Raw genomic sequence first — 70582 nt, 5'->3', positions numbered from 1 at the left:
CCCTTTTCAGATAGCAACTACTAGCCCCTTTTCAGATAGCAACTACTAGCCCCTTTTCAGATAGCAACTACTAGCCCCTTTTCAGATAGCAACTACTAGTCCCTTTTCAGATAGCAACTACTAGCCCCTTTTCAGATAGCAACTACTAGCCCCTTTTCATCTAGGGATTATTCAGACATTTTCATATCAAATTATATTTGTCAATACAGTTAACCTGATTTCTTATCAAAATCTTCCACCCAAATGTGAACATTATTATCTTTAAAAACAATGTTTTAACGAAAACTTGAAACTTCTGTAAAATACTATGTTTGGTTTCAGTAAACTTTTTTACAGTAACTGAATAAAGCGTGGAGATAATGGAATCACTTTATAAAGATTATGTTTAAATATCAGGATATGATAATAATCATAACTCTGATTGCGTGCACAGTGTGTGTTTATATATATTTGGTATATTTAAGAAAAGTAATGGGGCAGAGTAGATTCATCAGTAACGGGGTTTATGAGATTAAGAAACAAAAGTATAGGAGTAAGAAGACTATATATATATATATATGATAAGAAAAATGGAGGGATATGTAGGAAAAAGAAGAAAGGAGGGCAAGAATAAAGAAGAATGGAGGGAGGTAGTATATAGATGAATGGAGGGAGGGCGAGAATAAAGAAGAATGGAGGGATATGAAGGAAAAAGAAGAATGGAGGAAGATGTAGGATACAGAAGAATAGAGTGAGGTGTAGGATATAAAAAGAATGGCGGGAGGTGTAGGATATAAAAGAATGGAGTGAAGTGTAGGATATAGAAGAATAGAGGAAGATGTAGGATATAGAAGAATGGAGGGAGGTGTAGGATATAGAAGAATGGAGGGAGTTGTAGGATATAGAAGAATGGAGTGAAGTGTAGGATATAGAAGAATAGAGGAAGATGTAGGATATAGAGTGAGGTGTAGGATATAGAATAATGGAGTGATGTGTAGGATATAAAAGAATGGAAGAAGATGTAGGATAAAGAAGAATGGAGGGAGGAGTAAGATATAGAAGAATGGAGTGAGCTGTAGGATATAGAAAAATGGAGGGAGGTGTAGGATATAGAAGAATGGAGGAAGATGTAGGATAAAGAAGAATGGAGGGAGGAGTAAGATATAGAAGAATGGAGTGAAGTGTAGGATATAGATGAATGGAGGGAGGTGTAGGATAATAAGATGGAGGAAGATGTAGGATATAGAACGTTGGAGGAAGATGTAGGATATAGAAGAATGGAGGGAGGTGTAGGATATAGAAGAATGGAGGAAAATGTAGGAAATAGAAGAATAAAGGAATGGAGGGAGGTGTAGAATATAGAAGAATGGAGGAAAATGTAGGATAGAGAAGAATAGAGGGAGGGGTAGAATATAGAAGAATGGAGGGAGGTGTAGGATAAAGAATAAAGGAGGGAGGTGTAGAATAAGAAGAATGGAAGGAGATGTAGGATATAGAAGAATGGAGAGAGGAATAAGATATAAAAGAATAGAGAGAGGGGTAGGATATAGAAGAATGGTGGGAAGGGTTGGATATAGAAGAATGGAGGGAGGAGAAAGATATAGAAGAATAGAGGGAGGGTGTAGGATATAGGTAAATGGAGGGAGGAGTAAGATATAGAAGAATGGAGGGTAGGGTTGGATATAGAAGAATGGAGGGAGGAGTAAGATATAGAAGAATGGAGGGTAGGGGTAGGATATAGAAGAATGGAGGGAGGAGTAAGATATAGAAGAATGGAAGGTAGGATATTATAGATAAACCTAATCCTATAAATGAGAATGATGATGATGACTATTAAGTGAAGATATGAAGGAAATAATGAAAAGAACTGAGATGAGAAAGGTTTAGTTTGTATATTTGATTAAGATTAAGATCTTATTTTTGCAAATGTGCGAATAAAATGGCAAAATCTACAGTAAATTCTAGCTTAGTGTCGACACATCTCATCTAATCCTGGTTTTATTTCAGGGTTTCAAGAGACAGGAGGGAATCCTCAAGAGATTGGTTTGGAAAACCTTAGATGTTTTATGGAGATGTCCCTTGACTCACAAAACAATATTTCTGATTTTATACAAACCTTTGATATTTTAAAATTGGGTTGCAATAGTTTAGGGATTAGAAAATGAGAGATGTGACAAGAACGCTTGAATGCGAATATAAAATTATATGTATCCTAGATAGCCCAACCTTCTTATTTATTTTTGAAACCTACATCTATCTATCTTTCTATCTATCTATTTATAGTTTATTCTATCCGAATTTCTGCAATCCCTTCCTATTTTTAAATCCCCCAAGGGTCAAATATACTTTACTTTCTGGCGCTATAAACCAACCTTTTTACTTTTATTGTTTTTAAATGTATTTTCCTCCGTACAACTATCTCTCTATTTATCTATCTATCTATGTATCTATCTATTTATTTATCTTTCTATCTATTTATCTATCTATCTATCTATCTATCTATCTGTCTGTCTATCTATCCATCTATCTATCTATCTATCTATCTATCTATCTATCTATCTATCTATCTATCTGTCTATCTATCTATCTATATATCCATCTTTCGATCCATATATCTATAAATCTACCTATCTATCTATCTATCTATCTATCTATGTATTTCTATATATATCTATATATCTATCTATCTGTCTATTTATCTTTCTATATATCTATCTATCTATCTATCCATCTATCAACCCTGTGTTTACTTCTATTTATTCTCATCTCTGTTTCCGTCTATAAAGGATGGACCTGAATATTTTTATTGACTAATGTTGTTAAAAACAAAAAGTTTCAAAATGAAAATAAAAATGCTCTGCAGGATAACTGTTTAAAAAAAAATAACACTTTAATTGGTCACATTTCTTTTTCAGGGCCAGTGATTTAAAATCTTATTTTGGCTGGCTTTCCTTTTCCCTTCTTTTATTAGATTGATGATTCTAATAAACCATCGTACAGCAAAATATAGAATGGAAAAAAATTTAAATTATTTACAAAATATGGTAAGCTTTAGGAGAAGCTTTTTGTATTTATCCTTAAGCTTTCAGGTTAGTATTTTTGAAATTTTAGTTTTGTGAAAACTTAAGATTTTCATGCTCAAGCTTTTTTGCTCTTTACAGGAATTTACATCATTCACTTTCCCTGAATTAAAAATAGATATTGACTATTTGTGATTCAAAAATTTTCATTAGCAAATCTATTTATGGTTTAACTCAAATCTCTACATTTTATACCTCAGTTATTTTGATGCAAATAGCTTATTAATAGTTCAGTAGAAATAAAGGGAATAAAAACAGGCAAAATATATATCTTAATAAACTATTATATATGATAAGGTAATAATCTAGTTGTTTAGTCTACATTCATTAAGTTTTACCCTAATTGAGTTTTTCAGGAAAGAAAAAAATTTCGCATACGGCGCGCCCCCTTCTTATCTATCTATACTTTTTAAGCTTTTGTGCCCCCCCCCCCTTTGTAAATTCCTAGCTACGGGCCTGTTTGGGTCAGTCGGGGTGGACGATAATTGAACTATTGAACATCCTGTCACACTGAACCTGACAACCCCTGTATATTTTGTAATTAAACACCCTGTATATATTGTAGAACATAGATAAACGTGGTAATAAACCCACCCACTGACACGTGCACATATGTAATATTGCAGAAACTTCGCAAACATTTTTGCACAATACGAGCTCAGGACTCACACTACTTGTCTCATTTAGGCGGGGTAATTGCTAATTTTGGCAGCATTCAAACATTTTAGCAACAATTCCGCAATCTTGCATTGTTACCCTTGGTTCTCCTGTCCCTTAGTTGATCATATTTCTAGCTGTTATTGCAATGGGTGTACTATTAATATTTTCAAATTTTCGTAGGATAAATCGGTTATTCTGAAAGATATTTCAGTTATTTTTGTAGGATACATTCAGTTATTTTGTAGGATACATTCAGTTTTTTGTAGGATGCATTCAGTTATTCTGTAGGATACATCCAGTTTTTCTGTAGGATACATTCAGTAAACATGTAGGATACTTTCAGTTATTCTGTAGGATACAATCAGTTATTCTGTAGGATAGATTCAGTAAACACGGGGCGGGTATACATGAAGGGGAGGGGTTAACATGAAGGGGCGGGTATACATGAATGGGGCGTAGTTGTGAATAGTTGAGCAGAAGGTTTTATAGAAGGCGCAGGTGTTACGTAAACGGTACAAATTTAAGTTTGTAGCTAACCCAGCTCACACCTTTAGGTTTGCTAGAAGAATTACATTTCGATATTTTTTGTTTTAATTATCAAACAGATAAGAGCTTCACAGGGAACCATTTTGAATTAAATTTTTTTCGTCTGCAAAATAATCAAAACATATTTTGCACATTAAATATAATAATATGATATAATTATATGATTTTTATTAATTTTCAGCAACATGATGTAAATAATGGTCTTTTAGTAAAGTTAAAGCAATGAGACTTGAATCCTGTGGAATTGTTTAAGTAAGAACCAACGATCTAACGATATATACGAACGAATCTAATATAAACATATGATTAAAAGTTTCAACATTTTAGAGAGCCATGATTTTTAAACGATTTTTGTTTTGTTTGGTCAAAATGTGCCTAAAATGACAGAACATCCCTATCATCGTATCAATTTTTTACTTCGATTCGTAAATTGTTTTAAATATTAATAGACCCTCACCTCCCTTCTCCACTTCCACTTCCCCCTTAGTGATTATATCATCTGTATTATTATTATATTGAACCTATGTTTAGTCGAATCAACCCCTGGAAATTGAAAAACAATCTGAATTGTCTGTGAAACTAAAACTGGTTTACGCCTATTGTAAAACTTTACTGAGCACTGGGAAAAAATTTATATTTTTAATTTGTGTCAATATTGAAGGATTTTACGATGCTATAAATGTTGGTTCGCAATTATGATTTTAATGGAGGGAGGGTAGGGGTTTAATGTAACCTAGGCTTTTTTCTTTTATTTTATTTGTAAACATTTTCTCTTTGAATACATTGTAAACCAAAAAACTAAAATTTCTTGGATTTTATAAAAAAATCGTGGATTTTCCAAATTTTCAATAATCGAATTTTGTTAGAGGCAAATTTTGAAAATTCGATCATCCATAAACCTTCCCTGGGGTCACGTGGGGTTCCACAAAAAATTTGGGCCTGATCGGTTCAGCCGTTTTGACGTTTATTTGATACAAACAAACAAAATAACAGACAAACACCCTGACAGACAAGCAAAGTATTTTATGTAAATGTATAATGTATATATATTCCAACAAAAAATGTTACTGTAGCGTGTAGACGTAAAATTTATTAAGTGATTCTTCGATGTACGAGTCACAACGCTCAATATGATTAAGTGATTCTTCGATGTACGAGTCATAACGCTCAATCTGATTAAGAATGAGGAAGATCTTACTTTTACATTTTATTGCTTTTCATTTCAACAATTTGTTCATTAAAAACATAAATGAAAAGTAATTATCTTCAGTTAGAAACGTGAGAATTTCTCATTCATCCTTGATCAGACAAACGTATAATGGGTGGTACCGTTGTAAATCTGACATTTCATTCTGTAAATTGAGGATTACTTAAAACTATGTCTCCAAACAACGAAAAAATCTTGGAAATAAATTAAGTCTTTGCCACAAACTCTAGTTTTCTAATCTCTAGATCTTTGCAACCCAACGTCATAGATCTTAGATATTTCAAAGCGCGATTGCAAACCACGACCGGCGGGATTTCCGACGCTCTAGCTCCCTTGTACGTGAAGCTATTCGACTGGCAATACCATATTTTGAACGGGCGAGGGCCGGCCTTACTGGTCCCCGAATCTCGTCAGGCTATGAATTCTTCTTATTCTTATAAACTTTATTAATCGAAAACATGAGTACTAAAATATAAGAAATAATTGAATCAAAAATACGATAAAATATCGTCATAAATTATACCACGATGTGAATCTGCTAGACGCCGATTCGCGCACTCAAATATAGAAAGCTATGAATTCTGTTTTAGATGAAATAGTCTAAGTTTAAAAAGTCAAAGGTTTACACCATCCGGTTGCAAAGAGATAGGAATTAGAAATCTTGAGTTTATTGCAAAGACTCAATTCCTATTTGAGAATGATCTAAATAAATAAATATACATGAACAATCAACCTTATCATCCTTCCGGTCAAACCGTCCAACTTTCTCCCAGGTTACAACAAGAACTTCAGCAGCTGAGAACCTCACCGAACTAAAGAGCAAGGAAAGGAACTGATTACTCGCCTTAAATTCGAATTTACAATCTCTGTATTTATGCAACCTGATATCTCACACCGGACTAACCAGGGTGAATTGCATTTGGTTTCTATTTCGTCTATATATAATTCTATTTGGTCTATAATTCAACAATCTTTAAACTTAGGGAGTTTATAACATTACTTTTTCGTTTAAAAAGCATATCCCAACAAAAAGTGTAAATAAAGAAGGATACAAAATTATGTTAAACCGGTCAAATTGTGATCGAAAGTTTTAGTTTTCTGGGATAAGAACCGTTAAATCCGCGTAATCTTAGATCTTTGATATTTTAAACTATCAAATAGTAAAACTTTTAAAAAAATTGCGAGGTTACACAATCAGAATAGAGTTGAGATGAGTAATCAGTTTCTTAATTTAAAAAATAAGCATTGAAAACTGGGTAATAATTTTCAGGCAACTTACCTAAATTTAGAATTAATCAATGCATTAGTAATTCTCAAATCCTCCGCTGAACTAGAGACTCGCCAGGATATCTGATATAAATGAAACTTTTCAGTTTTTTATCTCAAAAGTTGTCCTCACTTACATTTTCTGTCATACGTGTAATTCATATCTTCATTTGATACCTGACCTGTGATACTTCTTCTTTTATATCTGACCTTTGATACTTGACTTTTGATACCTGATCTTTAATACCTGACCTTTGCTACCTGAATTTTGATACTTGACTTTTGATACCTGACCTTTGATACCTGACCTTTGAAACCTGACCTTTGATACCTAACCTTTGATACCTAACCTTTGATACCTGAATACTTGACCTTTGATACCTGATCTATGATACCTGACCTTTGATACCTGACCTTTAAAACCTGACCTTTGATACTTACCCTTTGATACCTGAATACCTGACCTTTGATACCTGACCTTTGATACCTGAACTTTGATACCTGACCTTTGATACCTGACCTTTGATACCTGACCTTTGATACCAGACCTTTGATACCTGACCTTTGATACCTGACCTTTGATACCTGGTCTTTGATACCTGACCTTTGATACATGACCTTTGATGCATGACTTTTGATACCTGTCTTGTGATATCTGTCTTATGGTACTTGTCCTTTGATATCTGACTTTTGATACATAACTTTTGATATCTATTCTTTGATAACTGTCCTTTGATACCTGTCCTTTGCTACCTGTCCTTTGATACATGTCCTTTTCTTGCCTGTCAATAATACCTATATCCTTTAATAAATACATGATCTTTGATACATGTCTTTTTAGACTTGTCCTTTAATGCTTGGTCTTTGATAATTGTCCTTTCATATCTGTTTTTTGATATTCATCCTTTGCTATCTGAAAATCTACGTGTCCTGTTCTCCTGATATCTATATCTGAGTAGAAGGGTATATATCTACCTGTCCTGTTCTCCTGATATCTATATCTGAGTAAAAGGGTGATATATCTACCTGTCCTGTTCTCCTGATATCTATATCTGAGTAAAAGGGTGCTATGATAGGATAGTCCATAGGCATCTCAACATTGTAGTAGCTTGGAACCTCGGTTAGAAATGAAACCAAACCATTTTCATTTATCTAATAAAAGCTAAATTATTTTATTATTATATTTATATTAATACATTATTATTATTATTATAAAGCCGGGACAATTAAGGATATGTACATATGTGGATTATTCAGTGAATTTACTTGAATTTACGGATAGTTTTAGGCTCAAGAATCCCTTTGCAACTAATCCCTTTCAAGAAGAAATATGTAGTTAAAAACTAAACAAACAAGACACCAAATATGAAAAGAAAATTTGTTGGTTGAATAATCACAAAATACCAAATATATTTTAAATATGGATTTAGAAACTGTTCACCTAAAGCTCAAAAATGGCGCAATAGGATGAAATATTTTTAATTTCCTGAAACCAAGATAATGCTATAACATGAAGTTTTCTAGGAGCTGGAAACTATTAGATAGATAGATAGATAGATAGATAGATAGATAGATAGATAGATAAATAGATAGAAATAGATAGATAGATAGATAGATAGATAGAAAGATAAATTGTATATGTTCACTTACATAAACTGAATTAAACTCTCTTTGGTAGAAAATGAACGGAGTTGTAAGGATGGCTTCGACACTGAACACAGATAAAAATGCAAGCAATAAACAAATGCATTAAAAAAAAGATTAGTTTTGTATCATTGCATATTTCCTATTCGGAGCTGGACGCAAAAATTTTAATTTCGATAATTTGTCAATAATTTTTTGTTTCTATAAATGTCCATGGAATTCTGAAATTGAATTTTTAATGCTCTAAGAAAGTCACGGTTTTTATGAACGTAATAATTATTTTTAAAGTTAAAGAACAACATCTGAGCTTGGCTGAATATCAAGCAACTTGATGAAATTTTTGAAATTTTCATTTTTTTTATCTGCAATTGAAATGAATTAATTACCTGCAAATAATTTGAAAATTTCGATTAAAAAAATGATAATGAGTCGAAAAAAATGTTTAATAGAAACTTTTTCTCTAATTTGGTCTAACCTGTTTCCGTCTTCATCTTGGTTTTCAAGGAAAGAATCTCCAGTTGGTTTTCCAAATGGATATAATTCATCTACAGATAAACTTACAACCTGAACACAACTAGATAATTCATCTACAGATAAACTTACAACCTAAACACAACTAGATAATTCATCTACAGATAAACTTACAACCTAAACACAACTAGATAATTCATCTACAGATAAACTTACAACCTAAACACAACTCGATAATTCATCTACAGATAAACTTACAACCTAAACACAACTAAAGTGATTCTAAGTAAACCTACATTTTAAAGTGCCATAAACTATTCACATCGGTACCTTCTAAACTTACTGAAGAAACCATATGTTCTCTGGCTGAAAGTGGACATCGAGGCTTTTTAACGACAATTTTATTTCATGGCTTACATTTAAATCAACATCTTATTCTTACATAACATCAACCAAGGATGTAAAGCAAGGAAAGTTATTTCAGAAGTGTACACATCTTTTGTACTGCAGTGTACTGTCTCTGGGCGCTATTGTAAACACAAGACGGATGTCGAAGCCTGACATGGGATCCATCTTTCACATAAAAAAAATCAATGAAATATTCTGGTCATAGGAAAGTATTATGTCAGTTATCAAAATTATCAAAATTTAATGCTTTTAACCTCCTCGGATACTAAACGAACACTGATGCATCTATTCTTGTTTACAAATTCCACCCAGAGAGAACTGGTTTCAATATGTACGCAGAGTATGCGAAAACGCAATTAACTTTCCTTGCATTACATTCTTGACATCAACCATGTTTTCTTTTTACCTGATTCAAAACAGTCAATAATAATATCAGCTTGAACTCCATTGTTTCATTATTTTTCTAATTTCTGAAAATATCGATTTCAATTTACGTTCAAAGTATTCTGGAGAATGGTTCGCCATTTCACCGTATTTTTGTTGTTATTTTTATAATCATCAAAACAATAGAGGGTTTAAATGTTGATACAGGGATTAGCTTTAAGTTTCTATCAATTGGATGATATTTTGACTTTGTGGTAAATGTTCAGTTTATTATTCTCATTCTTCTTTTTAAATACTTTTTCCCCATGATTCTATCAGATAAATATTCTTTAATTGTTTAAAAATTGTTTGATTTCCCCCTCTTTGCAATAAACATAAATACAAACCCTACATCAAATATTCAATATTTATTTATATATATAATCCTTAACATTTGTATATATTTCCTTTCTATCACATCTGGTTGTCGGTGTCATGGTGCACTAGTAATTTGTTTCAATGTCCCTCAAACAATCATCTATATTGTAAACACGTGTAAATCAATCCCGGGAAGGATTTTAACTAGTTCTGCAAACCCTCCCTCCACCCTTTTCACCCTTTCCATTAACCCGCAATTAATCCCCCCATATACATGTTTAATCCTCTAGTAATCCTCTGTTGACCACACACACTCCCTCTATTGTTAAATTCTAAATATATTGTTTTATACAGTTGGTCAAATTAACACTTTTCTAATGTGCAGACATATTTAGCATGTGCTGTTTTATCAAATACAGACAGAGCAGGAGCTCCTGTGCAGGCCAGATTATTTTACTAAACAAAAATGCAACATTCGTTATATTTTGTAATTCTTTACTTGCTCTCTGAAACTGAATAAACCAAGCGTAAAAGAATTGAGCTTTGTCAGAAACTCTGGTTTTCTAATCCCTATATTTTTAAAATCTAAAGTTGTAACCCTTAGATATTTTAAAGAATTCTATTAAATCAAATAAACTAAATTTAGAATATAAAAGGTTTGCCCCTTTATGATATATTGATTAGAAAATTTGAGTTTGTGGTAAAAACTCAATTTCTTTGTAAATATTGTATCATATTTCTAACCGACGTTTCCAAAATAGATCAATGCAATACTAGAACCAATAATTAGATAAATAAATCCACACTAGATTTCTTGGTTTGAGGACAACTGCCAATGTTAGCTTTCGTCAAAGAAACATTGGATTAAAATAAAATTAGAATTGATCGGTGCAATAGCTAACTTCAACTTAGTTTTTAACCCCCTTTTATGTTTCGTGAACACTCCCTTTAAATGCCTTCTAATTCAGCTCTGGCGAGAAGTAGTTGAGCAATGTAAAAGTTAAATAATTTCTCTTAAAATTGAACCAAGGGAAATGGTTCAACTAATAGAACTCCATGAACTAGAATCAACTATATTCTCAAAGTTGATTAAATCTTGTTCCAGTTTTAGGAGAGTTTTTAGGTCACTAAAAGCCTTGCACACTGTTCTTTTGAGACCGACAGACGTTAAAAGTCGTGTCACTCGGATAACAATTTTTTTAGCACGAAACCTACATTAAAAACTTGAAAACTCGAGTCTTTTCTCACAGTCTAACAAGGAAATTGAGTCTTTGCCACAAACTCTGATTTTAAATCCCTATATCTTTGCAACCCAATGTCGTAAACCTTATAAATTTCAGTATATGAATTTGTTTAGATCAAAAATCTAAGTTTGAAATATCAATGGTTTACTTAACTTGCAGGTTGTGAAGATATAGGGATAAGAAAATTTGAGCTTGTGGCAAAGGATCATTTTTTTTGCAAAAACGGTGCTATTTAAATATATTCTATTTCTGTAGATTTCTCCGTAAATCCGATACGACTGATTCATCTTATGATTAAGCCTAGATGAGATACTTGTGTAAATATATAGAGATAAAAACTGGTTTAAATATAGGGTTCATTGCAGTTCAAACTTATTAAGAGACCGCACACAAACTAACAAACAATACGAGAGTAGTTTAATTCTCTATGCAAAAAAAGTATCTTATAACGCATTTTGCAAATTAAATTAAAATCTGAATCTTATATTTTTTAACCCTGATGTCAATAAAATTCATTTAAGGCACCTGCCCATGAAAGTGCAAAGAAATAAACGTTTATCTATCTATCTCAATAAAATGTGGAACTAAAATCTACGTTATTTACTCAATAGAGGTTTGGTCCTTCATCATTATACAATTTTAAAAAACCTGATGTCGTCTTAGACAAGTAATCACTCAGAACCTTTTTAAAAAGATTATCTCGATTTTTGAACGCAATTTGTTATTGTCCATTCTTTTTTCCTAGCGCGCAAAAAATCGAGCTCAATGATCTTATAAAATTAAAGCACAGTGGCTGAGAAAACAAAAAGCGGAATAAGCGATATTTTGCAAAACATTTTTAACATTTTTGTTTGCTCCGGATTTTTGGTAAAAAAAAGCACAAAATGTGACAAAAAAATCTCAAATATTTTTGGAACATTCAAAAACAAAACCACGAAACCTATTTTAAATTTAATGGGATATTATTATTTCTAAAATAATTAAAAGAAATATGACAGACAGAAGAAGAAAAATGTTAATTTTACAAATTTTGATTTTCTATGGGACCGCGCACACTTTTTGTTGAATTCTTGAAAAATTTTCTCTTGAAAACCTCTTCTCCGTTTTTTCTTAGTTTATGTTCAGGTACAAAAGACCCGCTGCAGATCTAAAGAAAATTAAGGAGCCGTGTTAATATACACTGATGGTAAAGACTTTCTGCAGAAATACACTTTTTTTTTGCAGATTTTTTGACAATAAATTATTCAATGTTTCTATAATTGAATATCGAAGCAAACAAAAATTTCAAAAATTTTGTGCAATACATCGCTAATCCTGTTTTGCTTTATTCTCCCCCTGTATAAAATATGAATAAAAAATGAAAAACAAATGAAAATGATAAAAGTATCAGTATAATTACACAGTAAAAGATTTATAAGAAAATGGTGGGTTAAAAAATAATTTTGAATATTTTATTGTATATATTTAAAAAAGCATGATTTGAGAAATATTGTCATTTTTTACAATTTATTGTTTCTTTTTAAGAAACCGTTCCAATTACGTTGAATCAGTTTTATATTTACAAATTAGGGTCAAATATTCATATTAAATATGTTTATATAAGATTGTTTTAGATCAGGTCTGAAGCGTGGTAAATACATTAAGCTCATTGAAATATTAGATGTAGTAACTGTAAGCAGTTTTAAATTCTTTGGTAATATAGTTAATACATTTTAAAAGTCGAACTTTAAGCTTAATAATGTTGGCATCAATTGTAAAAAACAATAGTTACGATATTCAAAAGATTTTTCCAATTTCATTATATTACAATAACAATTTGACCATTTTAAGGGTTTTTAGTTCGAAAAAAGGTAATTTACAAATGTATAAAAGATTTGACAGAAAATAAACTGACAAAATATTTAGAATTTGTTGAATAAAGTGCGAAGGATGAAATAAAGTCCGGTTGAGATGAGGATATCACGAATATCCAGGATATCACGGGACCTAAACAAGGTTAGGAGCAGAATATTCCTTCTCTCAGCAACATCCTCATCTCTCCTCCTAGTATATCCTCTCACCCCATCCTCCTCCTCATCCCTCTCATTCATCATCCTGGTTTCTTCCTCCAACCTATCCGCGATGTTTCGAAGAGTTTCTCCGGTTTTCTGAAACTGCGAGTTTTTCTCTGCAGTTTGAAAAATGCGCAATCTGAATGTTGAAGATTGTTTAGGTGTAGAGGATCTAGGAATCAGATCTGGAAGAGAAGGATTGGATCCTTGATCCAGATTAGGGGAAGCTGGAGATAGCGGGATAAGATCCGGGAGGTTGGATTTTTGTCTTTCTGATTCAGGGTTTAAGTTGGTATCATCTGAAACTGGGTATAATCTCGATATTCTTGAACCCTTCCGTGTTTCCAGGAGCTGTTGTTGTAGGATTCTTGAAGGCATCTTTTGTTTGCTCCTCCGGCGTTTTCTGTCAGAAGCTTCAGATGTTTTTAGCTGTTGGTTTCTCCCGGAAATATTGTTTGAAACCTGTTGAACCCTTCCTTGAAGTTGGGTTGTTGGATCATTGATCGGAGACGAATCAAGATACTCAAGATCAGAAATAATATTTGAATCTGTTGTGGTGAGTGGACTAGTTATAGCAACCCATGGATGCCTGGCAGAACAATCTGAACTTATTAGATCCCGTTGGTTTACATTTAGACTTCGTTTACTTTGGAATTTTCTGGACATTTTCGTTTTTCTCTCTGAGGACGGATTCAGGACCATATCTTTCACATTTTCCACTTTATTCTTTGATTTACAATAACCTCGACGGTTTATACTTCCAGGCGTATAGTTGGTCGAGGACTGATGATTGGTCAAGTTCTGCTGATTGGCTGAGTATTGCTGATTGGCTGAGTACTCTCGATTGGTCGATAGATGCTGATTGGTCGATAGATGCTGATTGGCCACGAACTGCTTATTGGTCCAGTGATGCTGATTGGTCGAGTACTGCTGATTGGTCGAACACTGCTGATTGGCTGAGTATTGCTGATTGGCTGAGTACTCTCGATTGGTCGATAGATGCTGATTGGTCGATAGATGCTGATTGGCCACGAACTGCTTATTGGTCCAGTGATGCTGATTGGTCGAGTACTGCTGATTGGTCGAACACTGCTGATTGGAGCTCTGCTGATCCGTCATGTGCTGCTGATTTGTCGGATTCTCCTGATTGCTCGAGTGCTGCTGATTGGTCGAATGCTGCTGATTAGCAAAACAGTCCTGATTGGTCGAGTACAGCTGATTGTTGGTCAACTGCTCTTTATTTGTATTTTGCTGGTTGTTTGTGCAGGTCTGATTATTTAAAAAAGACAGATCGTTCATTCGCCCCTGATCTTTGAGACGCTGCTGATTGTCATGAAACTGTTGATCAATCTGTAGGCTACGTCTGATTATTTGTTTAAGTAAAGATCTGATAAGTTGAAGTTCAGGATTTTCTTCAGTATTCCATGGTACAGCCATCTAAAACACGAAGTAGGAATTAGGAATAGTGTATTCAAATTGTTATTAATATTATTACAAAATGAATTGTTAACCATGTTTTTTTTTTAAATAGATTCCGTTTGTTGCAAAATTTTTTTTTTTGATATTTAAACTATTTTGCAAAGTGTTTTTTGAAGCTGGAAATATCAATGGTTTGATGGATAAAAAAATTGAAAATTAAAGTTTATCACAAAATAACCTTTTAAAAGTTTTACGATAATATTTGTTAATTTTCAATTCTTACTTTCTATTTTTCTCTTGGTAACTAATGTTGATTTCTAACTTTGTTTAACTGTGTTAATCGTATTATAGTGTTAAATAAACTGAATGGTTTAAAGAATCTTATCTATATTTATACATTAATGTTGTAATCTAATAATTATATACCTGTATTGGATGATTATGAGATCATCTATCTATCTCTTGTTCAGTTTATACTTTTCAGAATCTGTCTCACGTTCTGATAAAAAAATTTTCTTAAACGTTTTTATATTCAAGTGAGCCACTTGTTTCATATTATTTCAAAGTTTCTTTTTTGTACTAGTATTTGTGTACCAGGATTACATGAGGGGTACAATGTACTGTTCTAGAATGTTCTGATGTACTGTTGTGTCACGTCAGGACGATGGTTGAGAGAATACTGGTTTCAGAGGTTCATGGTTTCATTCTTCTATCCATCCTCATCTAACTATCTATCTATCAATCTATGACATGATGATACATAATCCCATAGTGTATGTAAACAATCCATTATTTATCAAGGGGCCTAAAAAACCTTATAAAATTGATTACACTTTGCAAAGAAAATACTTTTTTACTGTTAAAAGTATAAATCCATCTTCTTGGTTTAATCCTTCCCTGTCATTGGTTGAATAGGATTTGCAGCGGTGGTTGGCGGCAAACCATCAACCAATCAGGATTCAGAAAGAATATATGATCGAGCCGAGGGATGTAAACCATGAAGGAACCTCTAAACCTTGGATTACAAAAAGTGTCTGAAACTTTTGGAAGGAAAATAAACAATATTGAGCTAAGTAGCTCTGAGTTCGGGGTAATTTAACAAATAAAAAAGATTTAAAATAAATGTGATAAACAAAATGGCATTTATAAAGGACCGATATATATTATCAAGTTTTCAGTATACACACTTGCAATTCATATCTTCACTCAAACAATTATGGTAAATGAGAGATAAGAAATGGTTGAAAAAACACAAATTATTAATGCTAATTAGTAAATATTTGTTTATTAGTCTTTTTCCGGGGTTTGTTTTCATATGTCTACTGTCCATAGATTTTGTTTAGTTTTTATGTGTGTGTTTACAAAAAAACCAAACAACACTTTTTCTCTCAGAGACTTTGACCTGATCACCTGAAAGTAATATCACAATGTCTCCAGAGTGTTAGGGCTATGCGAAAAGAAAAAAAAATACTGGATTTAGTCAACCCGGCTCTCTTTGGGATGGAACTGATTAGACTTTTCCCACCTTACTGTGCTTCAGTTGACAGAGATTTTTTCATTTCTTCCTTGCAATCTTCTTTTTTATGATGCCCCTTGTACTATCAATTATAGGCAGGACATGATTAAACTTCAAGGACATTGTCAGGTGTAGACCAAACTTTGATTTAAACTATTGCTTACAGCATGAGAGGCTGGCAGCGGTGGCTGTTTACAAGTGTGTCCTGCAAGCAAGCCCCTCAAGGACCTGGTTAGAGTGATTTATACCATAAAAAGCTTTAGGATAGTAAGAACACTCCTTTTTGTATTAAACTATATTCCCATCAGCTTACAGTCAGAACACTCCTTTTTGTATTAAACTATAGTCCCATCAGCTTACAGTCAGAACACTCCTTTTTGTATTAAACTATATTCCCATCAGCTTACAGTCAGAACACTCCTTTTTGCATTAAACTATAGTCCCATCAGCTTACAGTCAGAACACTCCTTTTTGCATTAAAATATTAGTCCCATCAGCTTACAGTCAGAACACTCCTTTTTGGATTAAACTATAGTCCCATCAGCTTACAGTAATGGTCTCCTTGTTGAAGGGGAAATGAAGGAAGTGGTTCTGTATTTCCCTGGAAATGACGGGCTTCAGTATTCTCCTAATATGTGTTGGGTCAAATTACCACCATCCTAAACTTGTAATCTGGTAATTTTTATGCAGTTTCATCCCAAGAGAACAAGAGCATTATTCAGAGCAGGATCTGACCGAATCCGATAATTTTTTTCACGTAGTCCTAACAATCTAGAGATTTTGTGATCGGGTATAAACTAGGCCTCTGAGAGAAAAAAGTGTGAAGCGTTTTTTAACACCCTTTAGTTAGTTGTGGTACTGTTTGTTTGTTTATATTGTGATTTTTAGTTAGCAGTATTGTTATGCGTTTGTTTTGATGTTTGTTAGCTAGTTCACGTTTCATTTTTACATTTGTTTCATGTGTTAGTTGTTAATTTTCATGGTTTGTACTAGTGTTCGTTAGTAAGTTAAAGATTTGTTTGTTAGTTAGTTATAGTTTTGTTTGTTTGTTTATATATTTGTTAGCTATAGTTGTAGATTTGTTTATTTGTTATGTTTGGATATTTACTTGTAAGTTTTCGTAGTGTTTACGATGAATAAACCGCGAAACAACGAGTGAATAAAACTTGCTTTATCTACACAATATGCAGTACCACGCTGTTGGTGACTATAAAACCGGTTTTAATATGTTTACAACACTACATTTCCATGTTTATACTCAAGGGTTGTTTTTTTACGTCTGCCATGGCAGTTCTGGAATCTGGAAAGAAAATGAAATAAAGCTGGAGTCAGGACGTATCACGCCATTTAGCATTGATTCCAATATAAGCTGGGAAAGTTGCCAAACGAAAATCTGGGGTTTACGATAAAAATTTTGGGTTCTCAATCTCAAATGAAAAGATTGTGGTCTCCAATGAAAATCTGGTGGTCTCAAAGGAAAAGATTGTGGTCTCCAATAAAAATCTTGGGGTCTCAAATTAATAGATTGTGGTCTCAAATGAAAATCTGAGTGCAAAACTTAAGAAAATTATAAAACTCGCTACGATACCCGGTTTCCTGAAACCCGGGTTTGGCAGAGTTCGGGTTTAATGTTCTTAAAACGTATTTTGAAACTCTAGGAAACTGGGTTAAAATATGCTGTCGTTGGAGTCTCCAGTTGTGGTGTTTTATGAATAAAGCTGCTACGCACTTGAAAGTGATCAAATTGGTATCCGTTTTTTGGCGTAATAGTCGGCCCATCCAAGGAAAAAATTAAATTTACACTCTTACAATGTCCAGAATGGTGGAGCTACAGATTTTTTTTAAATATCTGTAGTTGTGTGATGTCATAAGATACATTTTGTAAATTTGCTGAGACTTTCTTTTAGTTTAAAGAATATTATTGAACTTAAAAAAGTTTTTTTTGCACAAGGATCTCATTAAAAAAAATTTCTAAGGCTACAATTTTTTTTTCTGTTGCATTCTAAATTTTTACAATATCACTAAGATTTTTAAGCAAAAGTGATTTACAGGACTTTTTGAAAAAACTATTTTTATGTATTAGGTAGATTAATGTTAATTTTTCTTCAGCAGTCTATTGATATTGTTATTCTTACTCGGGCTATATAATTTATAACTAGATTTTAGAAACTTATGAAAACAATTTCTGTTATATGGGACTAGGGGGGGGGTGCAAATTCGTCATTGCACCCCTCTTTTAGAGTGCACCTGCACCCTTGCACCCCCCCCCCTGGTTACGGGGCTGCTAGCAGATAAACTTAAATAAATTACTGTATTTACTTTTAACTGAAAAATGTTTTTAAGTTCGATTTGACTGTACTCTATTCAATATCGAGTCTATAGAGAGAGAGATCTTAACTGATCAAGTATTTGGAACATATATGAAGCCATTTAAAGCATAAATACGAAGAAATGGTGCTTCATATGTTCCACAATCACTACGAAACTCACTTTCCCAGCCGTAACCCTACTACTATACAAGGGTTTCATTTTGAGGTATTGCCCCGTAACATTCTGAGTTTCCGGAGTTTCCCGAAACCCTTACGAAACTCAAACCCAGACTTAAGAGAGCTAACCCGGTTTCGTGGCCAGGTTTGGTTTGGGATACCCGGTAGATTTCTTTTAAGTTTTGCCCTCTGGGGGTTTCAAAGGAAAAGATTGTGGTCTCGAATGAAAATCTGGGGGTCTCAAATGAAAAAATTGTGGTCTCCACTGAAAATCTGGGGGTCTCAAATGAAAAAAATTGTGGTCTCCAATAAAAATGTCGGGGTCTCAAATGAAAAGATTGTGATCTCCAAGACTCCAATGAAAATCTGGGAGTCTCCAACGAAACGTCCGTGGGTCCCGTGGGTTTCCATTTCTTCTACTCCAGACTAAAAAAAGCAAAACTAAAGGGTTTCTTCAGTCTCAGTTCTCTAATGATTTTCTTTTTTTTTGGCATTTTCAAAATAACTATTGAAAATTGAAAGTTTAGCGAAAAGTTATTATTTCCATTGTTACCCACAAGAGATGTGATATCAGAGATGACTAGATCAGGTATTTAGGTAGAGACGACTGCACTGAATTTATTAAGGCTTTATTCTTACCTTTAAGTTTACTTAACGCCGTATACCAGTGTATAGTTCCTAAACTGTTTAATATATCATAGAAACTATTTTAAAGGCAGAAAGCTAAGTTAAACCCTCAAAATATTACACTCAAAGAGTTTCAGGTTTTTCTTAAAATAATATCTGTTTTGTCAAAATAAATATTTTTTACATAAGGTTGACTTTCAGACTTAAGTTATGACTTTAAATAGTCCCAAGAACCTGATATATAGCACTTGTGCACTGTAAACAGACCTATTTAACTTAATAAGTGATTTAATAAGTTACTTGTAAAACTTTTTGATTTGGAACACCATCAAATACACTTTAGTTGTGCTATAATGTCGTCTTCATATTCCGTAGTTTTCTGGTGCTCACCGTATGTCTCACAATATCAAATAAACCCTGATTGTCCTATAGCTGCATTGGAATAAACTCAGTCACGTTTTGATCATTCAAAATTTATTAAATCAAGGCGTATTAATCCTCAAATCATTAAATACAAAATGAATGTACGAAATGCACAATTGATTTAGAATGGATTAGAATCGTGATATGTTCAATGTATAATATAATATACATCTGGAGAGGGCTCTCCAGGATTTCCAGAATTCTATTTGCAATTTTGTGAATGAAATAGTTTTTAGATCCGCTTTATTTTCGCAACAAACATTGCAGGGTTTAAAGAAACTGCAAATATGCTCTTATACCTCTCTTTAACCTATCTATCTATCTTATCACTGGTCTTTATTAAAAAGCATAAAAATGCAAATTTGCAAACTTTTATTGGCAAATTTTTCTCTCTCTCCAATTCTTAAAATCAATGGACTGTTGTAAAGATGAGTAATGTTGCAGATAAAGAGATTTAATGTCTTATCACTCTTCTTGAATATTATCTTGAAATCATTGTAAAGATCCAGTCCAGATGATTTTATACATTTTGTTCTAGTTACATATATTTCATAATCTAAATATCTTTCATCATTTTATCTCTTCATTTCTCCTGAATACTTGCAGTACACACGAGACACAGAATATATATATACAGGGTTACCCACAAAGGATGAAACTGTGAAGACGACTGTATGTTATGTAAAATATGACGATTCCAAGGTTAACATAAATCTTCTGTCTTGAGTTTAGTCTTTTTATGGCTTTCTAATAAATTGGCAAAGGAAGAAACAAGTTTACCGTTTCAAGGAATCATGATTAGGATGAAACAGAGAGTGTTAGTTCTGTTAAGTCTTCTCTGAAGTCTCATCCGTCGTGGGTAACCCTGTACTATAGGATACAAATACATTAATTTACCCGATATACTACTGTACTATAGGATACAAATACATTAATTTACCCGATATACTACTGTACTATAGGATACAAATACATTAATTTACCCGATATACTACTGTACTATAGGATACAAATACATTAATTTACCCGATATACTACTGTACTATAGAATACAAATACATTAATTTACCCGATATACTACTGTACTATAGGATACAAATACATTAATTTATCCGATATACTACTGTACTATAGGATACAAATACATTAATTTACCCGATACACTACTGTACTATAGGATACAAATACATTAATTTACCCGATATACTACTGTACTATAGGATACAAATACATTAATTTACCCGATATACTACTGTACTATAGAATACAAATACATTAATTTACCCGATATACATAAAAACAAAATACAAAATTTAAGATACAAAATAAAACAGGAAATATTGTACAGGAAACAGGAAAAAAGTACATAACACGGGTATAGAGTGCAACGATACAGGAACAGAGTGCACGATACCGGTACAAAGTGCACAATAAAGGTACAGAGTGCACGATACAGATACCGAATGCAGGATACTGGTACAGAGTGGAGGATACAGGTGCAGAGTGCACGATACAGGTACAGAATGAAGGATACAGTTACCGAGTGCACGATATAGGTACCAAGTGCAGGGTACAGGTACAGAGTTCAGGATACAGGTACAGAGTACAGAGTACAAGATACAGGTACATAGTACAGGATACATGTACAGAGTATATGATACATGTACAGAGTACAGGATAAATGTATAGAGTACAGAATACATGTACAGAGTACATGCTACATGTACAGAGTACAGGATACATGTACAGAGTACAGGATACATGTACAGAGTACAGGATACATGTACAGAGTACAGGATGCATGTACAGAGTACAAGATACATGTACAGAGTACAGGATACATGTACAGAGTACATCTGCAGAGTGCAATATACAGGTACAGTGCAGGATACAGGCACTTCGAGTAAAGGATACAGGTACTGAATACAAAATACAGGTAAATAGTACAGAATATGTGTACAGAGTACAGGATACAGGTACGGAGTTAAGAGTACAGGTTCAGAGGAGTACAGGGCATACAGGCACAGATAACAGGGTACAGGATACAAATGCAGAATATTACAATATTACAAAATACAGAGCACAAAGGCAGAAGACACAATTGACACAATTACATAATACAGAGATAAGGATACAGAGTACAAAGTACAAGTTACAAGATAGAAAATAAAGTATAGAATCAAGATGATAACCTAAATAAAGAATGAAAACACAAAATAACGAAATACAAAATCCTATAATGCCAGGTAAAAAACTGCAAAGTCATTTCGTATTGTGTTTCACTATTTATGCAAAAATTCCGCGAATTGGCAAATTGTGAAATGAAAGGTTTTATCCTGATGAAGGATATTTAGCTGAATACGAACACGCAATATAGAATTATTTTTCATTGATTCATGGTTAAATTCATTCGAGTATAGTATCATTCTTATCTCTTAATCTAATTATAGATTTCACGTTTTTTTTTATCAGAAGGTCAGAGTAGGGGGGGGGGGGGGGATGTTAATTTAACCTAGATTTTATTTTATTTTGTAATGTTTAGGTAAGCTAAGAAAAAATTAAAGGATATGTTCGTAAAAAAATAAAGATCTGAACTAATTAGAATAAGAATTTTATTTTTGTACGTTCATTGTTATAGCTCTTTAATTACACACTCTGCTAAAGAAGGTGAAATTTATCTGACATTATTGGCATGACGTTGTGACCTCGTAGCTCCTTTCATCACAAAAGAAAGAGAAAAAATTATTTGGTTACAAAGTAAACTTCAAAACCTTTTTTTTCTCAAAAGCTATTCGATACGAGGAGTTACAATATTCACATATAAGAATTCAATCCAACTTGAGATTAACTTTATTTAACGTGGAAAGAATATAAATATTAGTAAAGTACATATAACAACAAGATAAGCAATATAATCGTCCTTCTCCTCATATATCTAATTTAAAAATTATCAATGCCGGAAGAAATATAATTCCCTATCTTGACTTTTCATTTTTCTAAAATCAGGATCTAAAAATAAATTGATAATAGATTAAACAAGTTTATCATTGTTTTTGTAACCCCACATTGAAGCTGCTAACATCACTCATATATGCAAGTATTCGATATTAAAGTGTTAAAAACCCCGAGAAGGCGTAAGAACCATTATCACTGGATAAATACTAGGATCAATTTAAAAATAAAAACAGAAGAAAAAACTGTATTAATTGCTTAAAGGTAATTTCAAGTGACACTCCATTTACAGAGGGCTATATGCCCTTAACCATAGAGTAATAAAACGAAGAGGTGAAGCTTAGCTCAGATGTATTCACAACCGACCTGTCTATTAATTAATTAATAGACAGGTCGGTTGTGTACATCACGATATGTTTACGTATCTAACGCTGTACACTTGTATATATGAGCGATCGTATTTCTAAAGGGGGATTTTATGGAATTGACCAATTTTTAGATTTTCTTTCTTTATTTAAAGAGAATTGGAGGATGTTGACTGCAAATATTTGACAATTTTCAAATTTGTAGGTTTTCAATTTATTAGCTAAAAGTTCTGTCAAAAGTATTAAGTTTCTAGGGCATGAATTTAACTGAAAACATTCTTATTTCAAACATTTTTTGGGTGTAGAAACGTGTGTCACACTTTGATATTTGTTTTAAACAAAAAATTATTTTTTACATTTTTTCGACCTAATCTATCTAATTATCAATACTAATATTCAAATATCTACATTAAACTACTCCTTAGAAATACGATCGCTCTATATACAAGTGCACAACGTTAGATACGTAAACATATCGTGATGTACACAACCGACCTGTCTATTAATTAATTAATAGACAGGTCGGTTGTGTACATCTGAGCTAAGCTTCACCTCTTCGTTTTATTACTCTATGCCCTTAATCCTTTCTCCACATCGTCTTCTTGATGATCAATTTGCAGAAAGAATAAATGAGTTTACTTCATTAATTTTTGGTTTATATACCACAACAAATCAAATCAAATCAAATCATTTATTTCTGCAGAAAAAAAAACAATAGCCTGGGGCTGTTTTAGCTGAGCCCCCCTGTTAACCAAATTCTTTAATTGAATTATAACATTTAAAAAAAAATACATACACAAAAAGAACCAAAGAGAAAATCAGTGCAGCATCAATCGAAGGTTGGGCATGGAGACAGATAGGGATTCATAACGTAAACAGATAGTAACTAATATATTTGATTTTAAGAAAGATCTCGGGCTCAAAGTAAACGGCAACTCCAACAATATATATAGGATACCGTTGTGTATCGGACATACCTTTTCATCGATGGAGGGTCACTGATACTCCTGGTACTTACGTCTAGTTTAAAAAAATTATGAGAATAAAAAAGAAATTATGGATTTATTAATAATTAAAGCATAATCAATTATCAGTCTTCATGGGTAAATGTATACGTACAATTACATTTAGATATATGATATTTTTTGTCAAACTTATTTCTATTGGATTTTAGAAAAAAAAACCACTAAACGATATTAATGTTTTACGGTTATCTCCAAACCACTAGACAATATTAATGTAAAACACTAGAATTTAATTTGTGCAAGTCATCCAATCTGCAATCCTATTCAATCCCCCTGGATATATGCAGAAAATCTGCCAAATCCTGCAGATTCCCAACTTTGCTTGCAAATTTCATTTTCTGTGCAGTTAAATTTTTCTTTGTTTAGAGAGGAAGGGGAAAACGGTTTAGATTGGGGGGTAGTTTCAACAGACAAAATCAGTTTTTTTTGTGTGAGATGGTGGGATCAAAATAGAATTGTTCAGAGTAAATAAATTATACCAAGGATTAGTTTTCATAAATATTATAATAGTTTGTGTAAATGTTTTATTAGTTTTGATAAGTATTATATTAGTTTTCATAAATATTATTTTAATTTTCAAAAGTATTATATTAGTTTTTATAAATATTATATTAATTTTCATAAGCATTACTTAGTTTTCATAAATATTATATTAGTTTTCATAAATATTATATTAGTTTTAATAGACATTGTATTAGTTTTCATAAATATCATATTAGTTATCATAAATATTATTATATTTTTCGTAAATGCTATATTAGTTTTAATTAAAATATTATATTAGTTTTGATAAACATTACATTAGTTTTCATAGATATTGTATTTTTTTCATAAATATTATATTAGTTTTCATAAATATTATATTAGTTTTCATAAATATCATCAATTAGCTTTCATAAGTATTGTCTGTTGATCCTCACTTCTATTCGATTGATTTTTTCGAAATTTTATTTCTACTTTTGTGACCTATACTCATTTAATGATGGAGAAGTAATCTCTTTTTGTTTGATTGTCCGATCGTACTCGTAACTCATGAACCCCAAGATCGATTTGCCTCAAATATTGAATGGGACACGTGGATTTAACGGTTCTGTCAATATTCCAGAAAGCTGTGACTTTCGACCACAATTTGAACCATTAATCATAATTTGTTAGCCTTTTTTCTTAGATACTTTTTTGTTGGCATATGCATTTTGAATAAAAAAGTATAAAATAAACAAATCCGTAAAGTAAATGATTATTGAATTAAAGACCAAAACACGTTTGATTTCAAATTGAAGAAACCGAATGCTGCTCACTCTGGTTAGTCTGGTGTGGGGAATGTTTATTAAAAATTTAAGAATATATATGTCAAATTATGCAAAGTATGATAAAATTAGCTAAAAGGACTTTTTTCAACAAATAAAATGACAAAACTAATGAATATATTAAGGTTAACTGTTTTGAATTGTTTCCCCTTCTCCTCCATAAAAGGAGGGGAGGGGGGGCAATGTATGTACAGCTTGCAGATTTCTTTAGACAAAGAAACAACAGAATCGATTACATCTATTCTATACACGAAACCTTTGCGATATAAACCTACAAAACGTGTTGATTACAATTTAAAAGTAGAAAGGCTATTTTTGTTGAAAAAGTAGGATTTGGCAACGGGAAACCACCTTGCAGTTTTCAAAAGATAACAAATAGCTGTATTTAACAACAAAATAATGTATTCTAATCACCATACATCAGACGTTAACTATACGCGATTTCAAATACAGGGTGTCGCAAAAAACATGGGAATTCAGTGACGAATTTGATATCGTCTTTGTTGTGAATTAGCATTGTAATACCTAATATAAAAAGCCATAATATTATTATGTCTGCTAGCGTTTATTTTATGAAAAGGATAAAAGACTGTAAAGATGTGTCTATAATGTCTCTGCAAGATGAACTGCAGTGAAGACGGACAAGTTTTGTTTGTATACTGCAATTTTCTTGTTTTACAAAGTACAACCGTATGCAGTCTAAACATAAACAAACAAAATGTATACATAGCAGACGCAACTCTTACAGATTACAGCTTTCTCAGTAGGTATAACTATACCAAATAGATTCTAGTACAATAGATGGCAAGGCAACGTAGAATTTGTACACTCACAGTACAGTTGTATTCTGTCGTCACAAGTGTCAATTCAGTTTTTGTGTCCGACAAAATCATCAATAATATTGATAATATTAGAATAAAGTGCTTTTCTTACAGTAAAATAAGTGCAATTTAATGTGTTCTTTAGTTTCTGTTTTTACACTTTTTATTTCATCTTGGGAAACATGTCAACTAATTTGAGAAAATTTCGTTTTCCTTGTTATATTTGACACTTGTGACGAAGTGTATAATAGGTTGATTTCTCTGTTGCCATCTATTGTACTTGATAATCTATTTGTCACTATACTAAATCGAAGAAATATTTATGAAGGCGATATCGAATTCGTCACTGAATTCCCATGTTTATTGGGATACCCTGTATATAACGAGACAATACGTTTTTATAAACTTATCAACTCCCGGACATCATGACGTACGTTTAACAGGTTAACCAGCACATTTTAGAGATCAACTTTAGCTCCGGACGTATTAAAAACCTTTTAACAGGATAATTTAACCATCATGTTTTAACAGGACAATTTAACCATCATGTTTTAACAGGACAATTTAACCATCATGTTTTAACAGGACAATTTAACCATCATGTTTTAACAGAACAATTTAACCATCATGTTTTAACAGGACAATTTAACCAACATATTTTAAAGACCTAGCAAACTTCATTTAACACTTTTACGGTACATATAAACCAGAGCTAAAAACTTTAGAATGGTGGAAATCGAGATCAATGCTTGATCCACTCTTTTTCTTAATCTCCAGATTAAATAATGCTTGTTCTCCTCTTGTTATTAATCTCCAGACTAATTAACTGATCGGGATTATGGATATCTCATTCTAAAGTTTTCAGCTCAGAACGTTTTAAGCCCATCTCAAGTTTAGGACGCGATAAAAAACTTCTATCACGTTTTTAGAAACAGAATAACTCCCGGACGTAATTGAAAATTTGAACGGTACAATTTAACCATGCACGTTTACCATGTTGTAAATGAAAGGTAATGTTAAATCATCCATATACGCAACATCCCCCCTACTGAACTTCTGACCTACTACAATATCGGACCTACACCAGCTATTTATTTTTGTATTATTTGAGGGTTAGGTTAGGACAAGTTCTGGGCCGAGCGCTGCGGCCACGTGTCCATCTAGCAGCTGTAAAACCACGGGCTAGTAGATCATGTGTTAGAATAATAGCGGATTTGGTGCATGTCACAAGTGGAGTATAGCGGATTTGCGTAGGTCGAAAGATACACCATCAAATGAAATCATGAACACGGGATAATGAAACTTTACTTGAACTAGAAAATAATAACTGCATAGATTAATAACAATACAGATAGAAAACTAGAATGGTCTTTTCATGATTTATGGGTTTTTCGTTCACAATAACCCTGAGACAGAAGCCCTTTAAAAGTCTTTTATTGTAATTCAACGCGGCTTCTGTCTCAGGGTTATTGTTAACGAATAACCCATAAATCATGAAAAGACGACATCTAGTGTTCTATCAGTGTTGTTATTAATCTATGAGTACATGAATTCGATTTTTAGTAAAAATGGAAACCTCAAACTGAAGGCTTGAAAAATTTGGATTTAACAATTTTACACTCGCTTTATTCAATGATTGATAACATGTGTGGGAAAATGTGGTGTAGGAAATGATACAATAAAATTATACAATCTATTCTATTATACACATAAAATTCGTTCAAAATAAAACAAAACATTAATAGATATAACCGAATTGATGTGTCAGGGTATTAATATTGATATAATCAAATTAGATTAAAATGATACCGTTCATTTATAGTTTCTCAATTGCCGAGTACCGAATATAAAGCATCTTTTATCCCCATGTTTTGGTTCTCAACGGTCGAAAAGAAAGGTTTTTTTATTAAAAAAAAAATCCAATCGGAAACTATTTTTTAACCAATCCATTACAGAGGGCTTTTTATAAATACTTATAGTTAGATAAACTTAGGAGGTCTCTCTTCTTGACCCAAATACATAAGAACCCCGTATTCCTTCAAGTTTTGATTTTTCTCAGATTTGAAATCAACTTTCCAGGAGGTTTGTTTATTCTATGACTTTCAAGGGTTCAGCATATACACTTACAGAGTACATTTCGGAGATGTTCCCAATTTTCCATAGAAAAAATGTTTTACAAAAGCATTTATATGACCTTGGATCCCTGCAGGAAGACTATAAAATGAACTTGAGAACTCAAAAGAGCCAAATCCGAACAATGGTTTCCCAGGTTTCTTCATTTAGTAATCAGAAGTTGAAAAATCTAAGCATTTTTTAGATGATTTTAACACAATGTCTAACATAGATCAACACTAGGTTTATCTTCTCCTGCGTCCCATCCTTGGAAAGTTTTTCGTATAAATCCTCACTGAATAATACTAAAAACTACAACTAAGAGATTTCGGTTTATTGGGTTCATTGGGTAATGCCAAAAAAAAATTTCTCGTCCGAGCTACCTAAAAAACCTTCTCCTTCTTTGAGTCAGATTCCCAAATTATGAAATCATTGCTAACCATATTTTATGCCCTCACGTGGCCAGCTTTAATAAATAGTAGTTAAGTTTGATCTTAAAAAATATCAATAGAAGAACGAGAATTTCAAGGTTGATCAGTAAAAAGTTAGTAGAATGTGGCTCGGACGGGATATTGTTGTGGCTGGCCTTCCCCCTCACTAGACTCAAAAGCTATACAAGTACCAATTCACAAAACAAAGTCTATTTCTCAATTAAAATTAACTTTTTCAAGACATAGTGTTTGTTTATTATTAATTTTTTTTGATCATGTTGAAATTTTTCGAAAATAAGGCTTTTGCTGGATTTAGCCAGATATATGTTATTGAAGATAAAAGTGATGGACGTGGATTAAGAGTTACGGAGGCTCGGAGACGTACCGTGAGATACGGGGATGATTTTGATTGGCTAGGAGGTCATTCTGCGAATCTAGAGGCTCTGTAGGTCATTTTCCGGAGCTCGTGGTGGCTCTGCGCCCCCTTTCTAGGGGTATACCCACCCTATCCTCCCAGCAATAAAGAGATACAGAGCGTCCCATACAAAGATAATATATATATAGATATGCAGGCAGGTATAAATTTAGAGGTCTTGAGAAAATGTGCAAACAGCATTTTGCCCCCCCCCTAGGAGCTCCTGGGGGGGGGGGGCAAAAAAAAATTCGCGCAAATCTTCGAATCTAGGACAAAGTCCTAGGACAGGATCCGGTCGAACAATACATCCCATTCAACACTACTATGGTCGGTTGCTCCTGGCTCTTCATGGCTCAGAACTGGCTCATCACCCCCTTAACCCCAAAAACTCAAAAAAACTCCATTACTTTCCTAAAATGATCATCCTAGGTTTGGTTTGGTTTGAGTATTGTCAACTGTATGAAAAAGTCGTCCCAAAAAAATGCTGCAATTTATTTGCCTTGTTTCCTAGAATTCATGTATAAAAAACAGTAATTTTAATAATTCTTTAAACCATCAACCCCAACATCTTAATTGCATATTATGGTACCAATTAAAAAATCTAATTCTATTTAAATATCTCATAAAAACCATTTGATTAAATAGATATCACTTATTTAACAAATATAAAATAATTTCCAAAGGTTTGTCAATATTTCTGTTTGTCTACTATATCTTTACTAAGTACAACTGATCAGACCATAAGCAAAACGCGTACTGTATGTTTGTGTTACCTTGAAATTTAATTTTATTGGTCAAACAGGTCCAGATAGCAACACTTGAACTATACAGGATGCAATACGCGTACTGTATGTTTATATAACACAAATCCGTATTTCATACAGATAGCAGCAAGGGGAGAAAGGAATATAGAAAGTAATCAATTTGCTATAGATGTCTCTCCTTACAAATTTTCTCAGAGGTTCAAAAATTAGTTGTCTGCTTCAAGCAATTTAGGAAGGAGGTTTCTACCTGCCTGCATATCTATATATATATTATCTTTGGTCCCATATCATTTTATCTCCAATCTTCAACGCCAAAATACTCACATAATAGTAGAAAAATCTAACATTTTATGCAACTTTTTTTCTATTAGCCTCATTAAATTTATAAAAATGATTCAATCTTCTTGAATTTTCTGATTTGTTCCCCAAATTTTAATTTATACTCATTGCCTTGGTCTAATTTGATGTGGGACACCCTGTATTTCCTTACAATTGTCTTCTCATTCTTTTCCAATCAACAACTATTTTCTAAAGTCATAATGTAAATACCTTCATGGTTTTTCTTTATATTAATTGAAAGTTTCAAATGGGCTAATTATCCATCTCTCTCTTCAAATAAACGATACACATGTGAAAATAATAAAATGTTGATAATGAATTTTATAAAAAAAAACATATGTTCTTGCGGATGGTTAGCGCCAAATTCAGAAAGCACAACTAAGTCACTAAAAGCTGAGCTAACGTGGTCAAAAACTAAGATGTAATTTGATCATTCAAAATGATTTGTATTCGAAGCTTAAAACCACATGACAACCTCTCAGTTTCAACTAAAATTCCGATACAATAATTCAACAAAAAATTAAAAAGTTATTCTCACATTTGACAGTACTATTAGTGTGTATTTCGTTAATTAGTACATATTGGATAGAAAATTGCGACAGGCGTCTAGAGAAATAAAAAAGAAAAAATAATTTATAATTTGGCAAAGAAATCACAAGATAATAATACTAAATCAACAGAAATCAATTTATTCTTACAGTTTAGTCCAATTACAGGGGGTCAGAGATCCAATTTTACCAAAAATCAGACTAGAATGGAAAAGTAACAAAAATGTTGGAAAATGAAGAGGGGGGGGGGGAAAACTAAATTTTAGATATGTTTTTGAGAGAATTCGAATAATTGAACACTACAATTTGAAGTAAATCTTTCAAGTTCAGGAACCCGGACATTTTCCAGAAATTCTCGAGCTTATCTTCATTTGGAACTATGAACTAGGACAGAGAGTTAAAATTCGTCCATTAGCTGAACAGAATAAACTATGTGGCCTAGTTTACAAATTCCTGATTTTACTAGTTGTATGATGTTGAGTAGATAAGATGGATAGATACTGATACAATTCAAACCATTTCTTAGTACATTGGGATTATCTTAGTTTCAGTCTTACCAGATAATCATAAAGCAAATGATACTTATTTATGATAATTGACCTTGCGCAAGTATAGATTACGTTATATAAACCAAGACCGTTACACAACCAGTGTTTTAGGTTTAACAGGCCGTAATTAGTGTTAGACACGTATCAATAGCAGTTAGTTTAAATCTTCAAGGTACGTGAGAATTTAACCAAACCAGCTAAGAACTAGTCAGGCCATGCACTAAGATTTAGTATAAATCCCGATTGGATAACATCTAAATCACAAACCATCGTATTATCAACGTTATTGTCACAGGCCTGGTGAATAAATCGATCTAAGTGACAATTTACATAAATAAGAGGTTGGTAAACAGGTATCTTTAATGTTTGTTTGTTTATTTGCAGGTAGGTTAAAGGGAACTGCTTGAAATTAGACGAATGAATCACATGGAGAGACATGAGGCATGGAACTATATTGAACCTGCCCAGCACAAAATAGTATTCAAGGTTGCACGATAACAATTTAGCAGAAATGCCCCAAAAAAAACAAACGTTGCACAGCCTACACTTCTTCAGAAAAAATGTTGTTTTTTTATTACGAGAAAAATTATCTTATCAAAAGATTTCCTGCTAAAAGTGATTCGATTGGTTTGTGTTCTAAAATTAAACACATTTTTTCAGAATTGTTTCGTCTCTCAAGTAAAAAAACATCCACAATTTTCAACCTTGAATACCTTTAGTGCAAGTTACGAGATATATATTTCGAGATACACATAGTTCTCACTGAACGATTATTACGGAACCCAGCTTGAAACCAAAAACTTGAATTATTGAAAGTTTTTAATTCTGTCTAGGTCCCCCGCCTCCGCCACCTCCACCACGGAATCCTCCGCCCCTGGACTCCGAAGGAGGACCGCCCCTACCACGACTGCCAAAATCACTTCTACCACGTCCGCCACCACGACCACCTCCGCCTCCAACTCTACCGCGGTCTCCACCACCTCCACGTCCTACGGAGTGTCCAGCTCCTCTCAGATTATCCTAAATTTTTCAGACTAAATATGGCTTTATATAAATTCAATTAATTTATTTACATTAGTTTGATAATTTTTATACATGTATATGAAAGTGGAATTATTAATAAAATATTAATCATTGGATAATTTTTTTCATTACTTTTAATTTTTATATTCTATGAAAATGGTGTATTATTTCAACTACAATGTGAATATTCATCAAGATTAGATGCCATCTCTAGGTGAACAATATTAATGTCAGATACACAATAATAAGAATTTATAATAATTTTTTGACACATGTTAAAACCGTCAAGAATGGGAGATTTTTTTCTCGTGTGCATTGATATGACTTAAATTCAAATTTGATAAATACCTGACTTCCCCGTTCTCCTCTTCCTCCCTGGACCCGGTCAGAGAACCCCTGTCCACCTCCACGTTCTCCTCCGGAACCATTATGATCTCTCTGCTTCGTCTTCTTCTCCTCGATGTTCAACCTGTACACAATATAAGTAAATATAATTAACGCAAATAAATTCTAAAATAAAGACACAAATATAATCAATTTTAGACACTCTGTATACAAATATACGCAATAATAACAATGTTGTCTGTTTGCCCTTAGCACGTATATACGCAACATTGAACACTGAACAGTATGAACAAAAATAAAGCCGAAAACCAATATTATACGCAACTATCCGGAGTGCCTGGCGTTGCCCAGGCTTTTAGTATTTTTCATAATATTAGTAACTCCCACCTTTAACCCGTGGAGTAAAAAAAATATTTTTAAAGCCTATGTCAACCCTCAGCTATAGTCAGCTAAAGCTAACATGTAAATATATAACAAGAAGCAAAGTGCTTTATAATATTGATGTAAAATCGCAAGAAATGCAAGTAGGAACAGGATGAATCCGAATAAAATTTCTTATCGTAAAAAAGCAAGTTTCTTTTCACGCCATTTATTTGGCCGCATGATTTAAGCCCAAAGACGATCCATTTTATCAGAAATATCAAGATAGTCAACTTGTTTTCGGTGTCATTAAGTCATTTTTTTAGATAAATATGTAAACCAGTAAATTTCTTGAAATCCGTGAAAATTTTGCAATGTAAGGATTCTGAAACTAGCAGTTTCAACTTATTTAAGTTGTAATATATAAATGTTCTTGTTTATAATCAAAGGTAAAACTTTTAGTTAACATACTTGATTATTAGTAAATAAATAAAAACAATAAACTGAACCTGTATCCAGAAATAGTGAGAGTCGGTTTTATCTTCATTGCAAGCTCTACTGCACCACTCTCTTCAAACACAACAAATCCAAAGTTAGGAACCTAAAAATAAAATTAGATTAGTTACCTTTTTATCACTTAAGAGAGGATCCTGTCCTTTTTCTGCTTCATAAAAAACACTCTTCAAAAGTAGAATAAGATCCGAAGCGTTGGCAAGCTATACTCCTTCTCAATATAATTCCTACCTTCCCATCCTTGTTGTTGGTGTTCCGTCCAATCTTCTTGTTGATACGAACTTCTGCAACCTGAGGATAAAATAAAATATTTACAGAACATAAAATTACAAGACCAGGGTATATGTTATGAAGAACTAACTCCCATCCCTTCTAATAATAAAAAAGTGGACATTAACCGGCAAGCCCCTCCCAAGACATAATCATATAATATACGGAAAAAAAGGAAGTTTGACATTTTTTTTAACCCTGACTAGCAACATTCGAAATTTCTAAACCCAGATTTTCCTTCATTCCTTTTTCCGCTAAAGAAAACTCGAAGCCTTAACTTGGATTATAAAGCTTGATCTCAAAATGAAGAAAAATTTTACCTTTCCGAACTGTTGGAATAGTTCCTGGAGATCGTTATCCGTACAGGTCTGGGGCAGATTACCGACAAACAGTTGAAGATGGTCGTTAGTTCCGCTGTTACTCATCTTGACATAGATCAGTTCATTTTATGTCATCATAAATTCAAAGTACCCCCAACAAAAAAAAAAAATTATGGATTGTTGGCTTGGACCCATTTTTCCTTGTTTCATTGAATTTAAAAAGTTATTATTTGATCAACTTGTATTTTATAAATATTTTCTTACCATACGGTTTCGTCCTTCCCTAGGTTCGTCATCTCGTCTGTCTGGTCGGACTGCAGGAGCTGCACCCGGAGCTCCAGTGCTTGGTCGTCCCTAGAAAATAGAAGATAAGGGTTTCTCTAAAGTTATATTTTTTTTACAACTAGGATGTACATTTAGAAAATAATAGAAAAGAGTTTATATCAGTGCTTATGATCAATTTCATTTTAAAGCGGATCCGGATCCTGTATCCTGTATCCTGTATCCGACCTGAAAAATACTGATACAACTGAGAAGAGATATATACCTGACTGGTTCCCCTGTTCCCTCTGTATGGTTTCCCCTGTCCAGCAGCAGGTTGAGTAAACGGTGTTCCTTCCTTACTTCCGGTCCCAGGAACTACTGGAGGTTTACCACCGGAACCCATCTTAACCCTGCTGCTCCAGGACATAGGTTCGGAGCTGCTCTCCTGAGGAGGAGCAGCTTCCTCTTCCTCCTCCTCCTGCTCCTCCTCATCAACCATAGGATCAGCCTCCTCCTCCTCCTGCTGAATCAAAAGGTTAATTGATACAAAAACTTCTTATTAATTTTCCTGATAAAAGATATAATTATTACATAAATATTGTGATGAATATATTAGATGCTTATCATTAAAAAATACACAAGACGATTCGTAAAAGAAAGTTGCCTCAAAATGACTAGGATTTAGCTAGCGAGGATCCAACACTTTCTGAATATGTATTAAGACCTCTTCAGGGTGGCCAAAACTTTTTTGAACCCATCCGTACAAAAATCCGTACATTTTCAGACTAAATCCGTACAATCCGTACAATTTTCGAAAAACAATCCGTACAATTTTTTTAAAAAAAATCCGTACAATCCGTACATTTTTTTAAACCAATTTATTTAGAATGCAGAAAATAAGTTAAACTAACTTCATTTTGACGAGATTTTTTTTTTATTTTCATGAAAAATTTGCTGAAATGAGTGAAAATTTAAAAAAACGCTGTATTTTCCAGGATAAAATCCGTACAATCCGTACAATTTGAAAACAAATCCGTACAATCCGTGCAATCCGTACAATCCGTACAATTTTAGGGTTAAAAAAAATCAATCCGTACAATCCGTACATTTTGGCCACCCTGCCTCTTTTCTTATCAAGTTTTTTTTTAATGAGATGTAAGATGATGTTGCAAGTATAGAAACAACTGTTAAGTTGTTGGAAGGAGGGAACCCCAACCACCATAGCCTCAAAGATTTGCTATGCAGTGCGGAGCCTCCGCATTCGGTATAGATTTTACAATGAAATCGCAAAAGTTTTGTTCGCGAAGTTGTTTTGAAGTGAAGTTGTTTTGATTTGCTATGATTATTATTTTCTTTAAATAAAATATTTCTGTAAAAAAATCCATCTAAATAACAAAAAAATCAATTTTACTTTTATCAAAGATTTTAACAAATCAAATCCACTTCAATTTTTCATGAAAGGCAGTTTTATGTGGCTCATGGCTGCCGTGTTGCAAGGAACTACGAAATTGAAAAATTCGATTAATGAAATTCGTCTTTGAAGTGGTTAGGAACAATTTTGTTGTTCTAATGTTTATACTAAATTCAATTAAAATTATAACGAACAGAAAGTATAATACCTTCCAGGTTTCCGGTTGGGAATCCTTCCATTGGTTAGATTCAGCTCCAGACCATTCAGTATCCTCGACATCCATACTCGCCTGATCCGCCTCTTCAGCACTCTTATATCCGCCACCACCGTTCATATGCGCCTCCTTCAAATATCAATATACAATTAACCAAACAAACTCAATGAGCTTTTAAATGGAGTAATCTAGTCTATATCTAGCAAGGGATGTGGATTTTTCTCTCTTCAAAACACCTCTTTTACCCGGGAAAAGATGGGAGACGTCTTTTAGAAAGGATAATTATTTTGAAACAAATTGAACAATAAAATCTGTCTGGAAGTAATGCATTCAACAAAGTTAAAATACTTATCGCCCTTTTCTAGCCTTAACTTTAACACCTTTAAGGAGGGTCGAAGTGTAGATATTATGCAGCTTAAAGAGACCCAACTAAAACTGACCAGAAATTAGCATGCCGCTTGCAATTGTTAATATGCTTATTTCGATTTCTGTTGAATAAAGTATTTGACTGGAAACGATGACTGAAATAAATAAAATTACCGGGAAAGTTTCCTGCATAACAACAGGTTCCTGGATGACCGGCTCATGAAGCTGGGGAGCAGAGGGTACAGGGAGCACAACAGGCTTGGAGGCAGAGGCGATAATCTGCTTCTGAATAGGTTCCTCGAGACGAACCTCGTCAGTCGTTATACTTGCCGTTGCCTCGTTCTCGCAATCCGAGAATACCTCATCCTTCAAATAGTAAATATATCAATTCAATCAAATTAACTCTCAATATTTCAATCATCAAAAAAACATTTTAAAAATTTAAGAAGTTAAAAAAGGATTGCTTTCATTCGCAGTATAAATAAAATTGCTTTATCAATATTTGAAACAACATAAGTCTAATAAATTTTTACGTAACAAATCTATGATAACAATTTAGTTTCCCTACTTTAATAACACTTACCTGATATCTGAAGATATCGTTATGAACGTAGTACTTCTTCGGAGACTGAGGGGCCAGGACGAAGGTCTGGACAAACCTTCTCATGGGTTGCCCGTTGTTAGAGAGCTCCCCGGATACCTGAACTACAACTCCGTCCGCCAGGGTCTTGTGGGAGTCCACCTAAACCCAATTATTACATTAACACCGTGGTAAGAATAATATGTGCCCAAAAATTTCTTGTTAAGCATTTAATTGACCAACAAAATATGTCGGGGAGCTCCCTTATTAAGGGTGATTGATTTGTAATCAAAAGAAAATTTTAAAATTGTCCATAGGGTTGCGAATTAACGATTTAATATCGGAGATATCGCCATAAGACCTAAAAAAATATTTCAAAAAAATAAATATGATAAATCATGTTCTTGGGAATTTCATGCTGAATTCAGATTCGAAAACCATTTTTTAACTATTAAAATCTAAAGAAGTTCTTAAAAAATATTTCAAAAAAATGAATATGATAAATCATGTTCTTGGGAATTTCATGCTGAATTCAGATTCGAAAACCATTTTTTAACTATTAAAATCTAAAGAAGTTATGGCCAAATAACGGTAAAAAATTCCGATTTTTAACTTGTTAATGTTTTTGATGAGGTTTTTAGCTCTAACTCTCAATATTAATTTAAAAAAAAACGCTTCTCAGATTTGGATTCAGCATTAAATTTCCAAAAAAAATTATGTAAAACATGATATTAATTTTTTTTTGTCTTACGGTGAATATTAAACCGTTAAATCGCAACCCCATGGACGATTAAATTTTTTTTTTGATTGCAATATTTTTTTTCAGTGAAAATACAGCGAACACCGGTGGACGGCTGGCTCAATTCCAATATTGATCACCCCTAACCCTTATTGCAGCTTGATTGAAGAATTTAAGGACTTCACAAATAAAACACTTAAGAGATAATGAGAAAAACATAATTGAATGCTAAATTATTATTTAATAAAAATAATAATACACGGCACAAACCTTTCTGATCTTGGCATGGCAATCCTTGAAGTTGAGCTGAAGTATCTTCTGATGAATCTCCTGCTGACCACGAACAACCTCTGCATCTGTTCCACTGTCAATACCTCCGTGAACAAAACTTGACTGTCCGTTGTAAAATCTGATCAAAATTAAATTCGTTGGAAACTTTAATTTCCACAACTAATATATTACTTCTGTGAATGCGCTTTTAACATGGAACACATTCCTTAATACACCCTTTTCTCTTTCTTAAAAATGTCAATTGAAACATTAGGGAATAAAAAAGTAGATAAAAATCAGAGCAACACTTAATGCTCGTTCCCCCTCAACTATTAAATGATTACCTAACTATTTTCTGTAAAATCAAAGACTCCAGGCTGCAATACTGTATTCACCCCCTCGTTACAAAAATTTGTTAAAAATAACTTCTGAAATATAATTAGATATAAAAGTTAAAATTTCTCCTTTGGTTATTAGCAACAAGAAAATGTGGCATCTTGTAAAAATTGCGGTAAAACATTAGTCTAATAAATGCGATTTATAAGCCTCCAGCCAGGGGTAGATATTTTTCAGTAAAAAAAAAACACTAACTAGGAATTAAATGAGACATATTTTTGATCAGTATTAGATCATGAAATTAAAGTTGCGCTGAGAAAAATATTCACCCCTGTATTCCATTTAAAATCACTAGTTGGAATATTGTAACACAGACAGATATTAGCGAAAATCAGATCTTGTTCAAGTTTCCGTTCTATCCCTCCCCTTCCTCCTCTAATTCCACCTCCATATAGTTGCTCTGCGGCATCTCTATGAAGACTATGGTTTGGTCCGACTCCTCCTTACCATCCTCCTCCTCCAGTCCATTCAGAAGAGTGACCGGCAGATACTTGCTTACTTGAATGCTTTGAGGGAAGTTGGTGTAGCCCCCGCTAGGGGCATTAAGCAACTCTTCAGATCCATTACTTAGTAATATTCTCTCGTTATCCTCAACTAGTATAGTTGTATACTTATCAACAGTATTCTCTTCCTCAGAAGTAGCTGAACGGTTCTCTACTGGAGTATTTTCCTTCGTTCTGATATCATCAATAATATTACCGTTGTGAACTGTATTCCCGTGTTTAACAAAATCACTGCGCTTCCTGAAAATTAAGAACTTAAATCCAAATTCTTGCATTAGGTTCTAGAATGACTTACCCGAACTCCTGTTTACAAATCCCACAAGCGTAAGGAAGCTCATTTTGGTGGATTTTCATGTGTCGTTTTAAGTGATTTCCGGAAATGAAGCCTTCAGCACAAAACCTGCATTTGTACGGTGTTTCACCAGTATGCATACGTTTATGTACAACCAGGTGTGAAGAGTGCCCGAACACTTTGTTACAGTAGTCGCACATGTACGGTTTTACAACATCATGCTTTTTCTTATGCAACCAAAGGCTGCCACGGTTGGCAAAACTTTTATTGCACTCTGAACAAGCGTAAGGTTTCTGCCCAGTATGTATATGAGAATGTTCTTCCAATAGTTTAAAATTGTTGAATCCTTTCCCGCATGAACTGCAGTTGTATGAGAAGTCTCCAGTGTGTTTACTCCTGAACAAAAATTGTCTTGTGTATGATGAATGATGATGGTAGAATTGTGTTCAGAGTTACGTAAAAATATTTAAAAATTAATCAATAGGGGTTTAATATTTCCAAAACTAAGGATTTAGATTTGAGAGTTAAGATATTCTCAGTTAACAAGTTGTTTCGTTAATCCTTGGAAATAATCTTATTTAAAATAAAAGCTTCATTGGCACCGTTATTGAAACTTTAGATTCGTTTATCTTCTATGAAATAATTTTTAACTGATGTTTAGTTATTGTAAAGTAAGTAATTTACCATACCTGTGAAATTGTAAGGACTGAAAGGTTAGAAAACTATCACCACACTCGTCACAAATCAAATCCTTTGTACCGTTCTAAAAAAAAATTATTTTAGAAATAATTGAATTAACACTCCGATACGAATTTTTGTTGTTTGGTGACCACCTGAGAATAGTTAAAAATTTTTTTTGAACAAGCAGAACTAACAAGTAAGAATTATAAAGTGGAAAGAAAACCAACCTTGTGTATTCTTTCATGAATAATTCTAGCATGCTTGGAGGAAAACTTCTCCTGACAGACACTGCAAGGGTGAACCTCAACAAAAAAGAATATTCTTAGCTGAATCGTTTTTTATTGACAAAAATAAAATCTTACTTTGGAATTCCCGAAATGCTTGAGCTGGATATGTTCGTTAAGACTGCTCTTGCACTTGAAAGATTTGCTACAAAAAGCACAGTCGTGCGTCTTTGAAACTTTCTTGGAACGCCCAACCTTCGAGCAAGGGCTGCACCTAGTCTTCAAAGTTTTGTTACGCCTAGGTCCAGGTTCGAACTCAATTCCACATTTATCACATGTTGGGTTACATAACATCTTGTTCTCTTTGTTCAAAGTAAGATTTCCGTCAGGCTCCTCAGAGATCTGTTTATCTCTGGGCAGATGTTCTCCTTCTAGGGTTTCAGCAAGGATTTGAAGCTTAGATTTCTTCTGGAATTCTTTGACCGGAGACATTGTTAAACCTTCCTCGTCACGAACATTAAATATATTGAGAGGCATTTTCAGTTCTAATACTGACGTGTAATCTGACACGGAGGGAAACTTTGACTTGGTTCGACATGACTCTTCATACCTTGTCTTTATCACAGAAATGTATTCATTAATTTGAACCCGGAGTTTAGCGATTGCATCTACCACAGCAAAACACTCAACACAAGAGAATGATTGAGGTCTAGTGCTGTCTAACCGGATGGGAATAATATCCTCGATTACTGTGTGTATAGAAGTAGAACCCTTTTCACCTATAAATGAAAAATAAGCTAATTATGAATTTTCAATAAAAGCGGCTATTTGTCCCAAATAATTAATAATAGTTAATTTTAAAACTTGTCTATGAACATGGGGGGGGGGGGTCAGCCATTTGTTATGTCCAAGCTTTATATATCCACGAGTCGCTATTTTGTGAAATGGAAAATCAAAAATCAACAAACCTGGAATAGATATTTCAGAGAAAATATCCACCATGGAGTCGTTCTGATTATCAATGCCAGGAGTTCTTCCACATATTAGACACGAACTAAACAGATAAAAAGTTGCAGAATAAAAGAATCGACAAACTTTAAAAAACTTCATAAAAACTAACAATTTTACTTTAAATCGATAAAACTGGACTGAAACACAAATTTAATCTATGAAAGTAAAACAATTTTATGTCAATACATTTTTATCATTCAGTATTATTGGTTAAAACGGAAAACTATCCTAGTTTAAATATTAAATAGGAAGATACTCCAGGCAATATTGAGTATGGACGTTGCTGTGAAAAAAACAGCAACTCTACTTTACCAGGCGCAGTACCTCATTTACTTATATTACAGTCAGTGCTCTTTTTAGTGTTTACTATTGAAGGAGTAGTTGGGTAATAGAGACAGAAATGACCTTCCTAATTAACATGATAGATTGTATCAATAATATTACTGACAAATGTCCCATAAATGATGCTTAGAACAACTTTTTCTCCGAGATAATTTTGTTCTGTTTTCAAATAATCATGGCATTTGGCTCATTACCTAAAATTCGACAAGACAAGATCTCCATTCATATCCAAACTGTCCAGGTTTAAATGGCTCTGCAACTAAAATAGAACAGAAAATAAAATGATCTTTCAAAAATAAATTTATTACACAAAAAGACATGTAATCAATGTATTTCTGATGTAATCATTGTATTTCTGATGTAATCATTGTAATTCTGATGTAATTAATGTATTACTGATGTATTCAATGTATTTATGATGCATTCAATGTATTTCTGATGCACTCAGCTTAAGAAGAAATCCTTTTTCATCTCCCACTTCGTACACCAGAAGTGAAAAATGTCGCTAACCTCAAAACAAGCAATCCGCAAAGAAAACGATATTTTAGTGAATAAGCACGTTTCCTTCTTATTTTTTAAAGGATATCGATCAAGGGTTGAAGATCAGCGTCATTTAACACACAAGTTTCGACCATAGTGTAAATAATTCGAAATAATCGATTAAGATCATGATTTTTTACCTGTGGAAAATTAACAGCAGACAGAGGATCTTTGTCAACAATCTTACTCGGAGAAACGTCTAGAAACAAAATAAATATTTTAACAAAACGTGCATTGTACTCTTAAGTTAAACTTAAAAATAGCTAATTAAATAAACTGTCGTAAATTCAAGTCTTTTTATCGGTAACCTTATCTGATCCACAAAGTGGAACATATCGTCGTTAAGAACACCACAAGTCACTTCTCTTATCAAATCAACAATTGAAATTAACCCATTTATAAAATACCTGACAAAGGCTTTTAAGGGTTACGCTGGGTTTTGGATATTCCACTCAAAATATGGAGGATCCATAGAAATTTTGGCACATTATTATTTATCAAATATAAGTACTGAATTTATATTTAGACCTGGACTTTTAAAACTATATCAGAAAATTTCAAATTGCGGAGGTCGATGAATTTTATAAGAATGACTAGTCATAATTCCCGCATTTTTTTGAGGAACTTTTTGGCTAACTTAAATGGATATAGGATAACTTCATTTCGGCTCATTTGCCCAAATTATTTTTGCAGATGGGCTATCCAAATTTATATATAAAATGTTTTAGATTAGTATCACAAGGATGTAGATGAAACGTTCGTAAATATAGAGAGAATTTACCCAATTTTAACGTAAGATCGCTGAATATGGAATGAACTAGCATCCTTGGAATTTACGTTTAATGATAAGGGAAAAATATTTCATACTTTTCTTAAGAGGGGGAGGGGTTAAAGGATGGACTTGCCTGGATCAATATCTTCCGACTGCTCTATTGCACTGAGTAAGGAAAGTATACCCTATAAATCAGGAAAAAATTAGTAAAAGAAAGATTTCTTCGAATGTATTTTAAATTACAGATCTTAAAGATCCTCCGTTTCCGCGTCCTCTAATAAATATTTTTGCCCAGGCAATATTTCGTTGTGGTAGATTTTTTTACGAGTCCATTTCAGATTCAAAGCCTTTTCTCTTCTAAATACTATTTTATGACACTCTCTCAAATTCAGTTGAAAAATACTTTTCTTCAATTTTTGGCAAAAAAATATGATTTTCTGTCCTCTCGCACTTAGTAAGTGGCTTTCAAGCCATACTATTTTTAACATTATTTTTGGTCGGAACAATGTTCTATTTATTGTTATTTTCTCAATTTTTGACTACTTTAGTTAATGGGTTTGTCCTAGAAAATAATTTTTGGACGCCCCCCCCCCCCACTACCACTCTCCCCTCCTATTAATTTTGTACATGACCACTAATAATTTCAGCAAACTTATTATTTTTTTCTTTTGAAGTGTTAGGTTGGGTTAAGATAATTTTTAGGCCGAGCGGTGCGGCTAGGGGGCCGGGCGCTGCAGCCAAATGACCAATTAATTGTTTTGTTGATCTAAGCATTTATTAAAATAGTTCATAACTCAGAATGTACATGTTGGAGACATACATATAAATAGTGCTTTTTCTATTAATTTTGTGCATTCTGAATAATAAATAGATTAGAAAAAAATAACTTTGGTCCGTCCTAGTCTACGATTTTAGTGAAGTATTTATAATTTTAATCCTACGTCTATAAAATCTGATCTGCAGTTATTATCTAAATTCGCACAGCTAAAAGATAGGAAAAGATAAGAAGTATTAGGACAGACCCCCAGATTATCAACGAATTATTTGTAATATATGTGTAAACGATATATTTACTATTTACCTTATTATCCGATGATAAAGAGTAGGTTCCGAGCTGAGTTTCCATTTTGATATTTGATCTTTTGGTTTTAACTTCACTTAAACTTATAAATTTAAGTTATTCTCGCCATTTTAACTCCTCACGTTATTTTTATTTATTTTTAAAGAGATATAATGGTGTAATTCACTCATTGTAATCCGTTCGTGTCGGTTTCTTGAACGTTCCGGGAAAAAACTAACCCGGCATGAATTTTCATCTTAGTCTTGATCAGCTCGTGCGGTGGGGTAATTCTGCGCATGCTCACATCTGGCTACAGAACCGGTTCCTGCCTAGTCCGACTTTCATTACACAAATATGGCCAATATCATCGGGCGGCAAATTCAAATTCTGTAATCAAGGACGACCTATCTGTGAACCATACAAATTTGGCGGGCATGTGATGCTATACTAGCCGACCTATGAATCATTGACAAGTCACATCCTTTGTTGGTAAATCGTGCCCTGTACAATTCTAGTTTTTAAACAAGATAATCAATTACGTACGTAATATCCTACTCTTTTATTTCATGAATTCATCGAAATTCTATTTTTAATTTGTAATAATTCATATTTATTCAACACTGTCCTAAATACTCGCTAATTTTATTTTCCCAATTGGATGGTGTATATATGACGCGTGGGTATATCGTGCCCTGTAAAATTATAGTTTTTTTTAAACAAGATAATCAATCACGCGAATCACACACGTAATATCCTACTCTATTTATTTTATGAATTTCATGTCTCTCCAACAAAATTTAGTATATGATCATGAGGTCTTTTTTTCGACGTTTAAAACAACACAAACCCTGGACTCGAGGCTTTTACCTTAAACTGTCTGAATACCTTATTTTACCATTTCTGCAGACTAGATTTAATTATTTTGATTAGTTCATTCATTTGTTCTTTGGTAAGCCATTTGACAAAAGCTGAAGCAATTATTGCAGTAACCAATCTGTCATGGATTTTTGCACAGACGCCTAGTTTAGGGCAATTTGCACATCTTAAGTTGTTTTTATTTAATTCACACTGAAAGGTTTTGAAAATGTTTAGAATATTGGAATTCACTGCCGAGTGCAGATTATTGAAGTTGAGTACAGGGCTTTCAAAATCTGATTTTTAACTTAATTACAGATTTGTAACATAATAATAATAGAAATGGGCCGGGTTAAAGGAATTTATTCTCAAGACATATCGACTCCCTCCTACCCTGGCTGCAAATGTCCATATTTTGATTGATTAGGTACAAAGTGAGAATTTTTCAAGGGTAAAAATTGACACTGAGATAACTTTAACTTCAAGAAGAAATTGAGCGGAGTTCTCTTTTTTTCTCATTTCCATTCATCATCTAGGTTCTCCAGGTTCGGCCAAAGATTTAAAAAGTTACAGGTTTGAACTAGATATTAAGGCAAATTGTTCCGTGCTTAAAGACAGAATTTGCTTAATTTTCCCCCAATTGATGTGTAAAATATTAAAAAAATACCCAGAGGGGGGACCTCCCCCTCACCTCTGTAACAGAAAAATTAAAAGCGTAAGGAGAGAGAGTGAATAAAGATTTTTTATACAAATCCAAATATTAGCAACATATTTTCCACTTTCCACCCCCAAGCTGGTCATGGTTTTTCCAGTAAAAAACCCCAGGGGTGATATGAAGTTTCGGCGCGCTTCACACTCAATAATTTAATTATTTACCACCCCTGCAAATTATCGTTTGCCTTCCCTAACAACTCCTAAGACATAAACTTGAAATTTACTACAAATTTACTACAAACATTTTTTTAAAAAAGGGAACAACTGTAATTGCCAACATTTTTATCTTAAAAAAAATAGGCTAAATTCACAATGGTGTCAAATACAGTTGTGTGTCTTAAATATAGTCATTTTATGACCTATTTAAGGATTTGATAAAGAAGAAAACAAGTTTATGATTGCATGAATGTAAGAAAACAGACAGTATAAATTCCATACACTCGTTTCTGAAGTCTAATTCTTTGTGGGTAACCCTGTATCATTTTTGTTTAAGATCTCTAGTCTCTAGGGGAAATAAACTATATTTTGATATAATATATATTCAATATCCGTAGTAGGGGAAAGCAATTCCGATATAACAATGCTAAGAGTTAACACAAAAAATGACCTGGCATTAAAATATTCCGAAAGTTTAAGGATTAAAAGGTTCGGAACTTGAAAATACATAAGATACTCTTGTTTCACGGATATTATTTATAAAACAAGATCAATTTATACCACGACTTAGTGTTTGATATCCGATGATCTGATCTGGACCAAGCCGATTAAGAATGAACGGTGTCGAAAGTCCTCGTCGATTTTCGATCATTAAAACATCTGTTACCGTAGATTCAAGACACAGATTAGAAACTAGAACCAGATCTCGGGTCAAACAAATTTAGCAGGAGGACTCATCGATCATTACTTGTAAAAAAACGATGCCAAAATTCTATTAGAAAACGAGAACCGATCTTCAGAAGATTAGTTGATCTTCAAGTTTGAACAAGCTTCTTATTCCTCCCAGTTTTTCGGCCACATCTGGTTTTGGTTCTGAAAAATATATTTTTGTAAGAAAAAAGAAAATCTAATTGGAGTAAGTTAAAGGATTAATAAAAATTAAAAAAGCGTTAATAAAATATGGATAAAAAATTGATGAATTAACTTACAATGTTCCTTCGAACAGTGACCGGGTCTCCGCGGTCCACAAACCCTCCTGGAGCCAAGTTCTTGTTTCCAGATCCTGGAGCAGAACCTGAGGTGGAACCAGTTCCCCAGTCAGAGTATTCCTGCTTGCTCGGAGTGAGAGCAGGAGACATACCGAACCCTGATACGGGGGTGTGCCCACCAATAGAACCTGGATCCATTTGGGCCTGACCGTTGAAGTGATTCATTACATCATATCCTGTCTTTGATAGGTTATCTAGAGAGGACAGGGTCTGCCCGGTTAGTGTCGGGATCAGCCCAGAGAACGCGTCGTTAGAGTGGATGTTGTCGTTGTAAGATGGAGGAAATTCCCACACAGTGTAGGGATCTACTTTTCTGCTCATGTTGGTTGACATTCCAAGAGCAGGAGAAGGACCGGTTCTTCGTTCTGCTCCGATAGGTCGACTGAACTTGGGTTCAGGATCAGCAAGATTAGAAGGATAAGGACTTTCTGGTCCTAAGATATCTGTCAGCTCTAGAAGAGTTTTACCACTCAGAGTTAGATCAGACAAACCTGAATTGATCATATCCAGATGGTTGGGCTGGTTTCCACCAAACTGAGATAAATAGGCGTTAATTCCCTGATGTGTGAGAACATTGCTCTGGAAGTTGTTAATTCCAGCTCCATAGTGGTTTCCAAACCCAGTGAGAGAATTGCCGATCTTAGGAGGACCGTTCATCATTGGAACCCGGGGAGGAAGGTTTGCTCGTAAACCGGTATTGTAGATCCCACCTTGGTTAAAATCTGGGGCATTGGGGTTTAATCCCTTTGGTAGATTGTTGGGGATAGACATTCCCTGGGGCTGACTATAGGTAGTATTCGTCAGCGGAGGAGCAGAAAACCTTGACATCACTGGTGGAACTAAACGAGAATATCCGGATGCAAGATCAGACATTGGCATCCCAGACATATTCATGCTTGCAGGAGCAGTCGCCATCAGGTCGTAATTGTTGGAGTGCAGATTGGAGAGCTGAGCCGCAGCGCTAAGCAGGTTCTCAGCTGCTATACCTGATAAGGGTTCAGGTTTGCTTATATTCCGTCCCATTAGGTCAGGAAGGTGACCTCCAGGTGCTTTAGCAGGACTATTGTGTCCATAGCTTCCAGATCCTTGTCTTCGGGGTACATCAACATCTTCTAGTCCTCCCCACCGTCGGTCCAGCTCTACATCCGGGGTCATAGATCTCAGGTTAGATCCTAGAGTACCAGGAGGACGGAACCAGGATGGTTGTTGTTCATTTCCTGGAGAACCTCCACCCTTGGAACCAATATTGGCCACAGGCGGAGCAATAGGAGACGGAACCATTGGAGAAACAGGGGTTCCAGGAGCTGAGTTACAGCGTTCCTGAGTAGGATACAATCCAGACTGAGAAGAATCATTTGCCCCACCCTGGTTTTTAAACCCTGAGGAGACTGAACCCAATGTTGAGGATGGTATATGACCAGATCCTGACCAGGAAGCTTCAGCTGTGATATTGGGAGAACTAACTCCAGGCTGTCCAACTGTTCTGTATCCAGGAGCTTTAGATACGTCAGGCTGAGAAGATGCAATGCTTGGATTTCCATTTGTGGCAAATCCTTTGGGACCCTTGTCATTTCCACTCGCCCAACCGAATCCTTGAGCCATGCTGAAAGGACTGAATGGACTGAAATCTTTAGGATCTAGAGGCCCAGCAGCTGCGATCAATTCTCCCTTTTTAGTCTGCTTCCCACTTGTTACAGCAACAGCAGGCTTTACAGATGCTATTGAAGAGGGTTTCATGGCAGCTGCTGGTGGAGGACCTGTAGGAATCATTCCTAAATTATCGCTGCCTCCGGCAATTGCTGCAAAACTGGTGCTTGTCACTGGTTTAGTTTTGGAAGTCATTACTGGAGCAGTGTATGCAAGGGTTAACTTTGTAGCCGTTGTAATAGCAGCAACCGTAGTTTGTTTCTTAATCTCTGCTCCTTTAGCTCTACTTACAGTTGTTGTTGTAACTACAGTCTTAACTACAGTTTTAGTAGTTACAGATACTGTGGCTCCCTTAGCAAGGCAAGCAGCGCTGAGCTGTTTATAATGCTGTTTTCCAACAATCTCTTGAAGATCCTTGTCTGGACTGGTGATAATAGCACTAATCCAAGTATTAGCAAGACGTGTTGCATCTGCACTACCCTTGATTAGTATAGTTCTATCTCCTTGACCCTTGCTCTGTTTCTCTACCTCTATGTGGGCTCCAGAAAGCTCTCTAATAGCATTAATGTTTGAACCTCCTCGTCCTATCACCCGGCTTATAGCATTGGATGGAACACTAACTTTCTTACTTTTCCTGACAACCTCTTTCCAGCCAGCATCAGGCACTGGAACCTTGCCAACTACTCCCTTCTTTGCTACAGTTGAAATAACTGGAATCTTCGGTTCTCCGTCCTCACTCTGCCTGTTCAACCTGTTGCGGCCTTTCCTGATAGGTTCGCTGAACCCAGCATCTTTGGACTTCTCGGTCTCTGGAGCAGAGTGTCCCTCGATTGTGCAAGGAACACGTGGTTGACTATTCCTCTCATTTCTACTGTCAGGTCGCTCCTCATCCTCCGGAGTCTTCTCCTTAACCTCCACGCGGTTCGCATTATTTATAATATTTTCCTTCTCCTCACTTTTCTTCTCATTTTTTTCATTCTTCTCCTTTTCCTTGGTTTTCTTACTTTTCTTCTTCTTTTTACCTCTCTCCTCCTTTTCAATGCTTGTTCCACTACCCTGACTGTTGGCATCGATTCCCGAGTCTCTGTTAAGATCATTTACAACCTCTTCCAGAATCTCGGGTATTTTCTCTTCCTCCTCCTCAACCTCCACTTCAAATTTAATATCCTCCTTTTCCTCTTCCTCATCATCTTCGTCATCCATCTTGGTTCCTTTCTTCTCAGCTTTCTTCCTTTTCTTCTTTTCTCGTTTACGAGCTGCAGCAGCTTTCTTACTTTCTTCTCTTGTCTTCTCCTGCTCCAATTCTTCAAGTAGGATGTTTGCAGCTTTGTTAGCTTCACTAGCCTGTCTCTCCTTGGCAATCCTGATAATCTCTAAACATTGTTGGGTTTTCTTCAGCAGATCCTTGTCATTGATGGTTGCAATGAATCTGGTAAGCTCAGTGTCCGAGGGGAACTGTGTAACATGCTTTACCAACCACTTTACCACCTTACTGTGCCCTTTCCTAAAGGCAGCCATTAGACAGGAAACCTTCCTGTTGTCCTGGCTGTCTATATCCGCACCGGCAGAGTAGAGAAGTTGGACTACATCAAGATGTCCTCCATTAGCAGCCAGCCAGAGGGATGAGTTTCCTTTTTTATTCCTCACATCTACCTGGGCACCTCGGGACAACAGTAGCTCTACAAATCTAATAAAAAATACCGATAAAATTTAATATCATGTATTCGTATTTTCCAGATTTTTTAGGACAAAAATTCATTAAAAACAACTTTCTCCTCGCCCAACCCCACAAAAAATGTTTAAAATTCAGCCTCACAAGTCAACTTTTTCACATGGTTTTAAGTAAGGAAACATTGGAAAAGTATTAACCCCCAAGTAAAAATATAAAAAGACATACCTATAATGTCCTTTGTCAGCAGCAATTGTAAGAGCGGTATCACGAGAGGATGGTACTGGAGCAGCATTCACATCTGCACCCTTATCCAAGAGTACACGTCCCACCTCAGTATATCCTCCACTAGCAGCCTCCATCAGCGGAGTTAATCCTGTCTTAGCTCTATGTTCAACGTTCGCCTTGCGATCTAGGAGAAGGGAGACAACCTCATGCCTACCCTGGAAGCAGGCAAGAGTAAGGGCTGTATTCCGGTTTGTCTCAATCTGAGCATTTATGTCGGAACCCATATCCAGCAATAGTTTCACAGCAGCGGTGTGCCCGTTCATGGCGGCGAGCATGAGAGGTGAGATACCAAGCTTGGATCCGGTCCGGGAGTTGATCTCAGCTCCATGTACTAGCAGAAGCTTGATAATATTGGTGTATCCTCCACTAGCGGCCAGAGAGAGAGGGGTGTAATCAGAAACATTCCTGTGTTCTTTATTTGCACCCCTAGATAGCAGGATCTCCACGACCTCGTACCTACCCCCACTACAGGCTAGGGACAGTGGGGTATCCTTGGTTCTTTCTGACTGCGCCTCTATATCCGCTCCGTGATTAAATAGGATTTCCACAACCTTATCATGGCCTGCAGTAGCAGCGAGGATTAGTGGCGTAAATCCCTTTTTATCACGGTGCTCGTTATCCGCGCCACGGGACAGGAGCAGGGTCACTAGCTCTTCATGACCTCCGGCACATGCCAGGGTTAGGGCGGTGTCGTGGTTACTATCCGTCTCGGAGTCCAGGTCAACGACAGGAACACCAGCAGCCGGCGGAGCAGCATATCCAGCAGGATATCCACGCCCGAGATTTCCGGCGGCATAGTTGGGATCAATGACGGATGGAGGAGTAGATTGATGGTTTAGTTGTTTCTTCTTCCCAATCTTCTGCTTGTCAGCTAACACAGAGTGCTCCAACTAAAAATGAAAGAAATTTAGAAAAAAAATCACATTTTATTTGAATATTTGTTATAGATCTTAAAAATAGAAAAAGTTAAACCTGATGGGAGAATCCAAGAAGATCTAGACTATCCTGTCCTCCAGGTAGAATCTGATGTTGAAAGTTGGAACCAGCAACACCTCCTTCTAGACCTGGTAGACCCTGGCCACCACCGAAGGCACAGGCCAGGTTGGTGTTCAGGAAAAGGTCATGTCCAAACCCTGAAAACAATTTTTATAAAACATGTTCTTTGTCTTTTAAGAGCTATACATTTTTCATAATGACATCTGAAAGAAATGCCATTTTGGTGAAACCCAAAAGTAAATTATATATTTAACAAAGTAGCTTGGGATATTTTTAACTTTAAAGAATATTGATATAAAAATCTGACTGAAATATACCTGAGATAGGTTGAGGATGTTGACCACAATCTAGAGTTTGGTTGGAGAGTACAGGAAGGCCAGAACTATACTGTACACTCACACCTCCAGAGGTTGCAACCTAAATATTTTAAATTTCAAGGTTCCATAAACATTATACATTGCAGAGGTTAAATATTAGTTCCAAAAATAAAATGTATAAGCAAGTTAAGTTCAAAACTTATTTATAAGTGATGAAACGTGGTTACAGAGTGCAATTTCAAAATTTAAAAGCTAGCAAAAAAAAGAGACTTCGACTGAGCAGCCTTTTTTTACCTCCGCAAGAAATTTTTCCTAATAATTCATGCCCCCCAACGATTAATTTTTTCTCATTTGGAGCAGAAGGAGGGGGGGGGGGGATTGTTAAAAAAATGTACACCCATCCGTGATGTATTAAGCTATAAGCTATAAATGTTATTGGCAACGGACAGTTAATGTATTAAAAAAACATTAAAAACGTTCTCTAATGCTTTAAAAATAATGCAACCTTGTCATGAATGTACTAAGTATGTCTAAAGCATGTGTTCCTTGTAACTAAAACAAAAATGCGAGAAAAAAAATAAGATTGTCGGTCATGCGGAAGATTTGCAGTAGGACCAGGATGTAATAAATTAAACTTTAAAAATCAGTGCTTAGGATCCATTTAATTTTGATCCGAATCCTGGATCCACGCTGGAAAAAAATGGATTCGGATCCAAATCCAGATCCGGATCCAGGTCATTTCTTTAAGATTTACTGAATTCTGTTAACAAAAAAATAATTTTAAAATTTTTTGTTTTATTTTTTTTCGCTTATTTTTATTCATTAAACATGAACCATTCAGAAATGAGGATATTTTTATAATCTCTCTTTTTTCAAAAATTCAGATTTGGGTTTTAGGAATAAAAAAGTATTTTTTTTAAGTTTTTGGTTGATATTTTACCCCTTGGATCCGGATACGTGGATCCGAATATCTTTGCGGATCCGGATCCAGGAAGCCAAAATCTTGCGGATCCAACGGATCCGAATCCTAAGCACTGTTAAAAATTATCCAGGAATATCACAGCTTTCTAGCGACTTAAGGCTAGAGTTGAGTTATTACAAATAAACCTCTTTATATTTTTGCAGTAGCCTGTACTATTTAAAGGTATAATAATTAACGAAAATTCTAGTAATTCTGTTGAACTGGTCTAGGGGTAGGACTGATTATTATTTAGATTTGAAGGGTTGAGAGCTAGGTGTTAAAAAAACTGTAAACGTAAGGGACCCTCCAAGCAAAGATAGAAATGTCCGATTTTAACTGTACCCTTGAAACCTGAGGAAGATCCCGTCGTTTTTCTGACTCAAAAAGTGTATATTTCAATGAGTTTCTCAATTTCTTCTTATTAACAACAAATTCAGTCCTTTTCGCAGAGAAGCCGCAGATGAAGTTTAAAGAATTAAACACATTGATATCCAATTCATACTTGATCAGAGCTGAAAACATTAGAATGGTGTATATCGAAATCAATGCTTGATCTCCTCTTTTTCTTAACCTCCAGATTAAATAATGCTTGTTCTCCTCTTGTCATTATCTCCAGAATAATTAACCGATCGGGATTAGGGATATTTTCAGCTCAGAAAAATATTTTAAGGGTGCCGTTGTAAATCGGGCATTGCGATCTTTGCATGGAGGGTCATTTGAAATTACGCTCACAGTACCTTTCAGGAATATTTTAGTTATTTGGTAAAATAGACAAGTAGGATTAGGGCATTCTAGTTATCTAGTGAACTAGACTAGAGAAGTGTTAGCTTAAGACAACGGAATACCTAAGTTTATATGTATTCTAGTAATCAAGTGAACTGGACTCATTAAGGTTAGCTTAGGACTAAATACTTATTAAATGTTTTCTAATTTTCTGGTGATCTAAACTAGAGTAGGTTAAAATGGTTATATTAAACACGGATGTATAATGCCCGAATTGTTGTGTCTTATCCTCCATCCCCTTATCCCATAACATTATACACCCTTGCATAAGAGACTACAGGAGTGGGTTAACCTGCAGCTGGTGGGAGTACAATTCGTGCTCCTGCCAGGACAGGGGGGTCATGGGAACCTAAACAGCATCATAGTAACAACCCCGCACTCAACCAATACTTCAAGATGGTGGAAACAGAAGAAAAGACGAGTTTTATTGTTGGAGGAAACAGAATCGAGGACAAGTTTTATTGATGGAGGAAACAGAATTGAGGACAAGTTTTATTGATGGAGGAAACAGAATTGAGGACAAGTTTTATTGTTGGAGGAAACAGAATTGAGGTCAATTTTATTGATGGAGGAAACATAATTGAGGACAAGTTTTATTGGTGGTTAGGTTCTACTTTCGTAGTTGGCCTTAGAGGACTTCTTCATCATCAGCCTATGGACGGGGGGAGGAAACAGAATCGAGGACAAGTTTTATTGATGGAGGAAACATAATTGAGGACAAGTTTTATTGATGAAGGAAACAGAATTGAGGACAAGTTTATTGTTGGAGTAAACAGAATCGAGGACAGTTTTATTGTTGGAGGAAACAGAATTGAGGACAAGTTTTATTGAGGGAGGAAACAGAATTGAGGACAAGTTTTATTGTTGGAGGAAACAGAATTGAGGACAGTTTTATTGATGGAGGAAACAGAATTGAGGACAAGGTCTATTGATGGAGGAAACAGAATTGAGGAAAAGTTTTATTGATAGAGGAAACAGAATTGAGGACAAGTTTTATTGATGGAGGAAACAGAATTGAGGACAAGTTTTATTGATAGAGGAAACAGAATTGAGGACAAGTTTTATTGATGGAGGAAACAGAATTGAGGACAAGTTTTATTGATGGAGGAAACAGAATTGAGGACAAGTTTTATTGTTGGAGTAAACAGAATTGAGGACAAGTTTATTGATGGAGGGCAGAAATTATGGCGAGTTTTTATTGATGGAGGGAAAAACCAGTGAGGGTAAGTTTTATTTTATTCTATATTTTATTTGGAAAGGAACCTTAATATCAATAACAACTAAAGTTTCATTGAAAAAAGGAGAAAAATGAAACTATAACATGACGCAAGAAAATAGAAATACCGAAATAAAGAAGAAAAATGAAAGATTATAAATGTATATTCCACCTGTAAAGAACCATCTAGCGGTATAGGACAATGCTGGACTGCAGCTGCTAGCTGGACAGGGTCAATGTTTGTTAAAAGACTCGGATCCTAAAAATTAAAATCAAATTTAAGAGGATTATGTTGAAGACAGGAATCAATGAGCTAAATTTTCTATAACTCTATAAATTAGATATAAACATGGAACAAGGTTCAATAAACCAACATCAAATAACAGAAATTTAATTGACAAATTTTGTTTGAGTAAAAAAAAACAAAAACAAATATGGAGTAATTGTAATGTTTTGTATTTTCAAATTTGCAAATGTTCAGAAGCCAGAACTTGTGCAGATCTAGGGATTAATTAAATTTCTCTTCTGCACCCCGTGGTGGTCATACCCTGTAGGGAGATCTCTCAACTCAGGATCAAATATTTATCTTTAAATTGTTAAGTGCGCGCATTGGAAATTATTAAGATAAAGCGTTCAAGATCAACAATACTGCATTAAAAGTTCCGACCTCAGAACATGTTTTGGAAATAATTAAATTGTAAATTATAAAATCTTTGGTGAAAAGAATAAATAAACCGGCGAGAGTGTTTGCGTCTCACTGTATCATTGGTAAACATTTAAAATCTCAAGCGAGACTTTATTCTAGTTGATATCCAACACCGGTTGAAATGTCATTAATGCCGTAATATTTATGGCAATAATTTCAACAATAATAAAATAAGAAATGTGTTAAAAGTTTAATATTTTTACAACATACTACAATAAAAAACTGTGATCCTAAATCTACGTCTGAATTTAAGAGAGCTGCAAACTCGACTCACCGAGATTTAATATTTTTTTGTATATAAAATATCAATTCTTATTACCTGCGTGAGAGGTGTCATCATAGGAGGTGAGTCTGGATGTATGAGTGGTGGAACTGCCTGAACTGCTTGAAGTGCTTGACTGGCCTGAACCAGTTCAAAGGCGGCGCTAGTCAGCAAGGACGGGTCTATACCAGTAGTGACACCTAGGATATTTATTATTATTTTTTCTTTTAATATTCAGGAAAATTCTTTACTAACAAAGTAGATTATTATAGGTTAAAGCCTTTTTTTTGACAATTTGTTTACCTGAGGATAGAAAAGGGTCACCATTAATGATATAGTTTAGGTCCGAGCTAAGGATGGAGTCCTCTCCGGTATCCGCCTCACCATCTCCGCCATCCCGACTCAACCTCTTCTTGCTTCCTGGTGGCGGGGGCGGAGGTCCGGAGGGTAAAGGCGGAGGACCACCGATCGCTAAGGGCGGAAGGGGTCCCGCATGCTGCGTGAAGGCTAATTGCTGTTCAACTTGTTGCTGGAATTGCTTGATCTGATGCTGAAGTTGTTGCTTCTGCTGCATAATCTGCTGAACACGTTGCTGAAGGTGCTGGTGTTGCTTCTGGTGAGCAGTGGTCTGCTGAGCTAGAATAGTTTGCTCAAGCTGTTGAAGCTGAGCTACATTCTGCTGCAGCTGAGCAAGCTGCTGCTGGTTTGCAATAGCGTTCTGCTGGAGAGCAGCTAAAGTCTGCTGATTTTGCTGCTTCAGCTGGCGCTGTTGAACGACCTGCTGCTGCAGCTGCTGGTTTAGCTGCTGCAGCTGTTGAAGTTGCGCAAGTTGTTGAGAATGCTGCTGCAAGGCGGCTTGAAGTTGTGATTTCTTCCCGTTTTTCCCATCAATCTTCCTGGAAGCTTTCGCTTTAGGACGTTCACTGGGGGGCAGAGTAGCCAGACTTCGTCCATTCAGACTTAGCTGATTACTCATGTTCTGTATCACCTAAACATAACAAACTTTGTATCTTTGTTTGATCTTGTTGCTCGATTTTGCAATAAAACAAATGTAAATGAACAAAAAAAGACTTTCAAAGTATTTCCAATTTTTTCTCACTAAAACGTGGTTATACTTTGGGTTTAATTTTTTTCATAAATCAGAATTTGTTACCTCTGTATTAGCAGGATTCTGCTGTTCTAAGGATATAGGAAAAGATAAAGGAGAAAGAAGATCCTCTTGAGCAGCACCTTCTCCAACCTCACGTACATCACAGTCTCGTACTTCCCCTTCTCTTCCTTCTCCAGCTTCACGCTTGTTATTCCGTCCTCCTCCACCACCCTGAGGTTCACTACTCATCAGCGACTGAGCATGCGCCTTCTCCTGTAGATATCATGGGTTTCATTTCATTCCAATATCATGCAGGGCGCAAGAGACGTTATAATAATTTTAGTTATTGTTTTCCCGCATTGTAATAATTTAATTTAGCAAAAAAAATGTCTAAAATGTTTAAGGGGTTTTAAATTTCTTTGCTTTTTTCAGGGCAATTATACAAGGGGAGTTTACGTTAACTTAGGACTCGTAGAACTACCTGAAGCTCCTTTTCTACCCTCTGTAGCTCAAGAAGGATCTGCTCCTTCTGGATGATCTGTTCTTCCTTAGTACTTCCCTCGGTCCGACGTAGCATGGTTTGGATATAGGACTTAGCATCTAAACCTTTTCTCTCTAGATCCTCTAGAAGGTAACCTAGAAAACATAACATGATATCCGAATCCGTAATTCAAAATAAAAAGAAAGAAATCCAGCCGAGAAGAAGAAATGATATTCGATGATCTGTAGGAGAAAATTAAAAATTTAGAATTTTTTGCAACTGTTCTCATCCTTTTTCGTCCTTATCTTAATTTAATTTCAAGAAAATGCCCCCCATACATATTTCATCCTGCAATATGATAGGGTTCTCGAAAAATTCGGTGTTGGTGAAGGGTTTTGGGTACAGTGTATCTCTAAAATCAAATCATACTTTTAGGGACGTTCTTATTCCACGCTCCAAATTAAAACCTACAATACCTGCAGAACCTTCCAGAATATCATATCCAGACTCAGGACCAACCTTACCCGTCACCGGGTACTGCAGGGGGGTGGTGGTATGAGGTGCTCCGCCCTTCCTGGTTCCCCGGAAGGGAATCCTGATGGGTGGAGACGCTATCTCACTCCCCCGGGGCGGAACACGCTCCTGCTCCGACCCTGAGATTTGGAGTACAGCGTCCATACTTGCGTCTAGATAGAATAAAAATTTAAGCAAATATTTGTAGAGACCTATCAGTAATTTTAAAAACAGAGGAAACAAAGGTAGAAAGAAATTTTTTTTCATACTTTTCACCCAACAATTAACTTCACCCCAAAAAAAACGTAACTTAGTTTCCTGACGTACTGTAGAACACAACTGTAAATTGAAGTGCAGGAGTTCTTGAAAATAACATTAATTAATTTGGGTTAACAACTAATTTGTTAAGTTTGGTTCGATCTGGTTTCTACTTTATTTACCTAGAGCTGTTGGTGCAACCAATGAGTTTGGATAATCAATCAGCATCTGAACTACAGTTGTATGTCCGCCCTTGGCGGCTTCTATTAGCATAGTAGAGTTATCCTGAACAGTTTAACCAATTAATCCAGGTGTGTATATTAGTAAATACGATTTTTGATGATCTGGGGGAAAAATGAAATATTGAGCATCAAAAGGTAGTTTTTTCTTCATTCTTTTCTTTCTTTTCCCCCTAAAAAATTATTTTTTTAAAAAAGGGGGGGGGAGGATGAGGGTTTTCAAGAAGATGTACTTTATGTCTATTTCTCACTTAGTGACTACGGAACAAAACATAATCAGCAAGCACTATTTTCTTTAAGTTAACTAATTTTGTTTGATAGAAAACATTAACCCTGTGTGTACTAAAGACTTGACCAACAAAAATTCAAATAAATGATGATATTATTTTATCAACTAATTATTAACTAACAAATATATACCTTGAGTTTGTGAAAGGGATCTGCCCCCTGCTGAAGGAGCACTTCAACTACGTTAAGATGTCCTCCAGCGCAGGCAAGGGAGAGCGGGGTATGATCGTTGTTTGAGGTTTGTCGACTTACGTCTGCACCATTTGAGATTAGGAACTGCACTGTACACAGATGACCGGCGCGTGCAGCCTAGAAACATTCACAATATTAAAAAATACACTTAATAGTTATGAATACAGTACAAGTAGGTGAACCCCATCTCAGTGGAATGTGTGATTATGACAAAGTTCTAAGAAATTTTCCTGCTCAGTTCAAAGGACAAAAAGTGAAATATGTACTAAAAAGCAAAGAAATGTAACTTCAATAAAAAATTTTATTTTCCCCCTCGTGATATCCTACTGGGTTATTCACCAAAGATGAGACTTCAATGATGACCTAAAACTTGCAGATTAAAAAGATCTGAGGCTAAGTTTTTGTCTACATTGCATTCCTAGATACAAGATTAAGGAAAATATGAATTAACAGTTGAAGGGAACCAAATTAGTAAAAAATTAAAACGAGTAAATCTATATATAAAGGGGGGGGGCCACAAAACGTATTACTCTCCGGAAAATTTAAACAGTGTTCAAAATTCGATCTTCATTAAATTTTTGAAAATTTTGAAAATCCACGAAATTTTTTGTGAAAATCCGCGAATTATTTTTGTTTTGTTTTACGATGGACACAAAGAGAATATGTTCACAATTAATTTAGAAGAGGCTAGTTAAATAAAATCGTCTTTGAAGTCTCATCATTTGTGGTAAACCCTGTAGCGTAACGCTCAGATTAACTTTTTAGTCACAGGGGTGTCATTTCAACAAAATGAAAAGGAAGGCTAGGTGGCCGACATGGGCAACACCGGGAAATTCTATTATTAATTAATAATTTCCTTTTACCTTCATAAGTGGTGTCCTTCCCCCCTCGCTCTCATGCTCTAGCTGAGCACCAAACTGGAGGAGAAGGTTGGCAACATCAGTGTGTCCATTCTCACAGGCGTAGGTCAGTGCGGTGTCTCCGGTACCTAGACAATTAATACCATCTTCAAATAATAATTTTTCTCGGGAAGTGAGAGTTTTTATCGCTGAATCAGGTAATACCACAGACAGGAAGGGGGAAGTAAATTGATTTGAGTAAAATTATTAAAAAAGGGGGGAAGCGTGGGAGTTAATGTCTGAATTTACCCCTGTACCCCACAAATCTTTGAAAAAAATCCCAACCTATGTTATTGTTTACCAATGAAAGTATATCATCTATGTTAAGCTATCAAATCAAGAAAATCAACTTCTTACTTATATTTCAGACAACTTCAAGTACAATTGAGATTACACAAGATCTTATTCTGATAACACAAAATGCACGTTTTGTAAAACTTGAATTCCTTGCTTTCATCAGATCTATTTAGGTATATTGCAAACGTATATGTTGATATTTCTAAGAACTATATTTGATTTGGTATCAAGTTTGTCATTTGTTAACTATTTACTAACTTGTTTTGCTAAAAGCATGGATTTTTTTAAAAAGAATTACAACCTCACACCAGTCAAAACGGAAAATGGGGCTTTACTTTGAAAGCTTAAAAACATTTTTATACGTTGTCCCCATCATAATCTATTCCTGTGCCCCCAATCAAGTACCAAACTTCTCAAAGTTAATTTCAGTTATTAAGGATACTAAAATACTAGGCTGTTTCTTGTCCAGAAAAACAGCATTGCAAATTTTCAAAATATTTTGGAGAAATAACCATCAATTTTGGGAAACATAATAATTTTAGATTAAGTAAACGTAAGTGATGACCCCCCCCCCCATCTTGAGGAGCCCCCGATCTTACCAGTAGTAGCATTAACATCAGCTCTGGCCTCCAGTAAGTATCGGACTAGTTCAAGGTGACCCTCTTGACTCGCTTCCATTAGAGGAGTTGATGCCCCCAATTCCAGATCAGCTCCAGCCTGAACATTTTAGAAGGTTCAGTTCAAGAAATATATTTAGCACTCTTATAAGCTTGATTTTATCTGGCAACTAACTGTCTCCTATATGATCAATTGTAAAACATCAATTCCCCTTTCTAATTTCGGATTAAACCTTCAAATTCATTTTTATACTTAAAAATGGAAACAATTAAGATAAATAATTCTTGAATTTAAATTTAATTAAAAAATTCTTGTAATTCTAGGAGACAGTAAAAAAGCATGAGCTTTTTAAACAAAAAAGAAAGGTTATATCAAATACTTATTTTATAAATAATATAAATAAATATAAATATAAATATAAATATAAATATAAAAAATAAAACACATCGAGCTCAAAATAGTGCAGAAAAAAATTTAAACTCATTACTAGTTTGTCCCGTATCGTCTCTCAAAACATACTTACGCTCTTGAGACACTTTTCGGGATTAATACATGATCCATTTTCTTTCAAATCAAAATAAATTTACAGATTTGTTTACCTTGATAAGGAAATCTGCAACCTCTAAGAAACCTCCACAGCACGCGAGCGTGAGCGCAGTCTCTTGAGTCTCCTCAGTCTGCGCGTTTATATCCGCGCCTAAAATAAATACGAAGTTAATTAAATTTGATTTGAAAACAAGAATTTCAAAAATATTAAAATGATTTTCTCTTAGAAATAAATTTTTTTATTTAATTTCTACCAATTTTTGTTTATGTAATAAAGGAGTGTAATGTTTACCTTGACTAAGGAGTAGTGCAACCATTTCCTCATGTCCTTCTCTACTCGCCTCCATCAAGGGTGTATATCCTTCGTCATTGACCTCCTCGATGTTCGCCCCTCGCTCCAGCAGCAACATCGCCAGCTCAACGTGACCTCCACACGCGGCGAGTGTCAGGGGAGATTCGAAGCTGTCAGCGGGCATATTCACCTTAAACATTTTCAACTTGAAAACAAGGGAAAATCAGATTTGAGTTTTGGATTAAAATCTTGTTGAATTAAGTATTTAGTTACTTCTAAGAATTTCGACAATACTGCTTAATCTCTAAATCTTTCACAATTAAGATTTTTCAATTCTGTTTTTTAGAAACAAAGAACAAAGCCGATCCTTATTCATCTTCTAAAGTAACAAAACTAAAAAATAATTCAACTATCTAAGATCGACAAATACCTGAGCCCCTGAGTCGAGAAGTAGCCGTGCCACCTCCACGTGTCCATCCATGCTTGCCTCCATGAGAGCGGTGTGCATTTCATCCGTCTTGTGCTCCTGGTCAGCACCTGCATCCAAAAGGAACCGAACCATCTCTAGGTGGCCTTTATAGCAGGCCAGAGTAAGGGCGGATTCCTAAATTAACAAAAAAATTAACAGAGATTATCAAAAAAGAAAATTATTTATTTCAATCTAGGATTATGCAATTAAACGAATGAGAAGAAGGTCTAAAACTTGCTAGTTTCTGATTACTTGATACTTTCACCCGAAATATCCTATAAAAATTGACTGTGTCTACCTTGAATTCGTTGCTGTGGGTATTAATGCCAGCACCAAATTCAAGCAAAATTTTGGCCACACCACAATGTCCAGCGGAGGCCGCCTCCATGAGCGGCGTGTGTCCGTTCTCATTATGATCCTCTACGTTGGCCCCAGCTTCAAGAAGTACACGAACAACCTGTACATAATCATATAGTTTTACAATGTACATGAACATATACTTGTACATAAACATATTTTATTAACATAAACAACAGATATCCAATTTAAGAACAAGAACATTACCTCTTCATGGCCACCAGCGCAAGCATACATGAGGGGGGTGTTACCACTGCTAGACTGTGCGTTCACATCAGCTCCATGTGCGATCAACAACCTGGAAATAAAAAGTAACATTTCACATTTTATTTAAATAAAATCGGTAATTCCTGGCATTATCTCATTATCTAGCTGAGAGGTGTTATTTACCCCTCCTTGGCAATGATAACGTAGAACCAAAGAAAAACACAAGAGAAGGTTTGAAAAGACACGCATTAAAACCGCCAGGTGAAAAGGTCCCCAACCACCCCAACTTCCTTTGGGGCGCAAGTCTCTACAACCCACATCATGTGTTATCTTGTACCTGACTATATCTGTGTGACCGGCACTAGCCGCCTCCATCAACGGGGTGCAGTCTCCCTTCATTCCACGATCTTCTACGTTTGCCCGCATTGCGAGTAAAACCTGAACATTTAATTTAACTCAATGGTCTTGCTGGGTTGTATTTGTTTCAGTATTGTTATTTTTAGTCCTAATGTAGCTTGAAATAAAAATTATAAATGCATCACTATTGATAAGTAAAATACGCAGTTATCTTGCTGTTTAGTTCTAAATCGATTTTTTTCTCCTTAAATTTACTAACGAGTCTTTTCCCGAACCAGCAGTTATGTAGAAGTGAGCACTGAGCATAGTAGAGGAGGGTGAGAAATAGATTAAACAAGTGAGGATTAAAAATACTTCTTATATTTTAATCTTCTAAATGATTTATGTCCCCATTTAATTTTAAACAATGGCTAACCCTAACTGAAGGCAGCATAAAGCAATGTTCAAAAGATAAAATTAAACATTTTTAGAAAAGATTTAATGAAAAAAATTAAAATTCTTTTCACCTAATTGAAAAAAATGCGAGGATAATTAGTAAAAACAAAGATAAAAGCGAAGTGCGGAAAAAACAAGTTATTAATTAAAAGATTTTTTTGTGTGTGTGTGGGGGGGGGGTAGATTATATCCCCGACTTTGTACCTGAGCAAGCTCGTAATACCCAGCACTACAAGCGAGGGACAGTAAGGATTCTCCTTCTTCAGTAGTCTCGTTTACAGAAACTCGACCTTCGTCTAGCAGCCGACGAACTCGAGATATATCACCCTGAACACAAAATCATTTAGTGTTTTTATCTTCTGTAAAAATGAGAAAAGAATATTTATTGTAGGACTGGCTAAATATTTTAAGCGTACTTCAATTGAAAAGGCATGCCATATTCACAATGGTGCCATTTAAATCTTTATCTGAGTAAAAGTAGTTAACAATTTTCAACTGCGGTTTTCTGTAGAAGTGACAAGAAGTGACAATAAAGGAAATCTATCATTTTTAAGTAAGAAGATCGTCCATTTCTTCCTCATTGTTCAATATTCATCCAGTTAAGGGCTATGGGCACCATTGTTTATGTCAGTGCTTAGGTCCAATACATTGATGCGGATCAGGATCTAGATCCTGGATCTACACTGGAAAAAATGGAGAGCAAACCGGGATTTTTGCAGTATTTGGTTGATATTTTGCCACTTAGATCCGGATCCTTTAATTCACATATTTTTGTGGAAATGTTGCGGATATAACTTATCTCCATATCTTAAGCACTGGTTGATGGGCATGCAACAATTAGATTGAGGTTAACTTCAGATTATGTCAACAGTCTATTTGGAGATGAGTTGTGTAAAATTATCTGTTTTTATTTCAATCCTAACAAAAAATATTTCATGTTGACGTCACAATGCGTGATGCAAGAAGTAACAGCTTTCAGGTCTGGAAAACATAAGCCTGAGACACCGTGTAGTCGGACTAAAAATTGAACTCTACCCTGGCTAGTGGCTTTGTTTTAAAAAGTTAAAACCAGAAACTAACTGTTTGCAAATTGAGAGGCTTCTTATGTTAGGATTTAAAGGATTGATTTCTGGGCATCACTTGTGTCAAGACATGTAATCTCAAAACATAAAACAAGATTTTAAGTAAGATTCATTGAACTGTGAATATAGGATAGTGTTCAAGATGTTTCTCATTAAAAAACTATGTCTGTAGACAATGCAGTACACAATCTGAAAACTGGTGGATAAAAAATAGATAATCTATGATTTGAAAGAAGTTAATTGATGTCCTTTCAGCGAACCCAAATGCAGTACTTTTTAATTCAAAATCCACTTAATTTAGTAAATAAACGTTTTGCTGTAATGAAGCATTTTTCACGTTTCTTTTCGATTCTTTGTCGCTAATTTTTAACTCCTCCAAACCCTAAACCAGCAGTAAACAATTAGAAATGAAAAATTATATTAAAATAAATTGGATCTTGACTTAACACAATAGTACATAGTAAGATATGATGAAGAAATCCTTATCTGAATCTTGTTCTCTGAGTCTTGAGAACAATAGCTATACAATATACATACATTCTAGAGGATCATGAAAAAAACAATGAGCCTACATCATCTCAACTAATTGAATAAAACGTGGAATCTTGATGACCTAGATAATAAACTTATTGTTTGCATAAAATAGTGAAAACAACGATCTTGTGAAAGTTGGTCGATCTCTAGTACAGTAATGAAATAAACGATGAGCAGTTAGCGCGCTCTTCTAACCTGTGAGCAAGCAGCGACTAGGCTAGTACCGTCTCCTTGGGATGGGTCAATGCGCATGCGTGTAAGAGCAGCAGCAGCTTCGTCAAGAGCAGAGCTAAACAATACTACTTTATTATCTAGGGTTTATATTTGTTTTGTTCAAGTTTTAATAAAACAGAAATGAAAACTTTTAATTTGACAAATATAGTTAATCTCGCATTTTCCTCGCGGGGAGTTCAACAGACCTCTTTTAGGTCAAAACTTNGGGGGGGTCAGTTGTTATCAAACTTGGCATTTAATTAATAAATCGTAAATGTGTTGTATTTAGTCCTATAATGTCCAAAGAGAGGAAATGAAGTAAATCTGAATAAAAAGTGCAATTAGTCCCAATTGAAAAATGCATGAGGAGGCCAAATTATATTATTGATAAAAATAAATTATTGTACAAAAAATACATCTCTCAGGAGCTGGGATGACCGTTAACTACCTGACAGATGAGGTCAACCTCTTGAGTACGTCAGGGTCCGCTAACTGCTTGCTTTCCGCTAGTTTGGATATACCAGCGGCTTCAAGTAACGCCTCTAGACGAGCCTGGAGTATAACAACAAATTAAAGGAAATTATACCAAGTCACATTTCCCAATCTAATGAACACCTTTAATGAAAATTAATCGATACACGAATCATTCACCAATATGGGTTACTTTGTAGTAGGAGCGATGGTGCGAAGAAAGGAAGTTAACCTTAATAGTATTAAGTCAAATATTTAGAGTAACATTGTTTTCTGCGACTTAAGTAGTAAAAATTACAAATTAAAGTGGCTTACTAAGTGGAATTCATTGTATATTGAAAAATCATACTGCTGTGTTTTGTGGGGTTGTTGTGTATTATAAATTGTAAAGGCTGTGTAATGTGTCCAATGTAGAATAAGGTTGTGTACTATGTCTATTTAAGTTAGGGTACTATGTAGAGTAAGGTTGTGTATTATGTAAAGTAAGGTTGTGTACTATTTAAAGTAAGTTTGCGTACTATTTAAAGTAAGGTTGCGTACTATTTAAAGTAAGGTTGCGTACTATTAAAAGTAAGCTTGCGTACTATGTAAAGTAAGGTTGCGTACTATGTAAAGTAAGGTTGCGTACTATTTAAAGGAAGGTTGCGTACTATTTAAAGAAAGGTTGCCTACTATGTAAAGTAAGGTTGCGTACTATGTAAAGTAAGCTTGGGAGCTATTAAAAGTAAGATTGCGTAATTTGTAAAGTAAGGTTGTGTACTAATCAAAGGTTGCGTACTATGTAAAGTAAGGTTGTGTACTATGTAAGGTAAGGTTGTGTACTAATTAAAGTAAGGTTGTGTAGCATTTAAAGTAAGGTTGGGTACTATGCAAAGTAAGATTGTGTACTATGTAAAGTAAGGTTGTGTACTATGTAAATTGTAAGGTAAGTTTCTGTACTTTATAAAGTAATATTGTGTACTATGTAAGGTAATATTGTGTACTATGTACGGTAAGGTTATGTATTATGTAATAGTTGTATATTATGTTAGGTAAAGTTGTGTATTATGTAAGGTAAGGTTGTGTACTATGTCTAGTAAGGTTGGATACTATTTCTAGTAAGGTTGTGTAATATGTAAGGTAAGGTTGTGTACTACTACCTGGGTTTCAGGATCTACAGGTTCTCCTGCGCCCTCTGGTGAGAGTGGTGGAGTTCTAGGGAGTAAATATTCAGGTTCCCCGCCCTCACTCCCTCCCTCGCTACCGGACACTCCCTCAATCAAGAAGGAATCGATTTCTGACACTTCGGAGCCTTCTAAACAGTTTAACTGTATAATTTAATATTTGTAAATCAAAAATAAACAAAATTGAGAAGATACGTAGGAAAATAATAACTTTAAAATCCGATCATATTGTTTAAAGGGTTAAATCCCTCTTGCATATCCGGTCAACTCTTTGTTGGCAAATTGCAACTGAGCATGGTGAAAAGAAAAAACAAACAAAAAAACACCAACGATAAAACAAGAACAATTTGACGTTTAAACATTTAATTTTCACTGCACACTGTCAACATTTAAGACGTTCAATATGGGCTATATGGTTAGACATCTACCTGAAAATTTGAAAATTTGTTCTGAAAAATAAAAAAGGCGGGAGAGGGGGAAAAATAGAGGAAAAAGAATAATACAAAAGATTTCTTTTGATCTGGTGCTGACCTTCTTCACTAGTAGTTGAAGAATTGAGCGCCATACATTCTACCAATCTGGAGATATCTTCGTCCCCTCCTGTTATACTTGAACTTCCAGATCTATCACCACCTTAATCATTGTTAATCATTGACTATTTCAACAGGAGCGAATTTTGACATTTAAAAGAACCACATTTAAATTTTAAAATATTCAGTCTGATTTATCTTTGCTAAAAAATAAATCAAATCAAAGGTTGTCTAAGAGTCACTGGTAAATAATCAAATTCTAGGTTTCAACCATTCACTTAAAACATTTCTAAATGTCCACCCTTGAGAGAAAAAATCTAGCACTAACAGAATTACTGGAGGATGAGGGAAATAAAAAAATAACGGTTATTATTAAAGGCTGACGGTCAGAACAAAAAGAAAAAGACATAAGTTTCAACTCGACACGAAGGTTCAGTTAAGATTTATCTAGATTACGAAATTTATAAATTTGCACGAGCTCATTTACTTTATTTGAGGCCAGCTTAGGAACCCAGCCGGGCCAGCTTTACCTAGCTGGAAAATAAACCTGCTCTATAAAAGTCTACCATCCCACTTTGAACATCCAAACAAAGCTAAGAACATTCTATTGGTTTAACCAAGTTCCCCAATCCAAATGAGGTAAATTAGTAAATGGGTTCTTAAGATAATATCGGACATACAAATGAAGTAGTCGATTTATTACAAAATATTCAATAAATAAGTGTTCTGTGTTTGTATGTTCCATCATAAGTAATGAACTTCTTAACTGATTTTTCCAAATGTTGATTTGGGCCCCTTGGTAGAAATATAAGAATGATCTTTATTAAGTTGGGTCAACCCTAGAGAACGATTTCAACAATTTTCAATTAATTTAGTATTTACTTAGGGTTAGGTTAGGTTAAGACATTTTCTGGGCCGAGCGCTGCGGCTAGGACAGACTAAGGGGCCGAAAGCTGATCCACATGTCTTCAACCCTCCCGATCCAAAAATCGTTCTCTAGGAAAATACCTAGATTTGTGACTTGGCTTCGTCAAAGTACATGAAAAAAATTATTGTAACAAAGCTGAGAGATGCTACGTTGAAGATGTCCAAAGTTGTATACATCAATCCGATTTGATAATATGAACCACCGCTGAAAAGTTTCCTTATTTCATCAAAACATAAAACTTTGTGTCCGCGTGAAACACAATTTAATTCTAAAAATAGAAAAGATGGTGAATATACCTTGGAAAACATCTGACTTTGTTTTAAGACTCACTACATGCTGCATTTCGTAACCATTGGATCACAAAATGCCAATTTCTTGCGGAATTTCTCTATGGTTTCACTTGTATAACGTTAAAAGTTCAAAATAGTAATTATTCTTCATTTCATATCCGCCATTTTAGAAAATGTGAGATCAGGCACTTGGTTCCTTGAATGGCTAGGGATGTTCGATTCTGAAATTAAATCACAATTTTTGCGTCATACTGCGAATACTGCACTGCGTAGTAGAGAACTAGAAATTTATACGGATCTCTTTTTAGAGAACACTGGAATGGAAGAAATGGAACAGGTAAACATAACAGAATATGTGTTTAATTGTGATTTATTTCCTTTAAATTGTTCATTTTGAAGCCAGATCGCCGAATCATCTGTCCGCGGTAAATAATTCGCTACATGTGTAAAATTTTGACTAAAATTAGCCAATATAAATTTTCTGCCAAAAAATACCATATCGTTGCCTATTTGATCTTTTAAGACACGCAAAAGAGGAGGAAAGTTTAGTTTCGTAATATCTTATATTTCATACTCGTTCAATCGAACAAGCCTAGTACAAAGTTTTGCCACGTAAAGGCTGAATGTTAAACAATCTCGCCCATTCTCCGATCGTCTTCGTTCTTTCGTAATATTTATCAGCTGATTTTAAGATGGTGTATCTTTCGACCTACGCAAATCCGCTATACTCCATTTTTGACCTACGCCAAATCCGCAATATACTACACATCCGACTTACTAGCACGTGGTTTTACAGCATCTAGAAGGAAGTGTGACCGCAGCTCCCGGCCCCTTATACCGCGGCGCGCGGCCCCCTAGGCTGTCCTAGCCGTATACAGCGCGCGCTCAGCCCAGAAATATGTCTGAACCTAACAGCTATAGCACCCTCAAATAATACAAAAATAAACAGCTAGCGTAGGTCCGATATTGCAGTAGGTCGGAAATTTAGTAGGTCAGAAGTTCAGTGGGGGAAATGTTTCGTACAGACGATACGTAACATTACCGAAACAAACATTTGCGAAAGCAAAAATCTCTTCGCAAAAATTTTGCAATTTGATTTCTTTTGTTCAAGGCATTCAAAGAGCCATATAGAATGTTGAAGGCCTAAATATCGAATTTGTCTGGTGAAAGGCATTCAGGCAGTTTATGCCTAGAAGAACATATAGGCAGTTATAGTTATAAAAGACCCGCTTTTAGCCTAATTGTGAGGGGTATGTCAGTCCAGGTGGTTTCAAAGCGGGGGGCAATCTATAATTACCACCCCCTGAGTGAAATTAGGGGGGTGCACCCCACCCCTTTTTTACAAAGTCATTACTCCGAAGGTTTTTGAGCTTGAACAGCTACTCATCCATATAACCACCGACAGGTTGCTTAACCTGGACATAATGGCGCAATGCACCATAAAGAGGCTTGCTTCAATTTCAGACAACAGTGTTTTAAATGCATTTCAAGCGATCTCAGAAAACTAAATTGTCGTAGATTGGAAGAAGGGAGGATATCTTTTTTATTATTATTTTGAACAAAAATTTCTTTATTTTCTTAATCAGCCTATATCTTGTGCGTATAGTTTCAAGAATAAACTAGATGAATGGCTACTGAATGGCCAACATAGACAAAAGATTTAGATGTTTTTATTATCACACCAGAGATACAATAACATAAATTCAATTCAATCAATCTACTTTTATTTATAACTCTAAGAAAACATAGAAACTATAACTTGCAGTCAGCTTCAAGTCCTGCACGAAACATTAGGATGATTTAAGAAGCATTATTTTAGCTTACGGTTATGTGCAGGGTAAATTATAGAACTTTTTAGCCATCGAAATTTCGCGCATATCGACGAATAGTTTTTGCCCCCTCCATCCCCTATCTTAAATCCTCATATGTAAGTTTAAAAAGAACCCCCCCCCCCAGCTGGAATAGGGTTAAGCGCGAATTAAGAATAAATCCACGACCCTTAAATATGCTACACAATTTTTGCATTTCAAAACCCTCTTCAAAATGTGGCTTGTACGTTAAATTGGTCGGCCCATATTGCATTAAAAGACAAAAACATTAAAAGATCATTATAATTGAGAACCAAAAAACTGCAGGAATATGAGATTAAAGGGAGTGACCGCCTATGTAAGGTAGTTGAACTATAAGTATGCAGTGTTGTGGAAAACTTCTTTCGGATTCATTTGAGACAAATTAAACTTTTTAAAGATCTGTAAATCCCGAGTTTGAGCGCAAATTCGATATTTAAAACTCCTACGTTGGGGGTGGATACGTTTTTAGAATT

General features: G+C 34.8%; 4 protein-coding genes across 11 annotated transcripts in view; all 4 read right to left on the bottom strand.

Annotated features, from left to right (window-relative positions):
- LOC111703716 (nidogen-1) overlaps nt 1-9751 on the bottom strand; it is a 40537-nt gene extending 30786 nt beyond the window's left edge. For all 5 annotated transcript variants that reach the window (XM_023475743.1, XM_023475744.1, XM_023475746.1 and 2 more), the window contains exons 1-6: nt 9668-9751; nt 8858-8946; nt 8389-8449; nt 7765-7890; nt 6752-6822; nt 6206-6284 (exon numbers count right to left, since the gene is read on the bottom strand). In XM_023475743.1, coding sequence (XP_023331511.1) covers nt 6206-6284; nt 6752-6822; nt 7765-7890; nt 8389-8449; nt 8858-8946; nt 9668-9709 — 468 coding nt within the window. In that variant the 5' untranslated portion in view covers nt 9710-9751. The remainder of the gene's footprint in view (nt 1-6205; nt 6285-6751; nt 6823-7764; nt 7891-8388; nt 8450-8857; nt 8947-9667) is intronic.
- Nucleotides 9752-30838: 21087 nt separating this feature from the next.
- LOC111703714 (ras GTPase-activating protein-binding protein 2) lies at nt 30839-38566 on the bottom strand. Its single transcript, XM_023475741.1, has 12 exons — nt 38552-38566; nt 38071-38250; nt 37065-37223; nt 36656-36847; nt 36110-36244; nt 34774-35013; nt 34491-34580; nt 34227-34331; nt 33868-33927; nt 33633-33724; nt 32767-32887; nt 30839-32415 (listed from the first exon to the last, which is right to left on the bottom strand). The coding sequence occupies exons 1-12, from the start codon at nt 38564-38566 to the stop codon at nt 32215-32217; spliced, it is 1590 nt and encodes a 529-aa protein (XP_023331509.1). The 3' UTR covers nt 30839-32214.
- On the bottom strand, nt 38497-44192 carry LOC111703718 (zinc finger protein 350). Of its 2 annotated transcripts, XR_002765674.1 has the most exons (11): nt 43913-44192; nt 42965-43016; nt 42200-42258; nt 41714-41778; nt 41135-41220; nt 40305-40945; nt 40170-40244; nt 39951-40024; nt 39265-39657; nt 38736-39209; nt 38497-38616 (listed from the first exon to the last, which is right to left on the bottom strand). XR_002765674.1 is itself a non-coding variant. In XM_023475752.1 (10 exons), the coding sequence occupies exons 1-10, from the start codon at nt 43955-43957 to the stop codon at nt 38822-38824; spliced, it is 1878 nt and encodes a 625-aa protein (XP_023331520.1). In that variant the 5' UTR covers nt 43958-44192; the 3' UTR covers nt 38497-38821. The 2 variants fall into 2 exon arrangements, 1 of the variants encoding a protein (XP_023331520.1); XM_023475752.1 differs by having other exon boundaries at nt 38497-39209.
- Nucleotides 44193-45983: 1791 nt separating this feature from the next.
- On the bottom strand, nt 45984-68456 carry LOC111703722 (ankyrin repeat domain-containing protein 17). Of its 3 annotated transcripts, none has more exons than XM_023475757.1 (28): nt 68266-68456; nt 67043-67144; nt 66485-66642; nt 65326-65429; nt 64860-64953; nt 63253-63375; nt 62594-62694; nt 62257-62347; nt 61991-62149; nt 61654-61827; nt 61224-61413; nt 60985-61082; nt 60367-60484; nt 59435-59559; nt 58512-58688; nt 58035-58137; nt 57558-57767; nt 57082-57236; nt 56664-56873; nt 55814-56498; nt 55568-55710; nt 54715-54801; nt 53619-53675; nt 51583-51682; nt 51242-51402; nt 50210-51159; nt 46606-49999; nt 45984-46489 (listed from the first exon to the last, which is right to left on the bottom strand). In XM_023475757.1, the coding sequence occupies exons 1-28, from the start codon at nt 68309-68311 to the stop codon at nt 46451-46453; spliced, it is 8154 nt and encodes a 2717-aa protein (XP_023331525.1). In that variant the 5' UTR covers nt 68312-68456; the 3' UTR covers nt 45984-46450. The 3 variants fall into 3 exon arrangements, with proteins under 3 accessions (XP_023331525.1, XP_023331527.1, XP_023331528.1); XM_023475759.1 differs by having other exon boundaries at nt 66488-66642; XM_023475760.1 differs by lacking the exon at nt 53619-53675.
- Between the last annotated feature and the right edge of the window lie 2126 nt (nt 68457-70582).

This window comes from Eurytemora carolleeae, unplaced genomic scaffold, assembly GCF_000591075.1.
Source record: "Eurytemora carolleeae unplaced genomic scaffold, Eaff_2.0 scaffold481, whole genome shotgun sequence".
Taxonomy (NCBI): Eukaryota; Metazoa; Arthropoda; class Copepoda; order Calanoida; family Temoridae; genus Eurytemora; species Eurytemora carolleeae.
This window is presented reverse-complemented; position numbering and strand designations above follow the sequence as displayed.

Bases quoted from the DNA above. Each gene is read 5' to 3' on its own strand.
- LOC111703714 (XM_023475741.1), bottom strand. The intron at 36,848-37,064 runs GTAAGTGTTATT...TACTATTTGAAG, and splicing joins ACGATATCTTCAGATATCAG to GATGAGGTATTCTCGGATTG. The intron at 34,581-34,773 runs GTATATATCTCT...TCTATTTTCTAG, and splicing joins GGAACAGGGGAACCAGTCAG to GGACGACCAAGCACTGGAGC.
- LOC111703718 (XM_023475752.1), bottom strand. From the start codon at position 43,957: ATGGAAACTCAGCTCGGAACCTACTCTTTATCATCGGATAATAAG. The intron at 39,658-39,950 runs GTATGGTAAATT...ATTTTTGTTCAG, and splicing joins CAGTCCTTACAATTTCACAG to GAGTAAACACACTGGAGACT. The intron at 39,210-39,264 runs GTAAGTCATTCT...CTTAATTTTCAG, and splicing joins ATTTGTAAACAGGAGTTCGG to GAAGCGCAGTGATTTTGTTA.
- LOC111703722 (XM_023475757.1), bottom strand. From the start codon at position 68,311: ATGCAGCATGTAGTGAGTCTTAAAACAAAGTCAGATGTTTTCCAAG. The intron at 58,689-59,434 runs GTAAAAGGAAAT...GAATGTTTCTAG, and splicing joins GAAGGACACCACTTATGAAG to GCTGCACGCGCCGGTCATCT. The intron at 53,676-54,714 runs GTGGAATATACA...GATGCTGTTTAG, and splicing joins CGCTAGATGGTTCTTTACAG to GTTCCCATGACCCCCCTGTC.